The sequence below is a fragment of the Athene noctua genome, chromosome 12 (assembly GCF_965140245.1).
Source record: "Athene noctua chromosome 12, bAthNoc1.hap1.1, whole genome shotgun sequence".
Classification (NCBI taxonomy): domain Eukaryota; kingdom Metazoa; phylum Chordata; class Aves; order Strigiformes; family Strigidae; genus Athene; species Athene noctua.
The window spans coordinates 21488724-21559638 of NC_134048.1; the positions used below are offsets into that span (position 1 = coordinate 21488724).

Below are 70915 nucleotides of genomic sequence, written 5' to 3' on the forward strand. Positions count from 1 at the left end.
TTATCTTTCATAATGCTGATCAATAAATGTAGTCAAACTTGAAACTATCAGCACTTTCCAGTCAAGGGTTGGAAATGCTTTAGTAACGTTTAACTTCACCTCCCCATGTATGTGGGAAGTGGAAGTTTATAACAGAGAATAATTCTTGATGTGGACTAATGTTTGTGACAGAAAACACTGACTCTATCAAGGAACAGGCTAGTTCTGAGGATCATTTTTCCCCATTTGATTTATGCTTGACGACACAAAACTCATCTCAAATACAGCTGCCTTAAGAAAAGAACACACAGGCATTTCCATGACTTTCATCTTGCTTTGTATTTATGTCATTATAAAACATGCTTTTGTGGCATGCATAATCAAGGGGCAGAACATCTGGGAAAGTCTTCTTACAGTAAAATGTCCATAAAGTTAAATATGATAGTTGTCTTTTTTTTTTTTTTGAAAAACAACAAACAGCTGGATAATATTATGACTAGTAATAATACTCACTGTGAGCGATACATGCTGAAATGATGGTTATAAACTCACAAGATGCAGAGAGAGGTCATGGAGTTTCTTGGTCGTGAGCTGGGGCAGGACAAGTGTGTGATGGGGGTATCTCTGAGCCTTTTGAGTCACCCCCAAAATCATACAGGCCCTTCTGGTAATGTGTAGTTTGCTCTTGACTTCTACATTTCCAGTAGGGTTTTTTCCCAATGATTAAGTTATTTGATTCCATTGCTTTTTTTTTTTTTTTTTTTTTCCCCAGTAGCTGTTTCAGGAGCCAAGCACTTTATTTAAAATCTGACATATAAAGGCTTCCAGCAAATGGCACTGTTGGGGCTGGTGTTCAGCGTGTTCCCATTGCCCAGCTACAGACCTGAAAGTCCTTCACCTTTCAATCCCCCAACCCATCTCTGCCTTAAATGCTTGTAGACTGGTGGCAAGAAGAAAGGAATTATTTGCAGTTAGTAAAATAAATCTTTCCTTTCTAATTTCCTTTCTAACTCTTAACATTCCACGAATGTTCAGTAGGAAAAAAAAAAAATCCAGATATGAGCTACTTATAAGCCTGATTCAGAAAAGAAACACGTACGTAGGGTACATGGCTAAAGTCAAGTACGTGCTGTAACATCCTGCTGAATAAATAAGTGCCTGTGGTCCAAATCAGCAGCTTGTACCAAAAAAAGAGTATTAAAGCATTTACAAGCTCTTAATTATTTGCCTCCTGCTTTACAACATATCTGTCCCCTTGGTTGATGCTACGTTATCCGTAGGGTCTTCACCTACTGGCTGTGATTCCCTGGGGGCTGAGCCTGACTGAGGGTGCTGGTGCATGAACATGGGCTGTGCAGAGGTGGCTGGCTGGGCTTCCCTCGCTGCAGGGTGACAGGAGATGGGCTGACGCTGGCAGTCAGCTGGCATCATCCAGGTGCTGATGACATGGATCAGCTCTGGGTGCTCCCGTTTCCCAAAGGCAGCTCAATGCTCCATGCGCACCACCACGTTCAGAGGTATCTTCATGGAAGTGCCGCTGACCCCTGCTTAGTCAGGGGGGTGATGAGCTGCAGTTAGGTAAATATAAGTAATTAGAGTCAACTACTGTTTTAGGGCAAACTGAACTTTACCCAGTAATTGCAGGTATTACCGGTATGCATACGGTGGGATGTATTTTTGTGGTTGTGAAAGCTTACAAGCAATTCAATGAGAATCTTCCCACTAGCCTGTATGTTTGGCACAAAACAGATAATTTTGTTGCTTTTTGATGGGTTCTGTTACAAATATGAGAACTGATCACCCCGTAATATTTAGAAAACAAATGGGTTCACCCAGCTGGATAGTAGCACTCGTGTTAGAAGAGCATATGCTCGTGTAACCCAGCATCCACAGCAGTTGTGATGAACGTAGGCATTTGGGTTTATGGAGGGTTTTAAAATGATTGAACAGGCCCATGGAGAATGTAACATCGTGCCCTAAAGAGTGGTGCAGTTTGCTGGTCCCAGTGATGTGCAGTGGGTGAGTGACCAAATTCGGCTCCCACCAGCATGGCCAAGCACTGGGAATCCAGTTGTTAGAAAACCTCACTGTTTGTAACTACACTTCAGGCTTTTACCAGGGTCAATGCATATTTAAGTTGCCAGGGCCCAGCCTAACAGCCTGCCTGGGTGGTGGTCTTACTGGTGAGTCCTGGGAGGTCTGGCACTGGTGGTCACCTCGGCTACGCTTCCCGTTAGCACAGCCAGAGCCACGGTGGGGGCGTTTGTCAGAGAAGGAGCTAACCTGGTGCCACAGACTTTATATTGGCTGTTAAATGGCAATTCTTTTGGTCTCTAGGCTGGATTTTATCTATTTGAAATGAAAACTCTATGCCAATATCCTTTTGTTTAGCTACCTGTAGTATTTTACAGTACAGAAGGCAGAGAGACCAGCTGCTTGAATGAAGTCAGATGTTTTCCAGATTCTGCTCACGATCGAGGGTTGAGAGCCTTTGCTTGGTATCTCAGACTCCACGGGGTAACAAAAGGTGAATTGCTGGGGACCCCTAAGCCCTTGAGGAAGCTCGGAGAGGCACCCAAGCTGGTGCCCGCGTGGCAGCCCTCAGGAGGGAGCGCTGTTAAACTCTTCCATGGCTTCCACCTACGGTGATACTGGCACTATCTGCACCCTCACGTGCTCGTGTTTTTTATTTTGCCAGGGTGGCAGACCCTGGGTTTTGCAGCAGCGTGGGGTACACACACTTGAAACAGCGCAGGGAAGTACTTGCCTCTGCCCTGGTAACTGCCTCATTTCCACGGGCTCAACAGGGCAGAGACACGGGAGGAATCACAGCCTGCCCTGTGCTGGGATGTGCTTTTGGGGGGCTGCAGAGCTGCTGCATGCCTTCAAGGCCATAACTTTGGTCAAAGATGTCTGGATGGCATGTGGCGGGGGAGAACACGGTCCTGCCTTCCTTTTCTGCTCCCACATGTTCATCTGTGCAGCTCCAGCCACACCTGCACAGGCTGTCTGCAACGTGCAAGGATTTCACTGGGAAAAAAAATAAAAACCCAAACAAAAAAGGAGCATCCTTTGCTTCTGTGCTGAATCTTATTTTGGCTAATATCAGCCACAGCAGTCACACGCCGCAGGATCATCACTCAGGCCACTGGCGGTCTGCTGAAAAACAAAGGGTTCCTTAATAGTCAAGATAGGAAGATAAGACACTGCTGTGCTATTTAAAGCAGAGTATTTATGCCTGAATAAAGTTACTTCAATTTTGGAGCAGGGTGTTTGCCTGGAAAGCTGGTATTTACATTCCACCCCAGGGACTGAAGCGCCTTTGCACGCTTTCATGTATCTCCTTTCTTCAAAGTCATATGCCTTACCTACAGCTTCGTTCCTGCCTGCAATTACAACGTACAGCTCCCATCCATCGTTTTGTAGCTTTTTTTTTTTTTTTTTTTTTTTGATAAACAGCGGTGGCATGCACGGAGGCATACACAAGCTAAGTCTGTACCTCATTACCCCACTCAAACAAAATGCTGTGTGCTTCGGGACAGCCCTGTGAGTTAGGAAAATGGTGTGTTTTACAGATGGGGAGTCGAGACAAAAGAGGGGGTGAGTGCCTTGCCCGGGATCCCACGGGATGTTGGCATCAAGGACTTGTATTTCTGTCTAGTGCCCTAACCACTGAACCGTCCTGTCTCCTGCTTTCGGGCGAGAGAGTCTGAAAACACCATTGATTAGAAAGTGCTGGTGAAGAAAGGTAGGACTGACTAGACTGTGCTGGGAGACATGCAAAAATAAACAGAAGACAATAAACAGCACGATGTAAATTAGCTTTGTAAAACTTCTTTCTGCTTTAATAATCTAAAATGCTATTTAGAGCACATGGGCAAGGAGACGTCTATTTTTTTTTTTTTTTAAAAATGAGATATGATTTTAACCAGATAAAATCCCTTTAATTAGTCTGAAATTTTTGCTTATGTTTTATAACAACATATTTCCATGTGCGTGCCAGAGAGTCGGGGAAACATGGAAATCATTGACAGGTTGCAGCATTCGCTGCTGGGATACAGCAGATTATTTCAGTGAAACCTAGATAAATTCTCTGCTTGTAGAAAACATTTGTTTGGTGGTCCCTTTCCTTTGCTTTGTCATCTTTCACTGCACATCTGGTTTGGGATGGAATAAATGAGCCCACGCTTGAGAATCATGTTGTTTATATGATGCAATATTTAAATAACTTGTTTCATAAGTCTGGAAAAGTAATTGTCATCTTGGTGGCACGGGTTACAATAACAAAGCCCTCTTGCTGTCATGGCTGAGCTTGGGCCACTGTGGAAAGTCGTTTTCTCCAAAACAGAGGTGTGTTTGCACCCAGGTGAGCTGATGTGGGGACAAGGCTTCTCCCGTGGCTGCTCAGCACCAAGGTGGGTATTCTGGGGTCTACCACGATGCAGGTGATGGGGATTATTAGTTGGAATAAAAATTGCAAACCCTCTTCGTTCATGCACGTCCCTGGTTGATGCACACAAAGGGGTGATGGGAAGACACTGGGCCCCCCCCCCCAAAGGTGTGAGGCAAGGGAGCAGCTCTGCCCATGGTGTGGAGCCGGGTTCAGGGCGAGTGCGTACTGGGGAAGGGAACAATCTTGCATATTTTCCATTTAACTAACCACAGGCAGTTTGTTTTTAAGCACTTTGGTTATTGTGCTGCGGTAGGATCAGGCTGTACCTCCCATCACCGCTTCCCCGTCTGACACCCCAACGTGCCGCGGGGCTCCGGGGCTGAGAGCTCAGCCCAGGCCGGGGAACCATCTTGTGCCCAGCTTGGTGTGGGGCCGGGTTGAGGAGCTGCATATGCTGAGAGCACTTAACTTGCTCTTCCTGCAACCCTGCCTTTAATCTTGAAAGACTGAAGGTATTTTCCCCAAAACTCTGGTTGCCTCCAGGAGGCATCTGCTTGGCCCCAAGCTTGGCTGCTCCTCCTGGGGACACCAGATCCTTTCCACCCCAGCTTCTCGGAGAAGGGCGATACACCCTTGACCCCGAGCGCTGATCACCCAAATGGAAACTGGCACGACATTTTCCCATCAGGTTTTAAAGGTTTAAAACCTTTACAGGTTCAAACCCATCGAGTTTTAAAGCCGCTGTGAGGTTTGTGGTGACAGCTGGCAAGCTCAGGTGTCACCTCCAGCCATCAGACCCTTTGTGGAGGTCTGCGAGCTGCAGCAGCAGCGCAGAGAGAACAGGAGGGTGATTTGGAGAACCCTGCCCAGGAAACCACAGTTTGGGATGCGCGGCCCTCACCCTGCCTCCCGGCTCCCAGCCTGATGGCCCCACAGTGTGCCCCTGGCTGGCACCACACAGGGAGCACAAAAGAAATATAATAGCAGAGAAACCCCCCACTCCCCACGCCGAGGCCCCGTGATGGGAACACAAAGAAATTTTCTTTTCTTTCCGAACTTCTTTGCTGCCTTTGTTTCCAAGGTGAGAGTGGGTGGTTGTGTATGCGAGCAGACTTTTGGCCCCCAGTTTTCCCCAAAATGCTTGTACAGCTGGGAAAAAGCCAGAGCACCACTTTGAGAAGGGATAGTTTTAATAGGCACATTCTAACATGGCATTTTTTCCATAACCGTGCCGTCCACAGCCGGGTTCATGGTTCCCCCAGAGGAAGCGTTGGCAGCTGAGGACACCCTCCACCGTCGGAGACCCCCCCATGTCAGATGTCCTCTTGGTGGCTGCTCCCTTGGGAGAGCTCTGGGCCTCCCCGTTAAACAACAGGGAGGGCATCCCAGTGCTAAATGGGCCTTGGCAGCTTCTGCTCTCAGGGGTTATGTGGTCTTGGAAGAGGTGAAACCTTGATTTTCCAGTCACTTACTGGCCTGGGTGAGAAGAGCTGTGCAAATAAGTGCAATGTATAATAAAAGTGAAAACTGTCAGAATTGGGTATTTCACACTCACTGTAAAACCGAAACCTGATTTTTTTTTTTTTTTTTTTGTTAAAATATTCACTGGCGCTTTTTTTTGTTGTTGTTGTTGTTTTCGTTTTTTTCCATTTAGAAATGAGTTATTTTCAAACAAAGAGATGAGAAATTAGTCAAATTTGTCCTATCTTTAAGCAAAGGGGATTTGCAATGGGAATAGCTCGGTGACATACGTGTACATGCTGCTGTGTGAGAACTCTGCTTGACAAAACAGAAAACCGAAGCTGGGCGATGGTGTGTGCAGCATCACCCGAAAAGGGATGGTGAAGATGCTCCACAGATACGCTCGCCAGCTGTTTGCCAAGTCAGAGAAGAAATCCTTTTCCTTCCACACACTTCGAAATTGTGTGTTTGTAAATGTTTTTGATTTGCACTGACGTTGGGTGTGACAACGGCTCACCCACGTCTGCTCTTGTGTGTGTGACTGCAGAGCCCTGCACAGTCTGATCGATGGAGCCGCCGCTTTGGGAGAGGAGAATGTTTCTGCCGGCTTAAGGAGGAGCTAAACAAAGCCCAAAGTCAGATATTAATTACATGTTAATAACCATCTTATTTTTCAGAACTACCCACGGGTTTTTTTAATCGTTCCGTCTTTGAAAGAATATTATCTTTCCCATACTTTTGCAAGTCTCCTCACTGTTTCTGCAAGCTCTCTGTCCTTTCCAGCCACTTCCCTCTTTCCATCATGGCTGCAGCTTTATTTAACAGGAGAAAAAAAGAAAAGTGGATTTGCTCTCTGTTCCGTGGTAATTATGGTGATCACTTCAGTTTTGCTCAGTGTTGCGCTGCGGCAAGCTGTGAGGTAGCGCAATTCCAATGAACAGCAGGTCACAACTTGCATATGGATTTTTTAAGGATCTGGGTACTGTAGGATTTTTTTCCAAGTTGGGCTCCTTCTCATGTTTTAGCTGGTGGTGTGGATGAGAGAGCTCCAGTAACAAGATAACCAGTCAAACATAAATGAACCCTTAATTTTATTTGATCAGAGATGACAAAGATGATTAAATGCCAGGAAAAAGTGTCCCTTCTGCTACCCATTTATTGAAAAACTTAACATTTTCTCGAATGTATCACTTAGATGATTAATACAAGATGAAAGACAAATCCAGTATCTTCTAACATGTCACACTTGTAGATGAAATGGGTAAATGAGGCTGTTTGTTCTCTCACAACTCTGACTTCAAGAAAGTGGCAAAGGAGCCTTTTGCAAACATAAAACATCCCTTAACACAAGTGTTTGCACAGAAAGCGAACCAGGGTAACCAGACACAATCCGGTTCTGCTTACTGGTGCTTACAGATTTTACGGGTTATCCATAACCGCCTATTTTTACTGAATTCAGCATTATTTAGCGGATGCCAGGATGCTGCTGAAGCGTTACTTTGAACGTGCTGTAACCCAATAACTTGCAACAGAAAAGGGTGTTGCAAAAGCAGCACAAGGGCAGTATCCAGGCAAGGCAACAGCAATAGCTCTGACACGTGGGCTCCTCTGGTGCTGGGACAAGGGGCAGAGCTGCTGAAGTGGCCCCGTGGCAGATGATCAGCTCTGTTTGGGAATGCCGGGTGAATCCCACAGCCCAGGTTACGCTCGATCTCTGCCTGAGGGTACCGGAGGTGCAGAGGAGCAGGTGTGGAGAAATGAAGATAAACAGAGTTTATCTACTTCTGCTGTGCTGCGTACAGAAATAGCTCGTTTCACACTTCCACCAAGCAGGTGAATTCACTCCCTTTTCTATTTATCACTAAACCACTGCCTCCTGGTGCTCTTGACCATAACACTGACTAAATTCATTCTCATTCTTTACAAACGAGAAGCTATTTCCATTTATTTCCAAACAATGTTTTCAATTCTCAGTGGCCTTGTACTGGAGGTGGGGTTCTCTCCCGGGCAGTTTTATTTCTGTGGGCACTGTCACCATCTAGTGGCATCTCGCTATTGGTTTGCAGGGGCGGCTGCTGCATTTTCCTCCCGTGGGGTTTGCCCCGTGGTCACTCATCTCTCCCACTCATCATTCCTGGCTTTGCCAATTCTCAAGTTAAAAGCCTGCAGGTGTGATGGCAGCTTTATCTGGCAGATTTTTTCCCTCTGGCCCTGCTAGGGAGCAACTCAGTCTGGTTGAACGAGGAGGGTTTCCACGGTAAGGTGTCTGGAAGACTGGAGGGTTGTGTTGAAAGGTGTTTGAGTGTAGGAGGACCAAGCTGGTGGGAGAGTTTTGTGTTCTTGAACACTCAGGCTATTGCAAAGTGGAAATGCTCTGAGTTATGACCAGCCAAAATAATCCCTGGCAATAATACAGCAGGGATGGGTGTGTGTGTTAATCATACAGCTGTGATTATGTTATTTAGTGGTTTGCTTCAGTTCATGAAGGAAATGTAGAGTGAAGACACCCCCCTGCTTACTGCTCAGGTCTCTGTGCCATCCCCTCTGGCATGAAACATCCACTTCTCATGATCAAAGCCCAGCTTTCACTTTTCTGTCTAATGCTAAAAAATTGGAGCTGAGCAATGCTGTGTGTTTATCCTGGATTTCTCTTCCCTTGGTTTATCCTTGACAGCCCTGAGTGGGTTTCCGTGACGTCCTGGGGTGAGAGATGTGTTCGTGGCTGCTCCTGTGCAAAAGCTGGAGGGTGACACCACTTGCTGTGTGACAGTGCCTCAATTTTTTACAGGGATTGTACCACACAAGAAAGCAAGCAATGTACCCATAAATCAAAGCAGTAATTTCCCCTTGCCAAGGCTGAGAAGGGACAATAAGGAGGAGGAGGCCTGTGGCACTCTGCCTGGTATTGTGGGTTTCTCAGAAATGATTTTCAGGACTACAGATCCCACTCATTTCATATAATAACGCAACTTTTAGGCGTTTCTTCCCCATGTGCAGCTTTGGTTTGAGTTTTCTTTGGCTGTGAGTCACTGGTGGCCCACAGCATGTGCATCACCAAGGAATAGGGTGATCAGCTCTGTTGCAAAAGCAAAGCCTCGCCTGGTCAGTCCAGCTCGCTCTGCCTTTCCCACAGCCACTGTGTGAAGCCCCAGGGAGCTGACCTGCTTGCTGGGTGCTCTCTTCCTCGCTTAAGAGAGGAGGGAGTCATAAAAGTAGTGAGGAAAAAGGCAAAATTGGATTCTCCAACATAGTCTGTGTTAACTGGCAGCCTTGGCTCCTCTAGAAATCCTCCCCCTGCTCTGCAGCAGCCCTGGACTTGCACCCTTGGGTGTGTAGCTTGGTGTAGGAGAGACCTTCAGAAAACGGCAAGGCACTTGGGCTTAACTCTGTAACTTCTACCGCCAACGTCTGTCTGTGCAGCTGGACTGAAACGTCTCAGGAAGGCGAAGGGCGAGACGGTCAGGTCACCTCCTCGAGGAGAGCCTCATCCCTGTCCCAAGTGCCATCGAGGGGCCTGTGCACTGCCCTGGTCTGGCTTAAAACAGCCTTGTGACCTCAAATAATGCCCCCGCTCGTGCCTCATCCATAGCACTGAGAGCTTCATGTGGTTTTTCAGTTTCCTATTTTTAAATTTAAGATACCTTCCCTTATCCATCTGCTTCTCCAGTTAGTTAAGTGCCCTGTGAGCAGGGGAGAGTGAGCAAACAAGGAGCTATTCTAAGAAAAATGAAGGTAACCACATCTGAAAAAACAAGATCATAACCCTCACAAAGAACAGAAAATGAAAATGGCTGCTTTTAGACCAATTAAACTAACTGTTGGGTGTTTTTTTCTTAAATCTTTTTAATTTATTATTACTGCTGGCTGGAGCTAATGAAGCATAGTGAAATAGCAAATGGATAGCTTCCTTGAGATACCTACTAGCTCCTTCTCTGATACTTCAATACAAACTGCCGAAAGAACCATATGAGTTCTGGTCAAAATTTGCAGTAAGCTATAAGAGCTGAGCTATTATGAATTTTATGCTGTATTGTACATGGGACTTATGGGACAAAGAGATGGAACTTTTTTTTTTTTTTAAATTAAATGTGATTATAGTAGCATACATCTCTATGGAGCAGCCATACATTTCTGGTGTTAGTGTATTTTTAATGGTGGGGGCGAAAGGAAAGAAATGAGTAAAATTATTGCTGAGGAAGGTAAATGATTCTGTACAGATCTTTCACGTGGGAGCATTACTGGTATCTCCCTGGAGCCAGGGTTGGATAAGTAGTTAGGAGTTTGTCTTGAAAATGGCCCAAACACGAAATGCTGGTTTTTCTCCCCAAGATATACGTAGAGTTTCTCTTCAGCCAGAAGTGGGATTAATGCAAATAAAAGAAAATTTTTGGCCTCAATTAACTGGACATCGTGCTGTCAGCGCCAAGGCTTTGCAGCACATTAGGTGGAATTACAACCCCGTGGAACTCGGTGGTAAAGCTGTCAGGTTCACCGGGGTGGCCTCCTGTCTCCTTCCCTCCCCCGGGAGAGGCGCTGCACGTCAGTGCGGGGACGGGACCCGCGCTCGACAGCGCACGTGGACCTTGTGAACGGAGAGCGGCCTTTTTTATTACGTTGCCATGGTATTTTGGAGGAATATGTGCCTTAACAGCGTTGAGAGCACATATTTATTCACCTCAAAATCTCTGCTTCAAAGGAAGAACCCACTGTTCATTTTCCCCTTTATTGACGTACTTTAAAAAAAAAAAGAAAGTGACTGTATTATTCAGGGAACCTACTTTTTGGGGTGTTGCCAATTAAAATATTTAGTGAGCTCAGTCCTGATTAAGAGGCAGCAAATGGAGGTCAGTTTGTCTACAGGTACGATCCTCAGCGCTGTGGGTGTCGGGGCATGGAAGGAGGAATGATGGTCACCAAGCAGTCGGGGAGCGTTAATCCTCAATTGCAGCTTTATTCCTGTAAGGTCCAAATCTACCTACAGGTTGCCTTAAATACCTAAATAGCTCCTCATCAGCTAAAATCAGATGCCTACCCCTTGCACCATTCCTCACTGAAAGGCAAGTGGCAACAGGGGTTGGTGGGGCTCTCCACACCCAGCAGGAGAGGTTCCCCTCTTCTGTTCACACAGCAGAGGATGCTTAAAGCCAAAATGCAATTAACTGATTGGTATTTGACCAGGATGCTGTGGTCAACTCTTGTGAGGGGTCATGAGGTCTTCACTGACCACAGGAACTTGGTTTTGCATCTCATGGCAGGTATGGTAAACCTTCAGTTAACGTCTCTGTATAATGCGTCAGGCTTTGATCTCTGTAGCAATCCTTTACACCCAGCATAATAACCCATGTCTAGGAAAAATCCACTTACCTTTTCTGCTGACGTTGTCCAAAAGATGAATTGGACACCCACTCTGATACTTGCTTCCAAGTTTCTGCTTCTTCTTGCTGGTGTGTTTTGAATTAATCTATAGAAGAACAATGACATAAATTTCATCTTCTCTCCCCAGGAGAAAAGCAAAGTGAAGGGGATATAATATTTTTACACAGGTGTTCTGTAGAATCTGTTTTTATATCTTTTGTGAAAGGAAGTTTGGGGCTTTGGCTTGGTTTCAGTTGACATCTTGTTACCGCAGAGCCTTGGTACATCTGGAGAGCTGGAGCACAAAGGGCTTGGTTAGGACTTGCACAAATGGGTAATGGACCTAAACCCATTAAATGCAAGTTCTGACAGCGTGGGTCAAACTTGTATGTGTCAGTCTTTGGGTTCCTCCTTTCTCATTCCCCTAATTGGGCTCATTTTCTGTTTAAAAATAATTGGCAGAATTTTATGATGTGAAAACAAAAATAAGGCAACTTCTGCTGAGATCTAGGGAGGCAAAACGTTTTCATGGGCTTTGGAGTTCATGTAACAAAGCTTTCAGTCAAAAGATGTGCTAAGAGATGTGTTTTACTGTGATCTGCTTTCAGCTGGTGGTTGGGAGTACAAGGGGCTGATTTCTGCCACTGGCTGACAGAAATATGACTTTTAAGTTTGGATCATGTAAAACAATGTGTGTAGTGATGCCCTGTGGATCAGTCAGGACCGAGCAAAGAAAACTAAGGGAGGAAAAAACCCAATCTATTCTCCCCATTGATCTCTGAAAACTCAAAAAGAAGGGAAATCAGTCAAAACTACTTTCTTGTTATATTTTAGAGAGTTTTCTTGCCACAGTGCTTGTGAAAGAGGGGGAAAAAAAGGCTCAATTGTCCCTCAACGCCTCGAGATTTTCATACCAACCAAATCCCTGCTCATCAATTAAGCTGCAGTCCAGCTTCTTGCCAAATGTTTGTTTAAAAATAATCTGCATGGACTTGATCTCTTTTAAAGAAGACTTCCCAGCAATTTACTTGGAAATTAAAAAAGAGAGGAGGAGGAAGACAGAGAGTGGGCCGCTTGGACTGGAGCAACCCTGGATGGGCTCACCACCTGGGTTGCTGCGAGACCGGGCACGGGTTCGTGGTGCTCAGTCCTGTGCTGGGGCAGGGCTCGGGCATGTCCATGCTGGACATCCAAGCGTGTCTGAAAATGGGCAGCTCTCTCCTCCGGTTGTTCTTGCTCCAAGGAAGGAGCAAGCTGTGCCACAGCCATGCGTGGTCCAGCGCAGGGTCCAGCGTGCCCTGTGGCGTGGTGCCACAGCCAGGAGATGACGTGCCCCTGGCTCGCAGACCCCCTCCTTGCTCTCCTCTGTCTCCTGGAGGAGCCGAATTCAGGTCCTAACAATTTTCCGCAAGGTATTCCTTATTCCACACTGTCCACTAAATCAGTTCTGTGAATGTTTTATTCCTCTGTGCTTCTGAGCAATTTATGGATGTCTTTGGATTGTAAATCCACGTTTCCCACTGGATGAATATGTTGCGTGACGCACTTCTGCTCCCTCTTTATGAGTTGGATTTTCTAGGTTTCAGCGTCTGGTATAAAGTTCAGCATGATGAGCTGAAAATGTGCATTTTGCTCTTATCCTGAAATATGGGATTACAATTTGCTGTCTCGGTGACTATTCTCAGTGGTGAATTTATATGTTTAGGCTTGGCATTTCATGGGGACTTAATGGAGTGAGCTCCCCGTAATGGAAATATTCCCTTTATGCATCCCTCCTTGAGTGAGTCCAAGGGAAAAGGCTGAGTAATTCCTTGAGGGTCCTCTAAAAACTCCAGCCAAAATATTTGGATTAAGCCAACGCAAATGGCTGTGAAACCGATGGAAAGAAATCAGCTTGGTGATGGAAATATCAATTCACAGTTTGGGAGAAGAGGGGAAACAGTCACCAGTTATTCCCCAGGGGGGTCTAGGCAATGCATTGGATGTGCCTAACTATCGGTGTTATTTATTGTCAGAGTGAAATCTGCTGCTTTGCCAAAGTCCTGAGCAATGCCCTTTTCACAGTTTAAGGGGGTTTTAAGTGAAATCTAGAACCTGTGCTGACTCTGACAGTGAATTTCCCTCCAAGTGAGCAGAGGGAATTGCTAGAGAGCCCTTACAGCTAAAGATATATATTAGGTGAAGAGATGCATCCAGAGACTTCGGCCACTCCTCATGCGTAGTTCAAATCCCCAAGAGTCCCTCTGACATCCAACTATTGGAGGGAATTGTAGGATTTAATATGACTACAAAGTTTCTCCTGGCTTTATAACCATGACATGAATAAGGATCGTTCAGTCCTATAGAATTGCACAGGACGCGTCAAGAGAGAATATAAAACTCCATGTTTTCCCAGCACTTTATATAAAGCCTTGTAATGTTTTTATAGCTCTGCGCTGCTTTCATCCCTATTGCACGAGGGTTTCTTACAAGCAGTGTTCTGGCAGCGAGGAGCTGAATGGCTGATGCATGAGTTTATGGGGTTGTTACCCCTCTGTCTGCATCCTGTTGGAGTTGCCCATGAATTTGCACTGTCTTCTCAGCTCTCGGATGCTGGAGGCACTGCAATGGCTGCTGTTGCATAGCGTGATGAAATCTTAGCTGAGAAAGAGGGAGAGAAGCTTGTGGAATATTTTGTCAGGTCTAGATCCAACTTCAAACTGCAGTAGCTTCGACGATGGCTTGGCACTGCTCTTGCTCTGCACAGATATGTCAACTGCCAGATTTGTTTTTATCCTATGAGAAAACAAACTGTTTAATGAATGAAACCAGATGCGCAAGACTGTGCTGAAAGACCTACAGTCACTTTGCAAAGAACTCAAGCCAGAAAGCTTGGAAAAGGCACATAAAAACATTAATGGAATTTATTCTTGGCAATTAGAGGTAAATATGCATTATGCAGATATTCTCTTTTAACTGCTCTATGCTCATTGCTTGCATTTCCACACAATCCGTGTGGTGTAGGACTCCAGCACGGTCTATCTGTTCCTCAGCATCCTGTGTAACTTATAGTGGGACACTGCCTGGGGGTGGTTCCCTGGATGTTTTCTTCACCGAACAGCAAGATCCAGACGTGAGAAGAGCAGATCTTCTGACACCGGGTAGAGCAAACACGAGTTAATTCTTGAAATGAACCAGGCCGATAGAAAAGCTTGCACAAACAGCTGGTTTCAGTTTGGACAATTCCCGTTGACCTGGGTGGTTCCTCCACCAGGACCCACATGGATTAGTCAGTATAGACTGCCTGTCATCCACCATGCAACCAGCATGTGTTGCAACATGTTATTCCATGAAACAAGCTAGTTAAAACTTCCTGAGAGCTACTGAAATGCTGCTAAAGTGAAAAATAGAATGCCTTGATAGAAATGGATTGAATCAGAAGATACCTTGCAACTTTACTGTACGGCCCGAATCGCTTTAAACTTTGATACTCATTAATACCAATCAGTTGAGAACCCTGTTGTAACTTGGGAGATAGACTGGTTTGATGGTTTTTTGTTTGTTTGTTTGTTTTTTTAAATACCTGAACATAATGATTAACTTTTCCTCAAGAGTCTTATTTTCACCTTAATATAGCCAGTAAGTGCTATTAGAATAAGCTGCGGGGATGGACTTGACTGTTAGCCAAGGCGTGGTGCCACTAGCCCAGGTTAGCAGAGAGGCAGCAATGACCTCTGGGATGAAGGCAGGATGGGTGAACGCGGCTGATGCCATTCCCATGACACGTGGGGACCAGAACAATAAGCGGGAGAGCCAGAATTTTCCAGGTGAATCTGAAATGAAATTAAATCATTTGTGTTTGCTTTAATATAGGGATATCTGATATTATCTGTCTACAGCATTAGTCTGTGCTGCTGCCTTTGAAGCTAATAATTGGCATTAGGGTGGTGTGTTACTTTCCATGTTAGGCATGATTTTGGAATGAATCTCAGTTATCCAGACAAATGGGCATTTTCATGGTATTACCCACTACCACATGATGTTACATATTCCTCATCAGTGGCTGTGTTCAGGTTTGGGCATCACTGGGGTTTGAGGTTTTTCCTTAGCTAATTAAGAGTTGTGAGAAGGGCAAAAATATTTTGGGTGTTGGAGAAGAAAGGTTAAACCAGCAAAATGTGGCAAGCTTAGCCAAGCGATGCTTAAGGTGGTCATGGCTTGTGATGCTGAAGGGGTTCCGCATCGGGGATGCCACCATCCATTCCTGCAGTGTGTGGAGCGGCAGATAAGGGTGGGGGAGAAACAAAATGCAGATGAAATATCAGGATGTGCCCTTGGAAATGAGATCTTTAAAGCCCAGTTTAGTCCATTGAAAACTACATTGCTCTAAATCTCAGGGAGGTTTGCTAGAGAGCCATTCCAGTGGGAGAAAGGCAGGCTGGAGGAGCCCAGGAGCTCTTCACAGGCTTTGGTTCTTTGGTTTTGGGTGTAACTGTTGACTCCATTGCAATGGGCTTACATTAGGTATGAGTTGGATCTGGTTTGCGCAATGGCTTGAGTTTGTTGGATTACGAGTTCTTAGATGATGGCCACAAAGGAATTTTAATTAGGAAAGCAAGAAAGGTTCTGCTGGGAGACTGGCAAACCACGATAATTATTGGCAGTGAGAAAGTCAGCAAAGAGCAAGTAATCAGGGAATTTATAGAGGTCTTATTGAGAATTACCTAAATGTAATTTTTAAGGATACCTGTGAAAGAATCTTTCATAAGAAAAATGACTGAAAAGGACAGTAATGGCCACTCCTGTGCTTTATCCAGTGTCCAGCTGCACTTAGAAGCTTTAATGAGCACACAGATGAGGATCGAGCTGGCTGTGTGGCCACTGAACACATAATCACCACAAACGTCAGGATCTCTGGAAGAACCCACCAGGGAATGTTGACTCTGTGCCGGTGTCCGTGGAAGCTCCCAGGCTCTAGCAAGGTGATCGAGACAGAGAAGAGCTTATCTGACTCTCTGGGCCATGGATTCAAAGTCCCTTCACATATGGGGAAAACCGCACAGTTGAAAAACAATTCTGTAGGAGTCTGTATTTCCAAATGCAGCTCTCTCAAAAACCACATATTGAAATGTCAAAATAGAATGACCCTTTGCATTTTTCTTTACGAAAGGGTGGGCAGCTATACAGGTGGTCCCAGGTGGTCAGTTGGTGGGATAGACAGAACTGCCGTGCCCACAGCTGGAGGCTGGTGTGAATCCAGGATAACTTTACTGGACAGGGAACGACACCCACTGCTTGACCTAGAAGACATGCCTGGGCCGAGCAATCTGCACACCTACGGTCTTCTCATGGGAACAGTTCTTCCATCATGCATAAGGGCTTTTCCTGGCTTTTGTGGTATTGCATGTTTCCATCTTGTGGAAGTATCTTGGTAGAAACTCCTAAAAAGATCATACCCTTCTTGTTCCAAATACCCTCCTCTGGCTCACTCTGGGCTTCAGGTAAGAGTGCTCGAGTAGTGGAAATGGGTTGCACTTCTCGGGTGCATTCAGAAGATCAAATCTGACTTTCTTAGGTTCTGTGACCTTGTTCTGCTGCCTAAGCTTGCCTCTCTGTATCAGCAAACGGGACTGCTGCTGAAGGCGTAGGAGGTTTGTGTCTGTCAGAACAAAACCAGTATTTGCAACAGATGTCTTCCCAAGAGGATCCTGGCTCTGGCACGGCACAGCCTCATGCTAACTGCTCGGGGCCAGACGGCCAAAGTATTTCAGTGTTGGTCACCTTTGAAAGGCTGGTCTTTAACCTCTTGATCTTGTCTTCATAATGAAACGGGAGGGATAGCAGGAACTTGCACTTTCTGATGTGGATTTTGTTAATTAGTCCAAACGCTCCTATAACACATATGTATATTTAAGGCCATAAACACCATTAGTGCAAACTGCTTACTTGTAACGGGGTAAACAGCACTGGCTGGACTGCAGCGCTACCACCAGCAGACTCCTGACTGGGGAGACTATAAAAGGTTGCTCACCATGCCCAGTGCCTGTGGGAAGTAGGTTTTGCAATGGTGAAACCAGCTCTTTTACTGGTGTCCAGTTGTTGACAAAAGCAGCAGTGGTAGGTGATCATGAGACCAGGCGGCTGCTGCTCGGAGGGGTACACTGGGTACCCACGTTGGTTCCTCAGAGCTGCACAGCCTTACTCCTCCCTAGCTGTCACGTGCATGTTTGGGATCGTGGGGTGAAGGGGCAGCCCAGGAGGCGGTGGTGGGGTTGGTACTTGGTGCCACGCTCAGGCATGAACTGTGGAGTTCATCTCCCACTGATGGAAGCTGCAAAGGTCAAAACAAAACAAGTCCCTTTGTGCTGGTCTTTTGGGCTGTACCTCTTCCCACCTGGGACTGTCACACACACTGAGGAATTAACCCCTTGGCCCTTGTAGTGCCCCGCTGGTAGGTGCTGCCTTTAGAAATAGGATGAATGGTTACCAGAAGTCATGCTATGAGCTGGTAGCTCTTGACATTTATTACAAAGGGTGTGATGCATCAGAAAAGGGCAATGGGACTTACAGCTTTTCAATGCAGAAAGCAGATGATGCAGTGACTACGTCCTGGCTGGTGAACGTGTGCTGGGTGCTGCAAGCAGAGCCTGGCAGTGCTGGCCTCGGCATGAAACCCAGAGGCAGTGGTGGAGGCTCTTCTCATAACAGCAGATTTGGGAGGTCTGGTTTCGGTTCAAGGCCATGCACCCACAGCCAGGAGTATCCTGACTGATGCGAGGTATGGATGCAGGCTGGCAAGAGGAGAGGGGGTGTAAGATGATAAAAAAGGATCTCGTTGTCTTCCTGTTAGCACATGTGAAGCAGCTGTAGCCTGGCATACAACCACGTTCCTGTAAAGACTGCAGTCTTGTCCAGCTTGGCTTAACTATTTCTTGATTAACTCAAATAGAAACTGCTCATTAGTTCCTACAGCTTGCAAAGACGATGTACTGTTTAAGTTTCAGCTAAGATCTCCAATCTAAGGTAATATGAAAGGGTGTCAGCAATTCATGAGCTCGTTTAAAGGGAGAAGGGGATTTGCTTTATAAATAAGGTATGTGGTGGATGTCACAGACTGAAAACATGATTGATCTGCGAGGCTTTTCTCCATGTCATTAGAGACTGCATTACTGTTAAGCACAGAAAAACAGATATCTCCTTTAAGTAGTTAATTTGAATATACAGAAGCAAAAGGAAGAGTAGGAGGAAGATGTAGGTCAAGTGCTTCAGGAAGATGCCAGGCAAATGTTCAAAGAACCGCAAGATTGGTTTTTACCAGTGTCAGAAGTAGCTGCATGCACTTCAGCTGCTGGTGTGGAATTCATTTTTCTCCTATTAGAGGAAATTTTTTTTTTTTTAAAAAGGCAAATAAGTAGTTCTTCATGGTGGTGCTGCTGCTGTGCTCGTGGGTGTCCCTGTTTAGGAGCCCCTAAATGTACAGTGTCATACTCGTAACCTGCCCCCGTTGGTGTCATCCTCCTGACCTGCCTCTGTCACAGCCTGGCTTGTCCGATCCTTGTTCCTGCTCAAAAGAGATAGAGGAGGCCAGCAAAGAGTTGGAGAGAGAAACTGCTTTTGCTTCCTTTTTAGCATGGCGAATGAGTAGGATTTTATGATTGATTTCCCTGATTTCAGAGGCGTTAAAGGATGTTTGTGAGTCTGTATAAGACTGGGGATATTTGGGAGGCTGGACAAAATCTGCCACTAAATCAAATTTTTTTTTTTTTTGAGAGGCTGAACAAAAGGGCCTTTAAATCTAGTGGGACCACCAGACTGATCCAGAAAAACATCTCAACTGTAATGGCAAGGGTACAGGCAAGCAGTGCTTCAGCTTTGCTGTTTGACCTCCTCCAGCCTCCTCAAAAGCCCCGTTGACACCAGCTCCTTTCTTTGTCACAGAACAGGGGTTTGGATCCAGTGTTATTGTGCTTGGGCCGGGCCTCTGCCACCCACCTCGTGGGGTTTGGGCTGGCAGGTTTAGCTGAAGGAAAGCTTCACCAATGCAACAATTTTTGGGGGGAGGGAAGGCTGGAGAGACCTGATGTTCATAAGGGAACTCTGCCCAGACACTGCTGCTTTTTATGAAGAAACCCACTGAACAGCCATCACTACCATCAATTATTTTTTGCTTAGTCTGACTTAAAAAAACCCCAAACCAAAACACCAAACCAGAAAAAAACCCAACTCCTGGCCATAAAGCTAAAAGCTTTTAGCCTCTTTGTTTTCCTGTGACACCGTTCCTGAAAACGGTTGCGGGTGTGACTTTTTGCACAAGCTTGTCATACGACGCAGCACGCGGCGATAGCTGCTCCCACTGTGCCTTCCTTGCCCACATAGACTACACAATTATATATTTTTTTTGAGAAGGGGAAAATCTTGAGTGATTTCTCCTGTGACCTACTTGGGTCTGAGAGGTTCCTCTCAGAGCAGCAGAGCACTTTTGCTTTGATGCTCTGCTGGTCGTACGGCTTGTAGAGGTTTTGGGGCACTTTTGGGGGGGGTTCTTGGTCGCCCTTCAGCTGCTTGGTCTCAGCCTGGGCTGTGCTCATGGCACAGTCTCTGGCTTAGAGACTGCTCTGTGTGGGAAGAGGTGTGAAGAGTTGGACGGGAGCTGCGGCAGAACCAGCACCACAGCTCGAGGCTTTGAGCTGGACGGAAAGGACAGGGGGATGGGAGAAACAGGGTGACCTCTGAATCACTGAGCTGCTCCACAAGAGCTCATTTAGGCCAAAGTTGCTAAAAGAAAGAGAAAGGAAGACCTAAACTAGGTCAAACTTGGCTTCAAAGAAGAACCAAATGTTAATGCCTTGTGTGTGATCTGCGCTGGGAAAGTTCACAACCCGTTTCCACTCTGGGGTTCAAACGGTAACGTATGTGCACTGCACATGTTCACGGCCCAGCCGCTGCTGCAGATGGTCTGTGTGAGCCTGTGAAGAGCCTGCTGCCAGGAAAGCTGGGCCACGAAGGCTGGTGTCACTGCCCGTCTCCAAAACCAGACTCAGAAGGTGCCTTTTTCCACAGCAGTATTAAGAAAAAAAGAAAAGTGAATGTAGTCTTTCTTCTCCCTGGTTCCCCCACACGCTGCAGACTCAAACAAGGAACAGTTTTCAGTCTGGGAAATGCCATCCCTGGCTTTGAAAGAGATGAATGTGAGTTTTACTCTTTGGGGAATTTCTAACTTGTCATCTCTGAATTATGAGGTTAAACTCGGAGCAGCTACAGGGATACCCATCAAACGTGGGCAGCTGGCAGTGCAAATCTTACTGGTCCTAAAATGGGAATGAATTAATTTCTTTAACTCATGCCTCCACCTCCTGAGAACTTGTTGAAGAAGAGCTATGACAACCAATCTCCCCAAGGGATGCAGGAAAGCTAAAACCAAATGATGTTTTCTCCCTAGAGCATAAGAAGCTGTTAATTGGCAGGATATATAGTGCTGGCCATAATTTTTGAGGGCTTTGCTCATTTATTTATGGCTGCTCTTAATCACATTGCTGCACTTCATAGTTCAAATCTTCTTGCTGAAGTCCTGAAATTGATTTAAAAGGGGACAAGACCTAATAAAATCTGGTGACATAAAAATATCAGCTGGTAATCACAAGTCCTGGGACTCATTCTTGTTTCATCCCATTTCACACTTCACTGGAAGTCTGCTTTTGCCCACTTTAAAGCATTTCCTATAACTCAGAGATAAAGGCAGGCTCAGATTTTGTCTCTACTGTGACAAATGTTAGGCTGGGATGTGTGTGGTGGTGGAAACCGGGGAGGGGAGCACTGGAGCTGCAGAGGGTAGCTCTGGACCCAGTAGGGGTAGAAAAAGGGAACAGGCAACAGCTCAGCTGGAGCTAAATCTGTAGAGAGATGCAGTTGAAGACATTCAAGCAATACTCTGCTCTACAAGCGGTGGGTGTTGGTGGACGTGGAGCCAGTCAGGCCACGCCAGGCTGTAATGCATTCGATGTGTTTAAAGCCTTGCAGTTACCTCAGAGTGATGCTGAAGGTACCCTGCTGTGTGTGGCTCTTAGAGGAACGCCGGCCACCACTGGAAGCGAGCAGCACGATTTCACGGGAGCACACAAAATGAAAGAGAAACTATCTCTGAGTTTGCGAGCAGCCTGCTAAAACCTCCCCAAACCTGGAGTTTTACAGGGACTCCAAGCTCTCCACCAGGAGATGAGATTTCTCTAAGAGAAGACACCTGAGGCTGAAGAGAGCAAGGCTGCTGGCGTCCAAGCCACCCAATGTCCCCTGTTGCTGCACTGGGAGGGTGACTGTCACAGCTGGAGTAACCTCTGATGGGAAGAGTGATCCCAGCCTGAGCCAAGAGGATGGAGCCAGCCGGGCTTTTCAGAGAGGGAGAGACACCATCGCAGCTGAGATGGAGGGACTATCAAAATATGAATGCAAATGGAGTAGTTATGGCTTTCAGGCTGGCAACCGATGAGCACCTTAATGTCTTGCCAGAAACAATGCTCTTAATGTTAAAAGAAAAGCTGCGGGCCATGAAAAGCGAGCAAGAATAATTCAGGGCTTTCAGGGATAAACTTAAAGAAATATGAGAGTAGGTGTATAGGGAAATGAGAGATAAAATCTTCAGTTGTTTCAGGGAAAAGGGCAATCATTTAGGGGTTGAAAGTGAGTCGAACTCTTCATCTTATGACTGAAGGAGCAGGGGATTAAACAATTTAGGATGGATCTGGCGGTGCCCTCCAGGTCCCAGGGAAGGCCTCAGCAAACTGCAGAATTTGAAACAGCCAAGAGAAAAGTCAGGTCACATCCCCGAAAGCCAACGCCTCGAGGTGGTTGGAGACACGTGTGAGAGCAGCTTTCCTCCTTAGGGGGCAGAGACTGAGCACTGCCTGCACTGAAGGAAAATGTTGATCCGTTCTTCTCCCCGCGCCTTGTGCTCTGAGAAGGTACTTCTTGGAGTAGTAGGTGGGCTACAACAACCCTGCATGAGATGCAATTGCATCAGCGAAGGCTGAAGGTATCCTGTGATAAAGGAGAGTAAATGGGAGAGTGAAAGACAGAGCAGTTATAGGTAAATAAAAAACTTGTTTGGATGCAGACAGATAAACTGCTTGTGTCACAGCTTTAATGAATTTTTGAGATTAGGTCTGAGTGACGCTGCCCAGCCACGGATTCAGGTCTGAGCAAACCTCCCGAGGTGGCAGCTGGATTTGCACCCCTCTAACATCACCCCAAAACACATCGGAGCCTGCTCTCCTGGGCAGTCGCTCTCGGCCCTGACCTCCTTGGTTCGTTTTCTCTGCTGTTAGACGCTCTGGAGCGTGCTGCTCTCCCCCTTTTTTTTTTTTTTTTTAATAAACTCTTGAGGAAGCACTTCTTTGCCAGCACTTAGTAACGAGCACCGTGATTCTCCATCCCTCACCACCACGATGTAAAATGGTCTCGAGCCCATCAGCAGAGGAGAGGCTGCACGGGTCTCCCAGCCCAGACGGGAAACTCTGCAGAGCTCGGTCTGCGCCCGCCTGACAGACGCAGCAGTGAGCGTGGTAGCACGGGATATTTCCATTTTTCCTTTAAAGGTTTGTCCCACTTCCTCCTTCAGTCTGTGCCCTTCCAACCCACTTCCAGTAATGAAAATGGTAATCCCAGCGTCTGCCGTTGGTTGGCCACCTTTGTCACTTTGCCCAACCCCAAGGCTTTGATCCACGTGTATGTTCTGCCCCTGGATAATGGTCCCAGAACTTCTTTGATTAACAACTTTTCAAAAATCTTGTTTTTTCTTCGGATTTAAGCATTGGTGCCATCCATGCTATTTAGTTCCTAGTTATTCTAGTTATAGAACAGTTATATCATTTAGTTCTTAGCTATTTACTTATTCTCGTTTTGCCAGGTGTATTTTCTGTACACTTGCACAAAGGAGTGTATGGATTTGAACACAAGCCTTGCTACTACGTTTGGGAAATCTGGTTTGGTTTTTTTTTTTTGGGGGGGGGGGGGGGGGGGGTGTCTGGGTTCTTATCCCTCCTAAGCCTGTGCACAGAGGGCTGCACTGGCAGCCTGGGACTGTCAGACAGAGCTGACTCTGCAGCTTTGCCCGTGGCTACAGACCTTCAAACCTTTCTGAATATTTTTGGTTCTGCTCAGAGAATATTTGATATATGAAATATCAGTATCACTAGATGGCACATGTGAGCTGTTCTTGTCTGACTAGCACAGGACAAGCCAGGCAGTGAGATTTCTTCCCTCAACATTATTTTTTATATTTCTGTGGCTGCTTCTGCAAGCAGGATACATATCATGCCTCCAAACATGCCCTATAGCCCCACTAAATATCATCCTGCTGTCCAGCCTCCTCCCTGTTCCTGCATTCTCCATCCCAGGGATGGACCAGGATAGAGCTGTTACTCTGCCATCCTCCACTAGCACTAAATATAAGCCCCCCCCGAAAAACAGATAATAAATAAAACAAATGTTTTACCTTCATAAATGTTGTCTTTTAGCATATTTTATGAATTTTGTCTTTGTGTAAATAGCTTTTAAATCATATTTTGTGAGTTCTGTCCTTGTATAAATAACTGCTTTCAGAAATATTGGCAACCGAAGTCTAAAAATGCAGAATAACAGTGGTCTGATGGTCTGTGCTGGCAGGGGACAGGGGGTGACTGTCGCACTGCGTGGCCCTGAGCGGCCTGTGCCCTTCCTCTGGGACATCTGTCCCCCCACTGTCACTGCAGCGGTGACATGCATCAAAGTTATGGCCTGGAGTGGCTGAAACCAAGTGTCAACCCCACTCCTAAACTGCCCCCGGGCTAGTGTTAACATCTGCTGCCTAATGGGACCTTTGTCACGTCCACTGAGAGGAATTATTCTGTTTATTAGGTGCCTTGTTCAGGGCTTGGCGTGCCAAGTGTTGAACTCGTGGAGGAATTTCCCTCACTAAAGCTTTCAATCAAAGTTTAAGAGCAAAGATCAAAAAGAGGCTTTTGGATAGACAGAAATAAAACCCTTTGATCAAAAGAGACTAGAAATCGGTAGCACTAATTATAATTGATGAAATAAAGGGAGCGATGTGCATGCGCCCGTGTGTGTATGGAGTCTGAGGGCAGTGTTTGTTGTCATCTTCTGCCTTATTCTTTCAGAGTTTAACTGTATTTCCACGCTGTGACCGACGCTTTTCAGGGCTGAGAGGAGAATTGCCTTTTCCTTCTCTAAGGTGGAGTAGATCAAAGAGCAGAATTTCTTCTAAAAGAGGAAACCCTCGTTCTTACAGGACGCTCTGCAAGCTGCTCTTGCTGTCCTGCTTACCAGGCTTAATCCAGGCTGGATGCAGAAAGGAAAACAAATCTCTGCTGAGCTCTTGAGGCCAGCATCCCTGGGAGACGGGCTGCTCCCAGCCTCAGCAGAAGTGCCAGACGTTGGGTCATGGTTTGGCTTGTGTTCGGGAAATAATGTCTGCTCCAAACCCTGCTGGGATCTGCGAACAGGCTGCCCTGAGCTTGTCTCAGTACAGCGAAGCAGCCCAACTATTTTCTCACCTGCATCTGAGCAAGTAGGTGGAGGTTTTGCCCTGATCTTCCCTCCGCTGTGAAGGGGAAGCCTTCCTTACCTCTCCCACGTGGATTCAATTTGCAAAATCTTTTGCGCCATCATTCTGTGGCACTTTCACCTACAGCTGCCTTTATTTTTATATAAACACCAAACCAGAAATTTTAAGGATTCTTGGCTCAAGTCACCCACCCCAAGGTGGCCAGCAGTGCTCATCACCAGCTCTAGAACGTATTTCTTTAGGGATAAATCTTTTCTTAGACATTTCTATAAACGCAAAGCAGGCTGGAAAGGAGGGCTCCCATCCAGCACTTTGCATGGGATCCTTGGCTGGGAAGTGTAAATTGTACTGACCATAAAGAACCCCCTTTCTGAGGAGCTCGCAGCAGATGTGGTGACAGACTTTCTCGGCAGCGTGGCACAGCCTGTTCCCCCGACAGCAGGGTCTGTGCCGGCTGAGGAATACCCCTTCGCAGCTGAGCCGTCTTCTTTCATCTTCCAGAAAACCCCCTCCCCTTTCCCAGAGCAGCCCCACAGCTTCAATTGCAAACAGCAATTTGTCTTGTGCTAATGCAGTCCTCCCATTCCTGCAAGGGATGGGGTTACAACTGCACTTGATATCCAGCTTTAATCTGATGCCAGGACTTGCTCAAAGGGCTGGGAAAGGTTTTTTTTTTTCCTCTTGCAGGCTCCTGACCATGTAATCCTTCCTCTCAAGTTTCTGATATTACATCCCTACTATTCTTGCCAGTCAGTTGTTTGGCCAGTCCTAATGTTTTTGAGTTTTTTTGAAGAGGAAAATCTGTGTGCTGTGGAATTGAAAACTCTGGTTATTCCTGTATAACACTAAGGCTAGCCTAAACCTACAGCAAGGTGGGAAGGACCCACTGGACACTGCTGGTGCTCTCTGGGGGTGCTTCACCTCCCTGCAGTGCTGTGTGGGAAGGAAACTAAAAAAATGCAGCTCGTAGCTATGGGCTCTTCTGCCCTGAACCTTTCTGTCATGGGAAGAAGTAGCTCAAATGGAAAAGCTGTGTATAAGATCATATAGACTCTGTGTACAGCCTTCTGTATGAGTGTAGCTGTCTTCTTTATGACAATAATTTAATGAATGCTATTTATTGCAATAACTAGGTAAAATTATTCTACCGTCCTAGTCTGATGGTACTTTCCACCATCTCCTTCAGTGCTGGTCACAGTTGTATCTGCTCAGCAACAGCAGAAACATTTTGTCACAACGCTTAGAGATACAGAAGATACCATATTATATACTCACTTTTATCTGAAGGAATTTAAAGACCTGTAGTCTAAACCTACGTATCCTATTTTATTGGGTACTGAAACTACAGCTGCGTTTAAGGCTGGGGATGCGCACACATAACCCAGCCACATTAGATCTGATCTCATGTTTTTGGTTTAACTGCACAGAATAAACATTGCAGCTGATGAACAGATGTTCTTAATTTTTTTTTTTTTTTAAAAAAAGGTTACATTTTGTCTGTATTTGCAGGATTATTCACTCAGGCAGCCTAAATATGACTTGATTAAATCACCGCTTAAATAGAGCTGAATCACTCTCAGTTTTTACGACAGGTATCAATCCAATGCGAATATTTTGCTGCCAAGCCCCTGTGTGTTTCCAGCAGTGTTCTAGTGCTTAAACTTCGTCTGTGAAAATGACAAAACCAAGCATCCTCTTAGCTTCAGCAGCTCTTGTTTGCCAAGATGAGTTTTCCTTCAACATGTTACATGGCTATGAAACCTGCTGCTGTGCCAAGGACGGCGGTCAGCAGCGCGCCCTGGCAGCTTCTTCCTTCCGTGAATCTCTCATCCATCACTGCAGCTCCCTGGAGAATGTGCTGAGAATGAGCCACGACTGCACTTTTGATACCCAACTAATCTGCTGTGTGAGGGCTGGTTTCTCTCGAACCAGTTTTCAACGTGAATTGCCGGATATCTTCATTTTCTGACCATGTTTTTGCCCGGGACGACCTGGCAGAGAAGTGCAAGCTGTGCGGGGTGGTTCTGGCCATCAGCATCAGGCTCTGAGGTTGTGTTTCGGGCCGGTGCCTGCAGAGTGACGCCCTGCACACCTGAGACCCTCCACAGTCCAGTACCAGGCGTCGTTGCCTGTTCGTGTCTCTGTTCCCTCTTCATTGCACACACGTTCCCTGGTGAGGCTGGAAATGTTGTTTGAGCTCTGCTTTGCAAATAGGTTCAGCAGCCAGTGGCCAGAAAAATCTCACACCCAGAAGCCAGCTTCTGCCATCCCCACTGCTTGTACCTTACTTGATGAATAGTTTTTTTTCCAATTCTATTCAGCGGTCTGGTCCTGGACAAGAAAAGGAAGTGTTACACTATAGCTAATAATCATGTTTGCAGGTCTGTAACCACAATGTGGAAGACTTATCTGCCAAATTAATACCAATGCTTCCTGAATTTAAATAACCTACAAATAATATTTTGCTTGGCATGTATTTATCACCTATTTATCTTACATATCACATCTTTGCTGCTTCACTAACGTTGCTTTCAAGACAAGATCATCATGTCCATTTAGAAAATACTGTGGCGTGTGAAAACTTTGGGTTTGATTTTTTCCTGAGAGGCAAAGAGGGCTGCCACATCCTTCAGCATCTGAAGAAAAAATGTGTGCTAGGCTTCCTTTTTTTTCTTCTCTGAAGATCTTTTTGGTACCTGCAGTCACAGCTCCTTGCAATGATGCCTCTGTGTCACTCACCGCTTCCTTATTGTTACTGGTACTGTCCGTGCTCTGTCCTCAGAGAGATGACTATTCTGCTCAGCCTCGCCCGACAGATTAAATTTCCAACTCTTCCTCAAACAATTCAAGCTGTGAAAACCATGACATCTGTTTAGACAGCTCGCACCCAAGGCGGAGGGTGTGTATCACCTTCCCCTCTCCCCTGCCCCGGCGGGTGCACGTTTGCCTCCGCAGTGTGAAGATGAGGTTACCGGGACCACGGGAGCTGGTGCTCCTGCAAACAGCTCTGTTTGAAGCAGACTACTGGTCCAGGACAGGCGCGAGAGAAAGTGTTGCAGCCTTTGCAACTTTTGTTCGGAGGGAAAAGGAAAATACACAGTGACATAGGGGGCTCTTGGCTTTGATCATTGCTGGTTACGGGAAACAAAAACACAACCCAAAGGGAGTGAGCGAGGGGCGTAATAATGTCAGGTCAATCTCTTTGTTATTCTTTGAGATCAAAAGAAGCTGGGGGAGTTTAGCTTTTATTGTCCTCCCCTTTTGTTTTCTGCTTTTTGGCTTTCTTCCTTAAAAATCAATACAGCGCTCTCTGGGCTTGTAACGCCCCTGTGCCCCCCTCCCCTGCTAGCCCCAAGCGCACCACAGACCGTGCGGGATGGCATTGGTGTAACCCCTAGATCAGGGGTGTCCATTGCTTGTCAGCCTGCTGGGTGCTACGTCGGTAGAAATGCTAAAATAAGCCTTTCTGCTGTGCTTTGACCTGGGATTTATTCTCTCAGGGTTGATGAAGGTACTTGGGTGCAGCCAGGAGAGAGCCCGAACAGGGCTCCCCTCGCACCAGAGATGTGCAGATCCTCACAGCATCCATCCACAGAATTCAATTAGTATCTTTTCCCTTCATTAAAAGCTATGGTGGTTTTGTCAGCGTCACAAGGGATTGAGCCTGGTGCGCTGGGAAAAACCAGGCACTGGGCTGGTTTATCTTGCTAAAATGGAGTATAAACTGGTTGGTCCACTAAGTAGCTGAGCAGCACCTGGAAACTCCAGGTGGGTGATGGATGGGACAAATGGGAATGGGAACAACTACAACTGTAATGGGAATAACAACAACTGCAACTGATCTGAGCCATCTCTGCTGGTCAGCCAGAATCCCTGTCACTCACAGCCGCCTTTGGAACCTGCTTGTCCCTCTCCCTGGGGGGTCCTGTCAGCTGCCGGTCCTGGCTGCGGCTGGGCTGCTCTGTGTGGCCACTGTCCTCGCTGCTTGTCCCAGAGGGACACAGATCCCTGTGGATCACGGAATCCCAGAATCATCTGGGTTGGAAAAGCCCTTGCAGCTCCTCCAGCCCAGCCATGACCCTCACCCTGACCCTTCCCAACTCCCCCAGATCCCTCAGCGCTGGCTCAGCCCGACTCTTCAACCCCTCCAGGGATCCCGGGGACTCCCCCCTGCCCTGGGCAGCCCATTCCAACGCCCAACAGCCCCTTCTGCACAGAAATCCTTCCTCAGAGCCAGCCTGACCCTGCCCTGGCATTCAGATAGCGTGATACCAAACAGCAAGGTGTCCTCACTCATTTTATCATTCCATCAGCATCTTCTTGAGTGGTTATGAATGAATTCCTTGCAAGGTAACAAGCTGAAAACATCTTTGTTATTAAAGAGGGCCAAATCAAACTCCACTGAACAAATACATCTTGGATCTATGGCTAATGAGTTTTTCAGCTGTTCAAACATGTTATGTGATATGAATGAAGCTGCAGCTGAATCAGACCTAGCTGTTCATGTAAAATTCACAAGCTGCAAATGAGCAGCAGGGCAATTTTTTCTCACAGCTTCATTTTAGGCAGCCAAATTCTTTTGGGAGGCAGAGGGGAAAATGACAGTTTTGCATAGTTTAGCTCTATAAATGCGCTTAATGAAAATAGTATTTACTGATCCTGTTTTATGAAGGAATTGACTCAGAAGCACACTTTGAAAGGCGGAAGGGCTGGTCCTCCCATGCCTCCCACCTTCTCACCTACCCGCTACACAAAACAAGTGTAAAGCTGCACCGGGAGGAGCCCGGGGCAGAGCGTGGTGGGGAGCTCAGCCTCATTACCAGAACCTCATGGTGTTGGTACCTGCAGTGATACTCTGGTTTATACCCAGTTCATTTGGTAGGAAGTAGTGTCAGAACCAGGGTCACAGCTATATCCATTAGTGATACGGGACAGAGCTTAAAAATAATCCTTTGGCTGACACACAGATTTATATAACACAGGGTGGGTCAGTTCCAGATTTTCCAGCAAACTGGTGTTAAACAAGCCTCTCTGAGTGCTCCAGACCTAAAGCGTGCGATGGCAAGGAGCATTTAGATGGACCTTGTATCTGAATTATTTGTGGCGTTGTTATTTGTCAAATCCATTATTAGGGATTCCCTTTTATTCTATTTTCACCTGGCAAAGTAATTGAAGATGTAGCATTACCCAAACAACAGGCTGTCAAAATAAAAGAAGGAACTGACATTTCGAGCATTTTGGTGATGTCTTCTACTGTTGAAGGAGTTGCTAAAATTTAAACCAAAGTCACGAGCACAGATTTTCTCCCTTGAGAACATCCAGTGTAACCCCTCAGTTCATCTGGCACTGGCCAGGATTATCTACAGCTCATAGCCTGTATGAAAAAAGTAAGAGTCCAAGAGGGCAGATGACACCAGTGCCCAGCTCCATACGAGGAGCTTTGCTGCCATCTTTTGGTAGATGCACGTTCCAGAAAGTAATGAAAAATGCTTTCTGCACAGACACTAAACACCTTTACCCTCTGCTCGCTCTTAGCCCACCTGTGGCATCCTCCCAGCCAGTGAAAATTAATCTCAACCACTGACACCCCAAGGAGATCCTGAGCACGCCGGGTGTGCCTACGGGGCTGGAAGGGCTAAGCGTGGGGTGGGGGGCCTGGGTGGTTTCTTTTTGGTCTTGGTGGTGAAGGGGAAAGGCTCAGGCAGAGGCTGTGGGGGTGAAAGCCCAGAAAGAGGACAACCAGAAAAGTCAACCGTAGGGTAAATAGCATGTGTGCAAGATGCACCTTGTAAAATAACGTGGTGAGGGCTCAACTGCTGCCTTGTGACTGGTGCTGCAGGTGCCAGCCAAAAGTTTCCCTGTGCCCATAACAGAGGGGATGTCCCGTGAACCGTCTGGCCCCCCACCCTGGGGCAAAAGGATGACGGGGGCTGTCCCGTGGCTCTGCTCCTCTTCGGGGTCCTGCCGCTGTGCCGGCAGCTCCCTCTCTTCCCTCCCTCCTCTGACTCTAGGGTGCTGGGGTTTAATGCAGAAAGCTGCCCAGCTGTTTTTTCTGGGGTAGATTTTTTTTATGGGAGGTGAGTGAAATCAGCCCAGGGCAGGCTCCGACAAGCCCCAGAGCATGGGGAAAGAGGGGAGGCCCGGGCTGCTGCGAGGCTGCCCAAAGCTGACATGTCACCCTGATTTCAACCCCGTGCTCTGGTTACGAAACTCACGCCCGTAGGGTTGCCTTGGAAGCCGGCTCAGCAGGCTGGCTGTGGTTAGAGGTAACTCTCCAAATTTGAAAGAGCCCTCTTGCTTCTGTTGCTTCCTATCCTGGTGACAGACCGTGCACTTTATTTTAATGTGGAGTTGGTATCGGACACAATTACTTCAGCTTTTGCTGCATTTCCAAGGTCTGTGCGTGGCTACACACAGCCCCTTCCCCTCTACCGCCCCATCGTGAATGCCAAGAAATTCTGAGATCTCACTGAATCCCCACACGCCGCTTCATTTATATGTTCCTGTTCAAAGTAAACTCCCTTGCAAAGTTTTAGTTTAAATCCTGATTCAAAACTCACAAGTGCCGTGTGTGTGTTTGTATGTGTGCTCCAGTCGTGTTTCTGAGCAGGATGATCCCAACCCCCGGGGTTGTGCAGGGGCACGGGGCAGGTGCCGGCTGGGGGTACGGCCCCGGGACGGCCGTGGGAGCGGTGCCTGTCCCGAGAGATGCTGTTGGGAAAGCAAAGGCATGAGAAGGCAAGAGCACAAGCAGGGAAACTGCCTCTCGCCATCCATTCCCACTGTGCAAGGGAGAAAGAGTAGGGAAGAAATCCCTATTAAAAAAAAATAAAAATGTGGGTGGGATGCGAACTCTCAGCAATTATTTCTTTTTCTGACAACATCTCCAGATTCTGAGGCCTGAAGGGTGACGATCAAGACCACCAGCAGTTTTCCCGGTGGGATGACTCTCCCGTTTCTCTTGCGGGTGATGCTCTGAGCTTGCCGGGAGCCTCCAGCAGCGCAGGGCTGATTTTATCCCTCACGTTAGAGTGCACAGCTTCAGCCTCTGTTCCCCTCCGAGCGGCGCGTTGCCCTCCTGACCTTTTGGCACCGGGACAATTTTGTTCCGGACTCAGCCCCAGTCTCGCTGTAGGCGGCGAGGGCTGATTCATGTGTCTGAGTGCGAGTTATGAAAGATGTAAAGCTCCCGAAAGGTGTAAAGCTCGGTAGCGATGTAAAGGGCCCCCATCCACTGCAGCATCTCTGCGCGGGGAGGCTTTGCTGCCTCCCCCGGCCCTCCGACACCTCCTTCGGGCTTCACCTGCCCAAAAACTCTCTCCCAAACCCTCCCGTCCTCCTCTTGGCTCACCAAGAATCTCGGGAATGGGTATTTTTAATTAGACGGCGCGTTAGGGTTTAATTCTAGGGAATTCTAATTTAGTTCTAACTAAACGGGGAGGGGGATGCTGGTACCCAGCCGCCCCCGAGGCTGCGGGTGTCCCGGGGTTCCCGCTGCTTCTCCGGGAGCATCACCCGCTGCGGTTCGTCGTCCCGGTGCCGCTCGGGGAAGCGGCTGCCCGGGGCGGGAGTCCCGGGGCGGCGGCAAGGCCCGCCCCGCCGCCCGCCCGGGCCCTCCCCTCCCCGCCCGGCCCCGCCCGCCGTCACGCAGCCGCCGCCGCCGCCGCAGAGCCCGGGGAGGCGCCGGGCAGGGCCGGGCAGGGGCCGCCGCCGCCGCCGCCGCCGGAGGAGGCCGAGGCCGAGGCGGGAGCGCGGCGCAGGCCGCTGCCGCCGCGCCGGGGCCAGGTAGGGCGGGCACGGGGCCCTGAGGGGGCTTCGGGGGGTCCCCGGGGATCGTCCCCGCGCATCGTCCCCGCGCTGCCCCCTCCCAGCCTTGGACGCGGGTGGTGCGGGGGGTCCGCGGTCACGGGTGGAAGTCCCCGGGGTGGGTGTGAGCCACCCGCGGCCCGTGGGGACGGGGACGGCCGTTTCCTTACGTAACGCGGGCCACGACAAAATGGGGGCCCTGCTGCCCAGCGCCCGGGGTGGCACCGCGGCCCCTCGAAGGCCACGGCGGGGCCTGGGGGTTGCGGGACCGAGGCGTTGGGTCGGTCCTCACGTTTCCCCGAGGAGCAAAGGTCACGGGTGGCCGCGCCAGCCCGGGATTTAGCGCCGTGTTAGCGGTGACAGCCCTCCCGCCCCGCTCATCCGCGCCCCCGGGATCTTTCTTCAGGTTGGCAAATTCATCCCGACGTGCACCCAGACCCCCACCCTAAGCAGCCAAACTGATTATTTGTGTCATTTAATTCTGCTTATTTTCAAAATACTTGGAGGGAATAATGTCAGTTTCAAAAAAAAAAAAAAAAAAAAAATTTCGACTTGGTTTTCCCTTCCCAAACCAAGCAGGGAGCAGCGGTGCAGTTGCGTCCATTCTGCCTCGTCACAGCCCTCGCTGGGAACAACTCTCGCTGGAGGCTGAAAGACTCATTTGGTCTTTGAGCATTTGTAAAAAAAAAACCACCAAAAAACCTGTAAAATTTTCTGAAAATAAAGCGGAGCTGACTCATCCTGACTGACCGACGCAGGGTTGTGTCTGTGGGGAATATTTATAGCCAGGCAGATCCCATCTCGTTTCTCAGATGGGTCTAGTGAGGATCAGAAGCGTGTTGCAGTCAGTTTTGTTCGGTGCGGTGGAGGGTTGAATGATCACCTGTCTCGTGGCATTTCAGCTGTGAAATTTTGTCAGAATTCCTTCAAAAACGGGCTTTTGCGCTGTCGAGAAGACACCCTGGAAGGATCCTTCCCTTCAGCACTCTCCGTTAAAGGTTTCTGCTAATCCACAGCCTGCACCTTTTCTCCTGCCTGTGTTTTGGGGGGGTGTGAGGGTGTGTGGGACACGGCTGTCGGTTGCCATAGCAGCAGGAGGGATGTCCCCGTCGCTGCGGGATGCAGTCAGGAAGCACAGCGCAGGCCCTCCTGGCTTTGGCGTCTGCTGCAGGTAGAGAAAACCCACAGCCCAGGCTCTGGAGTGGTGGATGCTCCTCTTCTGCGCGAGGGGAGCAAGCTGGCAAATTGTGCTGGCAGACAAAATGCCGGTTTTAATTAGTCATCGTCATTGATCTGGCGCTGGGTGTTCCCGCAGCAGGGCCGGGAGCGGGGGGCATGTCCCTTCTTGAGTGCCGTGCCAGGGCACGTGCCAGCCTTGCCCCCGTGCCGTGCCGGGGGGACAGCAGTGCTGCTCCTCTTCCCTGCAGAGATTGGAAGGGAACAGATAGTTAATTTTTAATTTAAACGTGTAGGGTATGTCATTCTTTGTTCATCCCTTGCAGTTTTAGTAACTGCGACGGCTACAACAGGCCGCAATATCCCCCAACTTTGTTTAATTGATACTTACATGTGATAGTTTAATTAGGGGTTGCTGTACAACGCTGTTGTTCTTAATTTATACCCATACAATTACGAGCAGGCTTGCTTTCTTTAATTCCATAAATATTGGTGCAAACTAAATAACACAGTTGCTTTTAAGGGGTTTGTCTCCTCTATGCTCCTGTGTTTACTGGGCTACAGAGATACTGCATAAACCAAACCTTAAAAGCTAAACCTGCTCCATCGTGTATGGAGTTCAAAAGTGAAGCTGCGGGAGGAAGGCTGTGATCCTGCGAGTGTCAGAGGGACGCTGCATGGCTTTACTAATACCTGCATGAAACAAATTGTGGACTCCAGAGTCTTAAATTTTGAGTCATAGTGGTGCAGGGATTATACGACGTCGGCACAGTAGCAAGTTGGGGCAAAAAGTGTTGTTAAGTATTGTGTCCCATGATGCAGAGTATTTACAAATCCCATGCTTGTACTGGCTTCTCAAAAGACGCGTGAACATGCCGAGCTTGATGTTTGACCTCAGTGGGACTACTCATGTATTTAGGGTTATGTGTGTTTTTAAATCTTGGCACAATTAGGCTTCTGAACCTGACTCAAAGCGGGCTGTAGTCAGAGCTTGAATGGATTTGGGAGCTGGATCATAAAACCCAAGCTGTGGAGCCAGCAGCGTGCTCGGTCGGCAGCCCGGGATGTCGGATGGTGGGACAGGGACACGGGGGTCGCGCGGAGCTGGTGGCCGTGGCACGCGGCGAGAGCTGGGCCGTGTTCTGCCCCAGAGCAAAAGCACCGTCCTGCATGATCTATCTTGATACAACATACATTGGTTGGGAAATGACACTGCAACAGGCTGAGGGGTCCAGAAAGGCGCTTGAAAGTTGCTTCATACCAAGAAATAATTTTTCCTTTAATGTAGGACATGAATGAGAAATAATTTTTTTTTTTTTTTTTTTTTAAAATCTTGAGGCAAGAGAACCTTGTGAGCTTTTTTTCCTCACGCAGACAGACTGTACCCGGTCTCATAACCTGATGCTGTCTGTCCCTCCCAGCTCACGCGCCAGTGGGACGTGTCCCCAGCAGCTGTTACGTGTCACCTGAGCCGCTGTCATCCTTCCAGGGGTACTGCTTGTGGAGACGGGGAGCTGGAATCTTCAGAACCACTGTTACCATCAAGAAATGGTACACGAGTTCAAATTCATTAGGAAAAAGTGTGGCTAGAGTTAAGGTTCAATCCAACCTTTTTATTTTCTTAGTCTTGAATCTGATAGATTCCCAATGTCTTCATGGGAATTTTATTCTTATAGTGGATTTTATTCTCACCTTAAATTTTTAGATTGCTCTTTTCCCTCATGTAAATATCATAAAGTTGATATGCCTGTGTATGGAAACTTTAACTTAGGCACACAAGAGAGTTACCAAGCAGCGATGAGTTTTCCTTTGGTTGCAGCTAGGCCTTGCGTTTGCCAAGGACACCCCGCGGGTTTGCTGCCCGTTGGGCTGATTTTGATTTAATTGCCCAGAACTGCATCGTAGGGTGAAAACTTTGCCATCTGTGACACTGGAAAATATTCAGATTTGTCCTGCTGGAAATGCTTCAATGAAATCTTCACTAGGGCTGGCTCTTGTGTCCTGCAGCTCCAAAGGAAGCTTTGTATTTTGTCAGTTATAAATTCACAGAGGTGGTGCTCACAGCAGCACTTGGAACTAACTCCTCTGGTCGAGTTTTCTTCAGCCCTGACTTGCGTGTGCTACAGAATTTTCTACTCAAGAGAATGAAAATATTTTCCTACTTAGAGCACTTTATATATATTCTACTTGGCCTGCTCTGTGCGGGAGTTGAGGTACGTAGTCACTCTGAGCTATCTGCAGTTGGACAAGGGTAAAATCAATGAATTCATTTCGGCCCCCACCTAATCTGAGTTAATGTGCTGGAATCCCACTGGTGAAAAGCAAGGGCACTTGGCCATGGCCATTCCTTGATCCTTTAAGAGTTTGAATCCCTGTTAAGCATGCTTGTCTTACAACCTGCACTCGCACAGGATGTAATCAGTTTTGTTTTCCATCTGTTAAACAAGAGGCTTCAGATTAGCCAGTGCAAACAGAAATAATTATTTTTGTTCTTGCTGACAACAGCAAGGTTAACCACCACGTACCTAGCTCATAGTGTTTTCCACACTCAGCAATTCCACACACCTTGCTCTGTGTGTGTTACATGATTTGCCTTACAACCGGCAGGGATTTGGCTTTCAATATTGTCCCTTAATTACAGTAATTGCCTGAGTGGAGATCTCAACATCTCCCAGTGTCGTGCAGCCCGGACAGCAGCAGTGGAGCAGCCCGTCACCGCTCATCTGCCCACCGAGCCTGGCCACGTCCAGTGCAGATACACAAACGTCACTGGGATCAAAACTTGGCTTCATAGGCTTGAATAAGGAAAACACATCACCTACAGAATCCAAACCAAAACAATACAGCCTTCAGTTTTCAAGAAAATATTTTGATTTTATGAAGTGACTCAAAGGGACTGCTGACAAAATATATCTGGTAATTCCTAAGTGCAGCTGGCAGAACCGTGCATTATCTTTCAAAGCAAGGCTTGTTTGGTTTTCAAGTGTGGGGATTTTTAATTTTTGATGATGGTAAATGGAAGTACCCATCAGAGGGTTCTCAGGAGACTGGGCTGCTCTGTCAGGGAAGAAGCATTTCCTGAACACGCACAGCCCTTGGTGAATCCTCCATCCCTCTCCGGAGTGCTGCATTAGCTTGACTTTAACATATGATCTCCAAGCAGGGGCATTGCACTCTGCCTCTAGTGACTTTAATAAGGAGCAGAGGAATTACTTAAAGAAATCTGTTAATACTCGGTTTGGTTTTTTTTTTTGTATGTTTGTTTTTTTTTTTTTTTAAAGGCTGGTTTTGTGTATAAACATTAAATCCCTGCTTTCATGTTTGCACAAAACCCAGACATTTAGGCAGCTAAAACTGCTTTGGAGTATGGAATACTTTTTTTTTTTTTCCTTTTTTTTAAATTTAACTGTTTAACTACTTATATATTTGGGGCTACATCATATTACTGAATTATAGCTGGAAAGAGATGACATGCATCCAGGTAGTCTCTGCAACTGAAGCTACATCTTAGTATGCACTGCTGTATCCTACTTTGTTTATGTTCTGCGAAGATTGTTTGCTTTTATTTAGCCACCAGATCAGTTTTGTTCCCTCTGGGACAGGGATTCTTCATTTATGCAATAGCAATATCCTGCTTTAACAGGCAACAACTTGTTGGATGGAGTGCTTGAGGCGTTGAGTGACTGCTGAAGCTCCCGATCAGATACTCGTGGGTTGCTGTGCTCGCCCAGAGAACTGCATCCAAGTCTACAGCCAGAAGAGCCCTCGTGTTCAGAGCTAGCTGTTCTGTTTGTGGTTTGAAGGAATAGTTTTCTGCTTAACATTGACTAGTCTGGAGTCAGGATTGGCAGGCAATTTAAAGCATTTGCACGCTTGTGTAATAAACTGCTTATTACTTTTGCGTAACCAGAAAGTTTGGGGATATGGAATTTTAGTGCAACATCTGGCATCGAGAGGACCGGCTTTAGAAGTTTGATTTATCTCCTTTGCTTTTCTAAAATTATAAAATCTTGTCTATAAGGACAGAAGGTGTGCACCGTTTCAGATCGTTTGGCTTTGCTTCCCTAGAACAAATCACTGTACTTGGATAAGGAAGTAGACTGCGTCAGTTTGTTCCTCTCAGGATCATCTTTTCTCCTCTGTGTACTGAGACACTTTCTCAGTGGCAGAGAAGACACGATGCATTAAATTTCCCGTGGGAGGCCACTGAACTAAGAACGGCCAGGGCCTGCTGAAGGTGGGAAAGTGAGGACCTCCGTGGCGATGCGGGCATCCCACCGAAGGAAACATGATGGAGAGAGCTGCCCCTGCAGTGTCTGCGCCGTCAGGCTGCTGCCTGGCTCCAGGCTTTGCAGAGAGTCTGCGTTTGGCTGCTGAATTGGGGTTGTGGCTATCATCCTGACTGCCTGACTTCACAGCCTAGCATCCTTTCTGTCTTCATTGTTCTCAGCAGGCTCATTTTCTTCCCAGCTGATGAACAGAAAAACACTTAAAGGTCAATGTCTAAGGAGACCTCTTAACCCATTAACAGCGATAGCAAAGGCAAAGAAAACTGAAGCAGAAGAGTGACTGTCTGTTTTGCTAACATAAATGTTATCTATTTGCTGCAGTGAATTAGGGGGAGAGGACTGCTGCTGGTGCTAGATGTCTGTCCTGGATAGATTTCCTGGGGGTGACTTGGGGCTCTAATGCTTTGCATCACAGTGCAAGATCCATTGCAAAAAACAGGAGAAGTGTTTCCAAGAAATGGTTCTAAAAAGAGAAGTTGTTCATTTATGCAGTTATACTGATAAGAGAGCAACAGTTAATTCTTTGGAAAGGCACAGACTGGTTCAACAGTTAATTCTTTGGAAAGGCACAGGCTGGTTCAACAGTTAATTTCCCTTTTTTTTTTTTTTTTTTCCCCCCCCAGAAAATGGCTGTTCCACCTGCTTACGCTGATCTGGGCAAATCTGCCAGAGATGTTTTCACCAAGGGATATGGTAAATAAAGCCACAATAAATTTGGTCTTTTACTGTCTGCCTGATTCCTGAAACTCTTAGGATTTATTACTTTCGTCTGATAAATATTCCAATAATTTCCATTATAATCCAGAGAATTTCCTATTGTAGCATCACGTTGCCCTTTCTGGCTGGAAAAAGGAAGGTAACTTACTTTTCTTTTGACAAAATTCTTCTTTTTCCCATAGGACTGTTGTCTGTTTTGAAAGAAAAATTGTGTGTGGTATTTTGAGTGTTTCCTTGTATCATGAATGGGATCACTGATGTCAGTAGTTTGCTTACGAACCAAATGTTGTTCAGTATGAATAACGACATTATCACCTAATTTGGTCCCAATTATATTGCTGAGGTCAGTAGGATTAATCAGTCAAGTGCTATGTGGACTATGAGCTGTGTAATCTGCTTCATAAAAACACGTGGTTTGATAACTTTACCCTTGGTTTATTTTTTTTAAGAGTTCACAGGCGATTTAGAAAGGAGTTTTAAGAAATCAATTGGCGTGCTTTTCAAGTTAACATATATATAATTCATATTTTTTGCTCATCTTCTAGGTTTTGGGTTAATAAAACTTGATTTGAAAACAAAATCTGAAAATGGACTGGTGAGTTTGGAAAGACATTAATATCCACAACATTGCAATGTTCTTGTGTCTACTGCATATTTGTTTTTAAAAGTAGAATAGCTTACTGTCCCCTTATGAATTTTTAGATATATTATAACCTTGCAAGTTACATTTATAATTTTTGTGTGATATACGAGACTGTGCACAAATTAAGAGTAGAAGATCCAGTGAAGGGCTCCTCTACAACCATGGGAATTGCTCACTCTGAAAATCGTGCTGCTCTTCGAGGCCATCGCCGTGGCCTGTGCTCGGAGGAAGCGTCAGTGCCTCCCTCTTGCTTTACTGGCTTGAGTGAGCAGAAACAGGCTGGTTTCCAAATGTGCTGCACGCTCTTTTCCTTAGCAGTCACTATACTCTTACGGTTTAGTGTAACGGTGTATTTGAGCTAATATTTAGAATATCTCTGTGGAGCCTTCGCAGACTTGCGTGCTGATTCACAGATACACCTTGTACTAACTAGCACCTTATTCTGTGTTACGCTGCTGGTAAGCCTTATCCACGTTCCTGTCCCATATCCATTCCCTTAGCGTGCAAATATATATATAAAATGTATATATGTAATTTGTTTTTCCTTTTAGGAATTTACAAGCTCAGGTTCAGCAAACTCGGAAACGAGCAAAGTTAGTGGTAGTTTGGAAACAAAATACAAATGGGTGGAATATGGATTGATGTTCACAGAAAAGTGGAACACCGACAACACACTAGGCACTGAGATTACTCTTGAAGATCAGGTAATTTTTGTCTCAAAAGATGCAATTTACAAATTAATTTACGACATTTTCTAATTATGAATCCAACCAGTGAATTTCTTTTCTGTTCAGCTTGCACGTGGCCTGAAGCTGACCTTTGACTCCTCCTTCTCTCCTAACACTGGGTAAGAAGTGAGTAAGCTTGAGTGACAAAAAAAGGCATTTTTTGTTTTCATTTTCCAGAATACTGTCTTGCTTCTTTACCACTTCTGTCCTAAGATATTGAGACAGTTAATAATCAGTCTGTGTGTGATGAAACCATGCACATCTGCTTTAAATTTTAGTATTAACAATCCCTTTTTAATCATAAAGTATAGCAAGCAAACTTTTAAATACAGTAACTTGAAAATCGTAGTCAGAGTTAGGGTGGGAAGAAAAGGTTTTGTTTGCACTCCTGTTGCTAATTTCTGGCCATGTCAGAGGATGAGCCACTGTCTGAATAAAAATGCTAAACAAGTCAGCTGTAATGCAAGCTTAACAAGCTCCGGGAGCCAGTTGGCCACTGCTCTAATGGGTCGACACAGTAACTGGGCTCTTCTCCCGAGCTGAATTTATCATCTGAATTCTTGCTGGCCACAGCGTGCCTTGGTGGTGGATGAGTATTTCTGACACGGCGATTGGATGCCATGTTTTATGTGGGCCAGAGGGATTAAGCAGCAGCTGTAGGTCTAGATGTTGGTTTATTTTTGATGTTGGTTTATTTTTTCCCCCTGATTATCTTTTTGCAGGCAGTGCTGCCAGTGAGTCAAAATATTCTGCACATTAGCTTCCCAGAGCAGCAGCGCTGCACTGCAGGCTGCCAGGGTTACAGTCCCAGCGGAGGTTTCACCCTGTCTTCTAGATGTAGTGTCTTGCATTGTCAGCTGCTTCCAGTTCGCTCCTAATTCTAGATTAACTAGATATTTTTGTATTTGCTAACCAGAATAATTTCTAGTGTTTGTTGATAGTTATTTAACGGGTAGAATTCTTAAAGAAATAAAGAAAAAACCTTGCATGAGAAGGACAAGTTACAGCTCTGTACCTATTTCTTAGACACTTCACATATGCTGCAGTATCCGAGTTACAACAGTTGCCCTGGGGGAGGACTATTACAGTTTGAATAAATGGAGTGAGATTCAGTCCTGGTGTGACCTGGTTCAGGTTGACAGGGATGCATCATGTCTGAATACGGGACGCCTTCTCCCCCTCCCTTACTACTTAGGGGCTGCGGTGAGTCTATCAACAGGGAAAGTCATTTTTAGGAGTGCTCTGTGCTAGCTTGCCTCTGTCCCTGTTGACGTTGGTGGGAGAGGTACCACTGACTTTTACAGAAGTTGCAGACGAGCTAATGGTGAGTGATTTTGGCACTCCTCTTTATTTCTGATTTTGTAAAACACAAGGAATTTCTGAGTCTGAAATAATAAAAAAAGACAGCAATCTCTCTTTGGGTCTGATATAGCATTGAAACAGTTCTTGGAGACTGTTTTTGCTTAAAGCAAAAGGTTGACGTGACATTTCAAATTAGCCTGACTTTTCTGGAAAAATTTTACTAAAAGATTTGGTCAAAGACAGGAAATGCTTGTAAGGTAAAAAGACAAGAATAAAATCTTAAATAAGAGTATCTGAATATATTAAGACATAACTCTTGCCTTGTGACCGTCTGCACCCTTGATGTAAACCAACCTAAAGAAACATGAGAAAACACTGTTCTGGCCAATAGTATAAAAAGAAACAAATGACTCAGGAAAGTTTATTTCTGCATTAACCTGGCAGCCTTTCCAATGGCTGCAACCATTAAACTTCATAAAGCATCTTAAGAGGAGAACAGGGTGTCAGAGCCACTGAAGCAGCTGACGTCCTTAGCAGCAGAGACTTTCCCTCGGGAAGCCAGAGGCAAAGTAATGATTTTTTTGACATCTGTCACAGTAAATGAAATTACCCAGTTCACTAGGATTGTCTAAGAATTGCTTGGGACACGCCAACTACTATTGACTTTCTGTGGCAAACCTGTAAACTGCCACAGTTTCCCTTCCTTCCCCGCGTCTACCAAACTTCCAAAACCATCAGATTAGTTGGAGATGAGGATTTGTTTTTGTCCTCTTCCATCTGCTTTATAGTGCCGCTGCTTTTCAGAACACAGCCCAGAAGTGCTCAGTGGGGCACCACGCTGCATTTTACTGCTTGATTGCAAATAATTCGCTGTAGCTGAGTTAGGGTTTTGCAAATGTGGAAGGTAAGAAGGTGAGATACCATGTGGCTCCCCAGGTGTGTGTACTCTGTCTTCAAGAACTGTTACACTGAGTTAAAGTAATTGATTTGATTGAATTGCTACCTGTGAGTGTACCTTTTCAAAGATACAAGATTCTTTCTTTTCTCTTCAGGAAAAAGAGTGCTAAAGTTAAGTCAGGGTACAAAAGGGAACACATCAACATCGGCTGCGACATGGATTTTGATATTGCTGGTCCGTCAATACGTGGAGCCCTGGTGGTTGGCTACGAGGGGTGGCTGGCAGGTTACCAAATGACTTTTGAGACAACAAAGTCTAGAGTAACCCAGAGCAATTTTGCTGTTGGCTATAAGACCGATGAATTCCAGCTTCATACTAACGTGTAAGTATTGGCAGACAGGCATTAGAAAGGAATTTGAAAGGATTTTGCTGCTTACTAGAACAATGAAAGGGACGGAGTTTCAGCAGTGGTGAAAGAGGGACTGTGGATTTGAAATTGCTTCTTCGTTTAAGAAGGCAAGCTGCATTTTTTTAGCTGCATTAACTTTTCTCTGAATTATCTGTGTGAGGGAGTGCATGATAGAAGGAACTGGAACTCACTGAGCACCCAAGCATCCAGTGTTGATCTTTCTAACGGATAAGGATTAGCAGAATCTCTTAGCAGAATAATGAAACAAGTGGGTTATAAAAATATTCTTTGTGAGAGTTGAAATAAAAGCAGCGCCTTCCTTTTGCACATGTCAAAATCAAACAAAATGTAGATGAAAGAGTTAATCAGAGGATTAGAACAAGAACAGGCAAAAGGGAATGAATGGAAGAGATACGGACTGAGTTTGTTTTAGTACTGGAAGGGACATGGTGTAAAAGTTTGTTTTAGTATTATAACTCCTAATAATATTTACACAAGCATTTGTCCTTTCTGAATGCATGAACAGCGGCAAACCAGGACCAAATTCCATAAAAACCTTAATTCTCTGTCTCGCATTCCTCTTAAAAAAGCAATTTATGCCTTTGGGGAAGACTTTTTTTTTTTAAGATTAGGCAATCCCTAATCCATTCCTCAGCCCCCCCTTTCCCATTCCCTTGGGTAATTGGATATTTTGCATGTAGCAGAGCTATTGCAGGCTGTTCCTATTTGGGGGCTGAACAACTGTTCTGCCTTCCTGGAGCTGCTTCTTCAAAGGCTTTCTGTTCTGTTTCATGCAGAGATCTGGTTTAGGAAGCTCACACTGTCTCACAGAACAAATGAACCTTCACAGCCCAGACAGGATGTTTGAAGGATTGCCAAAGTCCAAAAATGTGGGCAGAAAACTTTAATCAAAACAGTATGCGGAGTCCCCCTCCACTCAGTAGTTGGGAGCTATTCCTTCAAGCACAATGGCTTTCAACCTTATCATACTGTAGCGGGTCAAAACATTGTATTACTGGCTCTTGCTGTAAAAGGCTGTAATTATTGTTACTCTTAATTAAAGCAACAGCAGAAAATAACTTTTTAACAGCAGCAGGGGCTCAGATCTTGCTCTACTGTTTCTTGGATTCCTGGCATCTGTTTCTTATGTCACTGTTACCGTACGTGGATGATAAATCATCTTCAGGCGGATGCCTCATTTATTTAATATTCATACTCTACCAATTGACAAGCAAACCCATAAACGTGTGGTATGAATAGAAACCTTATTTATTGATATTAATAGATTAGTTAGGTATTTGACGTGTTTCAGCTCTGAAATGTGTCAGAGGCTTTATATAACCCCAGAAACAGTTGTGTGTGGAACTCCCCTCACTGTCCTGCTCGGTTATTTCATCTGGACAGGTCAGTGTTTCACAGGGACGCTGTGGCAGAGCTGCTGATTTCACTACGTGGGGTTTGAAGCATCATCTTTTGTTCCTGGCCTTACACAGACCAGCTGGGGACTTCAGCAAGTTACTTTCCTTAATGTACTAATTTGCATAGGGGGATAATGTTTTTTTTTTTATCTACATCTGACAAGTGCTATTATTACTACCAGAATTAAATTTGACTTTTTCATTATAATTATTATTTAATAATAAATAATAACTAAAGGGAGGTAGGGCTGGATAATTTCTAGTTTTAAATATGACTTTCCTCATTTTTTAAGCATAGCTCAGACCGCCCCCCCCTAATGTTGCAGGTCAAGACAGAGCTGTGTGGGAACCTTGCACAGAATCTGCCTGTATAACCAGCTCTTCTCAGTCCTTTTTAATCCCTCCTTTTCTTGAGAGCCAAGCACATGCAGTTATATGTGAGCTTCAGTCTTATCTGAAGTAAGTATTGTAGTATTTTTCTGGAAGAATTGCTCTAACACTTTAAAAAGCTGCTGCTATTGCTTGAACTTTTGAACAGGCGCATCACTACTGTTTGTGCAACTGTTACGAACATCAGGCCAAAGGGGTAAAAGTGGAAAGATTCTAAATCTTCCCCTTTTTTTAATTGCTAGAGGTTTGGTATACTCTAATAATTGGAACCAGATTATGTCATAGTTGAGAAATAATCATAAGTATTTAATTTGCAGAGGTCTTCCTGTGGTTTAAAGCCCGTTTTGTGCAATATGTTTGTATCCTCTTTTAAGAAAATGAGCGAAAATGGAAATGCTCACTGGTTTACAAGGAGTGCAAGGCTTTCTGAAGTCTTTTGCTCTTATGATCTGCATGCTGTAACGTTTTGCATTTTATTTACCATGCTGTACTCCCTGTGTGACCTTGGTGTCAGCAGTAATTGGAAGTTGTGCTACTCGGTGGCAGTGCTAGAAGGCTGTCACCCCTCAGCTGTTGGCCAGTGCTCTCTGCAAAGTAAAATTAGTTTCCTTTCAGTTTCTACTACAGAGATATCTATAGTACCATAAAGACTAGTGTGAATGGGATTCATTAGCAAAAGCCAATAGACTTGGAGATCAAATTGGCATCTTCACTTCGGATACAGTTCATCTGTGTCTGGTAAAAGCGTGCTGACGGGGCGGTGCTGGGGTGGCTGCTTGGGCTCGGTGACTGGGGCACAGCCCTGCCAGGGCACAAGGGATACATATTCCTGGGAAAATAATTATTTCAGAAGTATGCAGAGAAGAATAAATTTCTTTACTACAAAGATTGCCATTGAGAAAGAAGGGGAAATTGGCAGCTGTTGTTATTAATCTATTTTTGATCGTTTGTCATGGCTTTTTTTTTTTTTTTCAGTTTCCTAAGTTGTTTGTTGAAATACAGTTCCCATCAATGCATTTAAGCATTTAAAAATGACTTCATAACCCATCTGGCCTAATGTCTTAGTTGTTACAGGGATATTAAATGAGTTGGAAGTGAATGTTCTGCAAATATAGATTATACTGGGGGAAAAAAAAAAAAAAAAAAAAAAAAGACTTGTTTTGGGGTGCAGTTTAAAACTAGACTAACGCATTCCTTCCAGGAATGATGGAACAGAATTTGGCGGCTCCATTTACCAGAAGGTGAATGATAAACTGGAAACTGCTGTGAATCTTGCTTGGACAGCCGGTAACAGCAACACGCGCTTTGGAATAGCAGCCAAGTATCAGATTGACCCAGATGCCTCTTTTTCTGTGAGTGCTCTGCGTGTACATTTATAAGCATTTGAGAACAGGCTCTTGTAACGGGAATGTGAAGCAACCTCCACAGCAGGAAGGAACAGTTCCGATGCAGTTCTGTGGTGCATAGCTGGCACATGCATCTATTTGCCTTGGTTTTGGCAGCATGAGAGCACAACTACTGGATTTTCCTTAAAAGTGACACAGAATGTTTTGTCGTATTGTTGGGCACTCTTCTGAAAATTTTGTCATGCCAGTCTTGGAAAAAGTTAAGAGCTGTTGAAACCATTATTTTCTGTAGTGACTGTAGATTCGTTGAGATTTTGGATATAAGTTATGGCAAAATTAACTAGATTCTTTTCTGATTTAAAACATTAAATCCTTTACCTGCTTAAAAGGCTAACCTAACCCTAACCTTAAAAGGTTTACCTAACCCTAACCTTAATTTTCAAGCAGGAAGGGCTTTGAAGAAAAATACTAAATCATTTACATACGGTATTTTTTCCCCTTTAAGGCTAAAGTGAACAACTCCAGTCTGATCGGATTAGGATACACTCAGACTTTAAAGCCAGGTAAGTGTATGCAGAAGAAATTCAGAATCAATAAGTGATATTTTAATCTTGAAATATCAGAGGGGTTTTTGTGGTAAAACATGACTGGTTTTGCCAGATGGCTGTTCAGCTTAGCCAGCCAGCGATGAACTTTTCCAGGGAGTGCTCTGTTAATTTTAGATGTCTGCTGGGAGCAGGATTATTAGAGATCATCATCCGCTGACCAGTCAGGTCTCTTTTATGTTACACAAAATTCATCTACAATTAGGTGTTTTCACAGATAAGAAAATACATTTTAGTACTTTGCGAGTACTAAAAGTTTGACTTTGTTTTGCTTGAAAATGTGACTTTCTCAAGGTCCCCTGGTCCAGGGAGAGGACAATCTTACTGCTGTGAAATTGGTTTTAATGTAGTCTAATAAATCTGCTGCCAGAATACTGAGCAGATTGACATCAGAGATTATAGTAGACAGGTCTTGGGCCTTTTCATACCTAGATTTGAGTGTGGTTTAGAAAGGTGGGTATGTATCAAGGTCCCAATTTTTCATAATACTGGACTCTAAAATTAATCAGTAGACCAGTAGCGGTGAACTGACTCAGCTTTAATTATTCGCAGTGATAAAAAGCAGAATCTGTCATCATGGTTTATTATAACTTTCATAATTCAGAAAGATTTCTTATCTGCAAATTGTTTTAAAATGCCCAGTCCTTACAAGGCTAGCTGCCAAATTACCTTAACCTAGCTACCCCAGAAAGTAAAGCAGTGACACAGACACTGCACTTACTGAACATAAAGCTCTTTGCAAGTTTTAACAGTTGGTCTTTTCTCTCACTTTTCTGTATTTTGCAGGTATCAAACTGACACTGTCAGCTTTGTTGGATGGCAAGAATGTCAACGCAGGTGGTCACAAACTTGGTCTAGGATTGGAATTTGAAGCCTAAGGAGTGATTCTACGATCACTAATTTGAAAATACAGCATAGCTACCTTCAGAATATAGTGTACCTTTCAATGTTTTATGTCTGGGATGCAAGTATTGCTAAGTATCAGTCCTGCTAGTCCTGGTTAAAGACAGCTAAGCTTTAAAATGATGTTGTTAAAGAAGCGGAGACAAAAGCATAAAAAAAAATCCTAATTCCAGGCTTTTTTTTTTTTTTTTTCTTTACGTTATTGCCCATCACATCTGTCAGCTGCCACATGATAGGACGTAGGAAGGTATTAATTACCTTTACTAACGTATCGACTGCACAAGGAATATGTTAATGTGGTATAAAACCCAAGACTTGAAGAATTGCAGACCACTATATTATACCATTAGTTCCATGAGCAAAATGTTCCGACACACGGTTTCAATTCACGATGGAATGTGCAAACTTGTCTGAAAAAGGGATTTTTTTTTTTTTAAATATATATATATATTTTTAGATAGGTGTTTCATGAACGGCTTGTCTTATTTGGTTCTTACACCTACAGCTGTCTCCAGAATGCTTTAGGTTGTCCACCTCGTGTAAGTCCGTTGCGGAGGACGTTTGATGTGACTCAGCCAATACTACCTGTCCTGTGTTGTGGTTCCTTTCCCTTGCACTGACCGGAAAGCTTGTAAAACAGGGCCATAATCAGGGAAGAGTCTTTGTAACTGCAATCACGTAGTTGCATCACTAAATTTAAAATGGACTTTTGTTTTATTACCGCTTTTTTTTTAGCAACTAAATGGGTACATTTTTAGAGAGTCTTCCATTTTGTGTGGAACTAGACCCCAAAATGCTGTACTTGACACTACTAAAAATGGATAAAAAACCCAAACCCAACTTGAATAAAATACTGAAATGTCACCTTTTACTTTGTCTTTGTATTGATTGTGGAAACAATTTCATATTAATTCTTGGCACTAGAAGCAGACTGGCAACATCTCAGCGTGTATTCTGTACCACACAAACAAAAAATACTTGGTAGATCAGAGTTCCAGACACGGTCACATTCTTAGTGCTCGCTAAACTCGGGCAGCTGCACATATGCATGTGTTTAGCTCATGGAGGAAACAAGATGTGACTTGTTTATCTTTTATTGCAGAATTCAGTAAGTTGAATTATCTTTCTATAAAAGAATAGATGCGAGCAACGAACAGTTGGTTACCGGTTGGGATAAACTTCGGTGGCTTTTCATTTAAACTTTGTATTTTTTTGTATGTAAGCAGTCGATGTGGGCGGTGTGCAGATGGCAAGAGGCCGTGGGACAGGAGGACACGCCTGATGAGGCAACAGTGTTGTGACACTGAGAGCATAGATCTGCCGCGGTGACGGCCTGCAAGTTGTGCAACGCTGGCTGTCTTCACTCTTATAACAAGCTCTCACTGTTCCTAATGTGCCTTATCTCAAATGTTTAACCTAATGCTTCTGGGAGAAGTGGTCCTCTTCCAAACTTCACCAACCAAACCAGCTCGCAGTAACGTGGCAAACGCTCAAATTGATTTATGTTCCTTCATGCTGTGCCTGTCCCATGTCCTTAGTGTCTCTATAAGCCCTGGGGCTCCTTGCTCTTCATTTTCTCATGCTTGAGGCATCGGTATTTTAGAATTTTTTCTCCTGTGATCAGCTTTGAGGCTTCTCTCAGGGCTCAGAATGCCTCACTTGGGGTGAGAACAGGATAGCGCTTTTCCATAAACCTATCCAATTCCGCAAAAAGTGTGTGCCAAATCCTGAATTCTGCAAAAAGTATGCAATTCTGCAAAAAGCACGAGCGCTACAACACAAGGCCCAGCCCCACTTGCGGACGCTGGTAGACACCTTCCCGGGGCAGTGGCTGTGTGGGGAGGGTCCCACCACCCCTCGCATCAACCTCCGTTTGAAGGAAGTTGAAGGCAATCTCTTTTCTCAGGAAAGCCCCCATGTCCCCTGGGGGCGCCGCCCGCCCGCGGGTGCCTTGAGGCCGCTCTCCCGCCTTCCCGCCCAGGCGCATGCGCGGCCGCTTCTCCGGCGGCGCGCGGCGTTCCCGCCCTCACGCGCGGCGCCGGGGGGCGGAGCCATCGCCACGTCGGAGGAGGGTGCCCGGGAAGATGGCGGCCGCCGGCCGGAGGGACGTCCCGGTGGGCCGCGCTCTCTGCCTGCTGCTGCTCTGCGGCTGGGCCCTGGCGGCCGGCGGGCAGAACCTCCTCGGTGAGCTCGGCGGGGGGCGAGGGGCGGGCCGGTCCCCGGCGGCTGGCGGAGGTGGAGGGAGGGCTGGGGGTGCTGCGCGGCCGCTCCGCCGGGCTTGTACCGGACTCGTCTTCAGCGCTTGTGGGCCTAAAGGGCTCGGCCGCCCTCGCCGGCCGTAGGCCGGGCTCGGCCCCGGGGAGCGGCCTGGGCAGGGTTTTCGCTCCCTGAGAGCGGCGAGGGAGGGTGCAGCTCCCTCGGCGGGTATTCCTGGGGCTGTCTGGCCAGGCGTTCCCCTTGTGTTATTGCAGTGTAGCTCCGTCTAGCTGACTATCTCACTCATTAGACTTAATTTTTTGTTTTAATTATTCTACTTCGGTGCCTGTTTTTAGGCTCTCCCTCCCCTAAAAAATAAACTTGTGTTATGCTGCAAGAGGACTCCTAGTTAAGTCCGTTTTCTTTCTCCCACTTCTCTTCAACCTACAGACCAACTGTAACCAAATGCTAGTACGCAATACCCATTTCAAGTGCAGTGAGTTCCTCGTTGTTTTAGATGGAGCATTGGTGAAGAGAAAGGGGATTGCTAAAGACATGAAGGAACCTGTTTTGAGCTGGCAGTTCCTTTCTTGCTTGGCAGTCAGTATATCCAACCCAGCTCTATTTGTGTTGCTGCTCACCTGGTCTAATGGTTGAGACAGTAATGAAGGAGGAGGTTCAAAATGAGGAAGAGAAACCTGTAGGAAACCAAGAATTTTTAACTTCAAAAGTCGTGGAACAACTTGCTTTTTAAAAAGTAAGTTTTCTTGGAAGTGAATTTTGACCCTGTCAGATGGGTTTTTGTATGGTGTTTTATATTAAGAGGACTGTCTTGCTAGTTCTGTCACCGTCATTGAACGTTAATATCTATTTCTGAAGCTGAGGCATCTCTGGAGTCCAGGCACCAGGTCTTAACATCAGCTGATAGTGTTGTGTAACTGTAAACAGTGCAACCACCGTTTATAATGCCAAATAGTTTTGGGTAGATACCATAAATAAATTGTGGTGTGGCTGCTAAACTTACTACTCCTATTAAAACAAAAAAACCCCCCTTCTTTTAGGAATAACAGGAAATTACTTTTTCTCGCTCAGAAGCTGCAGCATTAGCTGGGAGGAGTCTGTTGCATTTAACCTTCTAAAACTTTCATGTTAAAATGGATTTAAGAATAATTTGAAGTGTAGGGATACATGCAGTGTAGTTCTGTAGGAAAAATATGTTTGTTTCTATTTCAGACAATTTAGTTATTACTCAAATACTTTTTGTTTCTTTGGTGAGGGTAGCGGTAAGGTCTGCCTACCCCACTCGTAACATGCCAACTAGCTACAAGTAGGAAACTACCTTGCAGCTCTTTTTCCTCATATTTGTCTCCACATACGCAATTAGGTGGCTTAACTCCTGTGGAGAGATAAGAATTCCCTAAACTTGTCCTGTACAAGAACTGAACAAGTTAATGTTGATACGATAATTCAGACTAGTAGTTTCTTCACAACAATAAGTGTGTTAAAGTTCAAAGCCAACTACTTTACATTTAGCAGAGAGGCACCATAATGTCTAGTTCACATGGGATTAGTTGAGTCTTCTCTGTTTTGCAGCTGGTTAAAGAGTAATTCATACTGGAGAAGTGTACCATGTAAACAACAAGCCTGTTGTAACCGCTCCTCTGTAAATATACATGTTTCATGAATAACATGATTCAGTATCCCCTGTATAATATTTTGCTTACGAGTAATTTGACACAGGCAGTTGGTTGAATGTTTCGTTTTCTAGAATCTGTAACTTTCCAGTGAACCAGGGAGCTCCCTGGGAGTGCTTAATAAAAGTATTGTTACTTTTTTAAAATAAAAAATTAAAAGGTAGTTTGGCATGCCAAAATACAAAGCAAGTATGGTTTCACTATTTAAATTATGATGTGTACTGGAAGTCTAAAATGTGTTACTCATTTTTAAGGTGCCTCTTGATTTGAATCTGAAAATGGCGTGCTGTAAATGTGAATAGTTCACTCTTTGCTATTTTTTTGGGGGGGCTAAAAAAAACATTGGCTATTTATAAACTCCCTCTGTGTCTTTATTTCTACCTTCTTTTGGATAGAGAAGAGGGATGATGGGCCGTGCATGTGGTTTTAATGCTCACCTTGTGTTTTATGTTGCTCTGCAAAGCCATCCTAGCATCGGAGAGGTTATGAATTTGCCTAAGGGTGCACTGTTGTGTAGCGTTGTTGCTGATTTACTTCATTATAAGAATTTGCAGCCGACAGAAGGCTTTCCTGCAGGAGCAGATGCAGTCCCATCGTCCTTTCTTCAGCTTTGTTTTTTAAGCTGTGGTTCAGTAGTTGCTTTCGAGTTAACATAAGGTTGGAAATGTTTGTCTACAAATTCAGTAAAAATAACTGCCTGGGAAGAGATGTTAGGACCTCGTGTCCTGACTAAAGGAGATATGGCAGTGTGTTCTTGCTTTTTGTAGACAAATTACGCAATGGTGAAAGATAAAACTTTTAACTGCAGGAAAAGCTTTACTGAGAATTTGCTCTGTAGACCTCAGCTTATTCTGTGGGAGAAAGAGTTTGATGATGAGGAAAATACTAATCACACGTGATTCTACAAGACATCATAAATCCACAGAGGAAGGGACGACATGTCTCTGAAGTTCTCTCTGGAAAATATGCATGCTGAATTTTTCAGGGACGCTAATTAGCATACTAATTCCTGTCCTACTCGAGACTTCTCTTTTGAAGTTGCCAAAGTACAGGAGTGTGTATTTCTGCATATGAATTCTAAAAAGTTTGCAGTGTGAAATATGCCCCCTTCATGATTTCTTGCATACAAAATAAATGCCTTGTCATAATTTCCATTTATAGCTGAAGTATCACAAGAGGAGTTAGTCCCTTGAGCTCAGCATTGACTGTTTCTCATTCTTTTCTCAGGTACTACGAAAGCAGAGATGCTTCAGAGAAATAATTCTTCTAAAAGTGAGAATGAAACGCTAAGTAGATCCCAAAATTTGACAGACATCTTGCAGAGTATAAGCCCAACAAAAAAAGAGGCAAGCCCAACAAAAAAAGAGGCATTTCCAACAACAGCTAAAATCAGTTTGGTGACTGCAGTAAAACCATCTACAGCAAAAGGCGATTCTCTGCCGTATGTTGTCTCTCGTGCGGTGACTGCTAGTCCAGTATCTCAAATGGATGTTGATGCTTCTGAAGATACTAAAATTGAGGAAGAGGATCTTCTAACAGATTTGAAAGACACACTAAATAGTTCACCCCCCATCATAAAAGAAACTATGGAGTCAGACGGAGGAGACGACTATGGTCCTTATGAAATGACATCGAATTCCAGATACAACTCAGACCTTCTAGACATGCCAGAAGATGATGATTCTGACACCATTAGTAATTACAATGAAGAGATCAAGACCCTCGCTGAGAAGATAAAGGATGTTTCTGTCACAGGGTTGGAAGAGGAAGAAGACAGCCATTTCTTTTTTCATCTGGTTGTAGTTGCCTTCTTAGTAGCTGTTGTTTACATCACCTATCACAATAAGAGGAAGGTATGTTGGCTGTGACAGGTTGAGAGAAACGGCTTTGATATTTAAAATGAGGTTTCATTGCCTTGTACCCTTTTTTAATAAACTACACTTTTTTAATAAGAGGAACTTAGCTTTTTGGAGAACAAAACTTTGACCATTTAGTCTTGGTATGATATTTATATGCAGATTGCTACTGTAGCTTTTTATCTGCACAGTGAAAATGAACTCGAATCGAACATTTTACATTAGAAAATTAGTTAATTGATAACATCAGTAATCAGTTCGGTAATGGACGCTGTCAGTGTACACCATGAGTTCTACAAATGAGACCTCAATCAAATTGACTGAAGGTGATTTATTAACTAATTCTTTTTCTGCTCAGGATTATAAACAGCAAATTAAGGAAGGTTTAATCCTAAATGACGTGGGAATGTTCTTGTTATAACTGTGATAATCTTTGTAATAAGTATTCACTTCAAGGTAGTCTTTATATCATAGATATACTGAGGGTTTAGCTACAAACTTTTAGGAGATGTTTAACACTTCCCAGTTTTACTTAGAGAAGCTCAACGTTAAGTGTTTTCAGGCAGCTGTTTCTTCAGTACAAATTAATTCTCTGCATCTCAAAAGGAGCCTGATTAGCGTTACTTCAAAATACATTTCTAGCGTAGAAAATTCACTCCAGCCCAGCCAGACCCAGTGCAGATGCACAAATTTGCAGTTAAATCACTGGTTAGTTTTTAGATATGAGGAAAATTCAGTGTTTATCCTTGTAGAGAACACTGATTTGGTCAAGGATTTTCAGGACTTTGAAAATAACACAGCTAAAAAAATCCCCCAAAACTCATACTTTACAGTGCAATGGCATATCTGGAATGTGCATTGCCAAGTTCTTCATAGGGAAAAATGTTGAAGACTGTTTGAAAATTTAACCTTTGAAAGCTTAACTTTGAGGGAAGTTCAAATAAGCGATAAAAAATGCGTTGTCTTTGCTACATAAGTGAAATAATGCGTGTAGTATCCTTTGGGTAGTTGTTGATGCTACTTTTTTACACTTAGAAGTAATTTTGGGAACAGAAAATACACTAGTACTTTATGTACATAGATATTGGCAGGTAGCTGTGTGAGACAATAGCCAAATTTTGATGTAGATTCTCCTTTTTCTTGCCCTGTACCCACGTACACCATCCCATTTCCCCTTTTGCCAGTGTAGTTGCTTTCTCTAGTAAAGTGGATTCTTAGATGATGTTAGTAAGAAACAAAGCTGAATAGGGTGAATAGTCATTTAAAAACCTGATTACTTGAGTGCTTTGATTTATCATACAGTCTTTTTAACTGCTCTGCTGATACCGCTGAAGGGGGCACGGAGCTGTAATGCAGAAGCAGTTTATCACATTACACTGTTGCCTTTGGTTCAGCACCAGTAATACAATTATTTTTAACAAGGGTGAAATGCCAGAATAGGCAAGATGAATAAATAACAAATGTGACCATCTGGGGATAGTTTAATGGCCTGTATATATAGTACTTCTGAAGTCACACACATATTTTTACTGTAAAAAGAGTTACGGGCTGAACGCTGTGGGTTTTGGCAAACTGCAACTGAGGTTGCCGGTAAGTGACTCGGTGGCAAGGACAGCACGGAAATCAGTGACTATTAGTGCCTTGTTTTTATAGCAACAGTAATGCCATTGCCAGGAGCAAGGAACTGTGGTACCAGTAGAACGGTTAAGCTGTCTTTCAAAACCAAACTGTTTTCTCCATAGCATCGTGTAAGTTGGCTGCTTTTTCTTTCAGATCTTCTTATTGGTCCAGAGCCGAAGATGGAGGGATGGCCTGTGCTCTAGGACGGTAGAATACCATCGTTTAGATCAAAACGTTAACGAAGCAATGCCTTCCCTGAAAATAACTAACGACTACGTATTTTGAAAGCACTGTGACTTGAGTTTGTTGAACTTCTCACTCTTTGCCTGCCTAGTCATGTAATGATATTCAGGTATTCTAAATATGCTGCTTGTACTGAAATGAGATATACTCTCTTTGACCTGGATGTTTTTGAGATTAAATCTCATGGAGGATCAAGGGCATGATACATCTGTTTGCTACTTTGGTCAGGTTTTATATCAACGATAAAATGACAGAGTTTAATAATCAGTGCTCTTTCCATTCATTAAGCATCATCTCTTCTGTCTTGAGCAGTCTTAATAGTGGTAATACAAAAAATAAGCATAAAATATTTTAAGTCTAATAAATTAATGACTTTGTCATCAGTAAATCAAATTAATGATCTTTCTGCTAATCACTTAGATGGCTCATAAATCCCACTATATCGCAAACTTAAAATATAATTACTTTTTCTTTTCTGTGTAAATCCTGATGCTGCAATCTTTCATCTTGGTTTTTTTTGGTTCTGTTTTCATGTTGCATAATTCGATCCTATTTTAGGCAGAATAGCTAGCATGGGAATTTCATAATTCCTGTATGTGTTCATGCAGTAAATAATTTAAAAATAATTATGTATAACCCATTTTATTTCAGAAGTTATATACCATATACTTCTTTAAAACTTTAAGATCTCTGTGAAGATATGCAGCTTCTTGACTGTCCTGTTTTTTTTCTCTAATGGTATTTATGACTATTTCATTATCTTTTCATTAATGAATGGAAAATAAGCCTTATTGAATAATCTTACTAAAATATAGATAGTTGACAGGCTTTCAATACATCAAAGCTTTCTACTGAATTTGAAGACAGTTGGGAAACAGTGATGTGGTTTGCTGTATTATAAATGGGAGAGGCCTGAAGATGTAAGAGTAATTTATTTTGTGGTTGTTCTGACCCAGGTAACGGGCAGATGAAAGTAATGGTGTGTGGGGCTGCCAGTCTGTGGACAGTGCACTCACATTTCTGACAAACATTTAATGCATTAGTGTAAATCAAGTTACTGGTACAGTAGTTGTTTTTTTTTTTTTTTTTACCTTGTCTTTTGTACTTGCATTATTTATGTTTTCATGAGTTGTAAAATATAAAATCTTAGTTTTCTGTACATTCTGTTTGTGATTTAGTTTTCAGACTGCTAAATATGTAAATAACGTTGGATCAGAATCCCCTAATTAATGACTTGGTATTCAAGTAGTTACGTAACATTTTGAAAAAAATCAACTTCGCAGCTGTTGGCATGAGGAGTCTGAAGGCATGATACTGTCTTAGGAATGAAGTGCTAGAAGTTCTAAATCCTACTGTTAAATGCATTCTTCTCATAACCGCAAGAACTAAAGCACAAACAAAATATCCCCAGACTCTTTTCTTGCAGTAATTTTTACCATATTTGGACTTGTATCACCTAATATTTTGAATAAGGTTTTTAAAATAAATGACAATAATAAGCTTGTGTTTTTTCACTCTTTCCCTGCTTTTATACAGTACCTTACGATAAAGAGTTTGCTTGGGATTGGAAAACCAGTTCAAAACCATCTTCTCTATTACTGATTACATTCACTTGGTCTAGGGGGTGTGTGGAGTTTTGTTTTAAGCAGTTGTTGGATGGTATGTAGAGTAGATAGCAAGGCTTAAGTGAAATCTTTTAAGCTGTAGGAATGAAGTTCTTTAACAAATAATTTTTTAATCTAAGTTGTATAATTAGTAATTCTTGGTACTCACATTAAAGCAGAACATTGCTGTGGTCAAGATCCAAAGGGGAAGGTTACCTTGCAAAGCTCCTTTAGGATGTTTAAATGTTGGATTCGGAGTGGAGGAGGAGGAGGTGGTTAATGTTTTTTACACCCAATAAGTTCAGTAGCTTTCTCCTTAAATAACATTCATAAAGTGTAGTGGTTTTTGACAGTAGAGAATAGTATGTTCACACTTTGCAGAACACTTGTGTTTCCTTTCAGCTTGGTACCACAGGCCTTAGAGAACACCCTGTGAAAAAGTACAGCGATACTCACGTGAAAAGTTTCATTTCAAATGTCATTTTCTCTTAAACACATCCAGTGAATTAGGCCATCAAGGCAGATGTTACACTTTCAGCCACCTGACTGACTATAATAGCTAGAATACTGTTTAAAAAATGTAGAAAATTAACATTGACCTAAATTAGTAGAAATAAGGGAAATTTTGTTGATTCCTGGCATTCATAGATGTGTTACTTTATTCCATCTTGGATGTCTTCCAGAACTCTTGTTGCATAGTTCAACTGGCTGAGTCAAACCAATCTAAATGTTTTTCTTCCAGGCTTACTGAACAAATAACAATGTCCTCTTTAAGACTATATGTTAATATATTGGTGGAAAAATCCTGCATTTCCTTGCTCTCCCTCGAATTTTTTTGTCCTTGTGAAAAGACTGTCTGTAGGGAGAGAAATTTATTAGCTTTCCAGCTTTTGAGGTGTTCCTTCCAACAAAGCCACTCTTTTAAAACCCTGTACCTTTTGCTGGAGGAGGGCTGCACGCAGCTAGTAGCGACGGGATTGCTCTTTGTGAGCTTTGCAGGGAAAACTGTCAAAGGCCTAATGTCAACTCCATTACTAAACCTACTTCTTTGCAGTTTGTTTTGCAGTTCATCGCATTTTAAAATGCTCTTGCGTTTAGCTGCACTCTGACAAAACTTGTCCCCCAGATTTAGTATTTATTAGGAGCACGTAACAGTATTTAGGCCTAATGGACTGCAACTCGCTTTGGCTATACTGCAAATGTTAATAAATTCTCTTCTGAAATTGTCCATTTAGCTGTCTTTGAGGATGCTGTTGCAGGAGCTTACCTTAGAGGAGGAAATCATACCTTGAGCCTTTTGCTTTCGGTAGTCATACCAGTACTGAAACCTTTCGGGTTAGTTAACTGGTATTTGAGGCCATGAAATCATGGCTCACGTGTGTCTTCTCTAGCAGAGTGCCCTTAAGATGAGCAGTGATTCTTTGCTTGCTCTAGCTATTGTGCACATCCTCTTTGTGTCACAAGCAAGCAAAATGTCTTAAATATTTATACATTATTTTTTTTTTTAAATAAAGCTCTTTACTAACGGTACTGAGGGCCGCTTATTCAAAAGTTTTTAAATTCATGGGGAATTAATGTGAATTTGAAATCCTTGAAGTGCTTTAAACAGGTTTCATGAGGAGAATTGTCTCAACAGATTCTCTTCTAGGATGCTAAGGTGTTTTTAATACTTGGGGTGACTCTTGCTCCATCAGGGGGACAGTGATTGTAGCAAGCTGCCCCAAGAGATAGGTTTGGCCATACCAAAGCAGGAAGTTTGAGGATGCCTCTAAGCAAATTAATTTAGGTAATGATGCTTGTGGAATATCACTATTCTTAAAACATGTGGATCTGCTCCAGCATTCAGCTGCCAGTGCAACACAGGGGCTGCAGTGCCCGTTAACATGGGTTATTTGTGCCCTGAAAACGCGATGCTCAGTAATCCACTTGTTACCCAAGACATCTTGCCATCCAGTCCCTGCAACGTGGCATATATTTGCTCACCTGCACTCGTAGCAAGATAAAACCAGAAGCAAAGTTAAAAACCAGTGAACTCTCACCTCCCCCCTGGCTAATGGCTGTGCTGAATTGCTTCTCCAGCGAGCTTTGTGTCACTGTCACCTTGGTGTTGTAGGCGAGGGCCCGCGCCCTTGTACAGACCAAAGATTTGAAATGCATACAATGACTTCGACACGCTTTTTTCCAGGATATTTTTTCATTTGCAATAGCCCTTGGATTGTTGCCTGTACAGGGGAAGTGCCGTGCTGAATGGACTTGGGTAGTTGATAACGCTGTTTCCTGATAGTACCAATAAAAAGGGAAAGGTGACTTGTGATCTGGTTTTATAAGGGCTCCAGCAGCACCGGGAGAGTGGAGCATATGTCATCCGTTGTGCAGTAAAAGAGCCATTTGCTGATGAGGTAATCAGGATTGAACAACTGTTTTTTAATTTCTTTAATTGAATTTGCTTGTGGAAAATTAAGAGCAGGCAATCAAAAATTCATAAAGTGCGACGATCAAGCAGAGGAAAAAGCAAGCAGATTTATGTCAGATCTTGCCAATGAGAAATGTCTTGATGAATTTCTTTACTGAAGAAAGGAAACTTTCTCACATTAAGGTGAATTATGACTTCCATCAATATTCTGATAAAAGAAATAAAATATTCCTGAAGAGCTTTCTGATTAAACTTCTCAAGATGAAAGTTGAAGCTCTATTTATGTAGGTTCTCGTTAGTGGTTCAGTTTTATGAAATGAGGAAAGAAATAATGAATAGGATAGTTTAAACAAATGATACATTTCACTTTTACTATCCAGGAAATCAGGTATTTTAAAATATTTATAGTTTAATTTTTATTTAGCACCAGTGCATATTATTCAGCCAAGTCAGCTGTCCTTGGCTGCTGCTCAGTTGTACACAGGGTGAATAGAGAAAGGTTTATCTGAGCAGGGTCGTTTGAGTTATGGGAAATTAATTTGCAACGTGGAGATGAAAAATGTGATCTCGCTCAAATAAATTTAAATGCTACAAAAATAATAGGGGAAAGGGGTATTTCTGTGGCTCTGTCACAGACTGTTATTAATATTAGAAGGAGAAGGGCGATGCTTTTACAGCTGTAACTCAGGCTTCGGAAATGTTTGCTTAGTTTCCAAGTGGGGAGCAGCACAGCTGCAGGCCAAGGTGGAGAAAACATTGGTTGGGGATTTTCCAAGTCATGGTCAGTTTAGGAAACCCGCGATGAGCCCCAGTGGGTGAGGTTTTATTAGCCTGATTGTCCGTGAAAAGCTGGCATGCTGGGCAAAGAGAAACCTGGCTGTCAGCTGGTACTCGTTTGGGCCTCAATTTTCTGCCTAAATCTTGAGGGAGTGATGTTGCCCTGGGGAGGGTGGTGTGATCCTGCAGTTCTTGCTCCCAGAGGGAAGGAACGTGTCCTCCCGGCAGGGTTCTTCTGGCTGAGCTGCTGGAGGTTGCAGGTGGGTGGTGGGATGATCCCCCCCGGACCGCTGGCAGCAGGGTTGGGTTACTGAGAGCTCCTGCCACCCTGAGAGGAGGCTCTTGCTTCCCTTCGCCACTCTCCCCTGCTCTGGAAGGTAAGCAGGTTCCTACCCCAGTAAAACAATTCCTCTTTCTTTTTTAATTTTTCTTCTTCCTGGGTCGATTTAAAGTCATTTTGGAGCACTGAGCTGGTTTACCATACAGCACCATACCATACCATACACCAGAGCTGGCTCAAGGCAAGCGATGGGAAGTGTTTAGGACAGAGATGGGGATGTTCTCCATTCAGTAGCAAGAAACTCTTTAATTCAGATTCTCGTTAAGCCGTTACTAAACAACGTTGTAAAACCAAGCCCAAACAAGAGCATTTTACACTGTAGATTCCAGGTGAGCGACTGGTTGCTGCAGTCTCAGCATAACGTTGGGTTTTGTTGCTAAAAGGCCAGGCCAACCTGAGGATTTGAGTTTTCTTCGGGTTTGGGTTGGTTTTTTGTGGTGGTTTTCTTTGAAGGGAAATCCCTGAGCGGACTCAAGGGGGCAGCTAAAGGGTGGTGCTGCCTTGTCGCAGCGATGGTGTGGGTATGGTCCTGCTTGGCTCTGCAGCTTCCTTCTGTCCCAAATCCAAACTGAAGCTGTATTTCGTGCTCCTACAAAGCTGAGTAGCTTTATGGGAGTGTTAAATCCTCATGTAAGGCTGATAGAGCAGTAATCTTCAAGGCCGTATATCCCAGCCGCCACAAAGCAGCAGAACTGATAACCTCATTCTTACCCCTTTTCTTTTACAATCAAATGTCCTTTAAAGAGAAGTCCCTATACTGGTTTTTGTTAAACTTTCCTGATACAGAGCATATGAATGTCCTCACTGTGATAAAAAAATGGTTAATATCAAAACTTCTCAGCTTCACTGTTTCCAATATATCTAATTAGAAAGGGAAGAATTACATCTTTTCTGTAATTGGTCCTTAAATCATTATCAAAATCATTTAGCAGCTTCTTTAAACTTATTTTTAATTACAAGGTCTATTGCCTTGTTAAGTTCTTAACACTGAAAATCACTAATCTTGGCAATTCCTATCTTTATTAAAATGAGAATACAAAGGTTGCGTTACCCTTATTGAGGTGCACTCCTTGAGGTTTTATTAAAGATTAAGTGAAACCAGATTTAATCACTTTACCATTCTGTAAACAGTGTTGAAGTGGATGTGATTAAGCAATTTAAGGAAGCTGGTGGGGTTACGAACTGAAGTTCAGGTGCACAGAGGTACCAAGGATGCTGAAATATTTTGAATTCAGATTACACGAATTAGGGGACTCTCTTGCATTTCTTGATCGCAAAGCTGATACTCGTTATCAGTGAGCTCTGCAAGGCAGGGGAATTACGTTGTAGATTCTTGTTAGCACCTTACTGCCTTTCACTTTCTGGTGTCACATGGTGACTCGTGATGACTGATGGAAATCCCTTTTTTTTCCCCTGCCTTTATTTACTGTTTGTCAGAGAGGAAAATGGTTCTGCTCTCCACGTGTTCCCCCTCTGCAGGTGGGGGACAGTGAGTAAAATTGTCAAAAGTACCTAGACAGCATAGATTTTTGCATTACAACAAGCCACCATGATCACTTCAGGATGTATCTTTTAAGGTTAACTCGTTCTTAACAGCTCTGTTAAAGTTTCCCAATTAAATTTTAACAGGGTGACTGTTCTTGAGCTGCAGTCACTGAGGCAAGGAACTGCTGTTTATAAAGGCACAAAGTGTTTTCAACATCTAAAAATTGTCTTTTCAATATTAACTGACAAATTCTACCAGTTAATCTGGAATAAATTTTAATTTCTAATGCGTGCTGACTGTGAATCCCAAGAGCTGGAATGCCAGCTCTTTAGAAAAGGAGAATTTTATTCCACGTGTGGGGAGAGAAAGAAGATGGAAGTATAATGGCATCATACAGAAATTAAGCCAATTTCCAAGCGGTGATGTCACACTTTCAGTATTATTTATAGGAAAGATTCTCTTGCATTTGAATAGCTGCTCCCTAGAGGAGGAAAACTGTCCTTGATCCTATCCGAGTGCAGAGGGTTTGGGCTGGATGGTACCACGAAGTGACAAACGCTCTGTGACACACGTCTTTGCAGTATTGGGGCAGTTTGAGAGGGAACCTTCTGTTGGGCTCTTTGCTGTTACGTTTAGCTTAATATAAAATGGGCAACTTCCTACAGAGGTGGCTGCAGGGTGCTCATACGTACCGGTTGGGTGATGCTGGGGGAAGTGGTGGCATCTTCAGTCCTTCGCTGTGGTGGGGTGGTTTGTGATAAGGTGTTTAGGTGGTGGTTAGATTTGACTGAAAAGCTTGCTGCAGGCTGGGTGGGATGTGCAGATGTGCCTGCCTGGGATCTGCCTCCTACTGGAACCAAAGGAAGATGATTCTTTAAGAGAGTAGTAAGATGTAAATGCTTGAGGGTCATCCTGGCTCTGCGTAAGCCCTGGAGCAGCTGTGTGTGCTTTATATACTGCACCTTCCAGCTGTTTGTGGCTGAAGGCCGTGGGACAGGCTCTTCAGCACTGTGTCACAGCTGGAAGTACAATCTTCTCAAATGTGACATGACAGGAATCCAGACATGCTCGTTTTGTCAGCTCCATGTCTGATTTCTCACTCTGGAGGTCAAGCAATTAGAAGAGGTTGGATGCACTTGCCTGACTCCACCTCTTCCCACCACCTTAGTGGTCACATATGCGACAGGTTTAAGGGAGTTTTGCTGACTCTCTGGAGGTTTCCTGCCCATCCAGGTTGGAGGGTCCCAGGGGCCCGAGCCTGTGAGGAGGCGAAGCTGGGAAGTGTGAGCTCACCTTCAGTGACCCACAGGTGGACAGACGGAGCCTCAGAAACAGCCTTGGTCCTTCCACATCACCCTTGGTCTGCGTGGGGCTGATCTGCAGAAGGAGTCCATTCTTAAAAGAAAGCCAGGACAAAGAACTGGGTAGTTTCTTTATCTCCTCACCCCAGAAAAGCCCTACACTCATCCCTTCTCGTTTCAATGTGACTATTATGGGTATCACACTACAAATGAGATGCTCTCTGCTGCTGGGCAGGCGATGGCTGTGAGAACAAAAGGATCCTGCTGTCATCCACAGCACTTGCCCGGAGCGCTGCCTGCTCCCTGCCTGGGCCTCTGCTGGTGGGTGAGCAGATAAAGCATTAAATGAAAATCATATTACAGAAAGAATTCAGCAGTGAGGCAGAGGAAGGTATATTAACTGGAAAGCAAGCTTACCTTGCTGGTTCTGTGAAACCGTCATTGCTGAGGACAACTTTTCTCTAAGTAATACCCAGAAGGAAAATAATCCTCCGTTTATTTATTAAAATAATTTCTTTTTCCCTGCTTTTTCCTGATGCTGCCCCGCTCTCGGAGAAGCAGCCAGCAGGGGGGAGTGTGACTGCACCATGCAATGCAGCCGTCCAGCCACCAAAAATCTGAAGAAGTGCAAAATAAATTCAGAAACGAGCTTTAGGATCCCCTCAGACAAAAGCTGTGACACGGTGAGCCAGTCGGTGTGATCCCGTAAAGCACACGCCTTCGCTTCCAGCCGCTTGCTGGGGGAAGGAGAGGGATAGGGCTGCAGTGGGGTGTCTGGACCACACCAGTGTGGTGCTGGGATGAGGCTGGAGGGGCTCCAGGACCCCTCTGCTCAGCGAGGACAGGGTGATTTTGGGTGCTGGCCTATAGCGGGTCCTTCACGGTTCCTGCACTGAGGCAACAGAGATGCTGAGGGGTGTTTACCTACTCTTTCTAATTAAAAAAACCTCAAGAAATGGAGTTTTTCCCTTTGAGTCTGCTCTTCTTACAGTGCATTTCTCGAGCTGTACATTTTGTTTTATTCCTGAAAAATGTGGGTCTCTAACATCATGAGCTCTTGCATATTAATCCATCTGAGCTGTAATGATATGTTTATACGAATGAAAACAATCTCTTGTAGGGCTCAGCAAAATAACCTCTAACTTTGAAATCACAGAGATCTCCTCTAACCGCGAGGAAAATAAATCTGTTTCCTCAACCCAACATACATTTCTATTATGGTGCAAGAGGAAAACATTGGAAAACGCACCCCAATCTCCCTAAATGTTACTGCATGGTAACAGAAATAAATACAAAGGAAAAAAAAATGTTTATAATTATGGGATTATAATATGATGAATTTTACCTGACAGCATCTAACCTTTTCCAGAGCAATATACAAATGATTGCTACGTGCTTGAGTAAATACAGATTTAGAAATACGTCACCAAAACACTAGTTAATAGATTAATTACATGCATGCTGTTAATACCCATTTCTTTGTTGAATTTGGTGTCTGAAAAGTGGTTATTCTGTATCTGTAAATAGTTTGCTTGCCTAATTACTTGCTTAGGCATTTCTCCTTCCAATTACACACATGTGCAGTCATTGTATGGGAATTGCTAAGGCTTGCGGAGCTGCGATGTTGAGCAAGAATGTATTTTAGAAGAAGTGAGAGAGACTCAGAACAGGGAAGAAACATTTCTCCATTTAGGAGAGTCATAAAAATTCCCCAACAGCTGCTTTATCTCTGGTCATCTCCAGTGAAGTTCTTTCTTCTCCAGTGCTAAAGAAAAGCAGCGCTCGGTGCTGAGAAAGCCCCCAGACCCATGAGCACCACTGGGGGAATCGTACATCTTCCGCAGTATCCATGTGTCCTCCTTTCTTCTTCAAGCCTTGCCGGGCTCTGTATGGATCCTCCAACAGCTACTGAGCTGCCAAAGGCTGTACCACCCCTTCTGAGGGCTCTACAGGACGTACGGGTGATTTATTCAGCGTGTAACAGCTGAAAGCAGGGGAGGGTCTGCTACTCCCTGTCCTCAGAAACCCCGGTCCCAGAGCAACGATTCATTTTCATGTTTACAGCAGCACTTAGCTTCTCAAAAATCGATTGTAACTCCCAACGGCGAGGGCTCAGAGCCGAGCTCTGCTCATGTTCAGAGGACTCCAACGTACCTCTGAAGCATATCAGTCCTTAATACTCGCCCTCCTTATGCTCCACGCAAAAAATTAAATCGAATATAAAAGTTAAAACACCCACTAAATTGGTGCAGCCATTAACACGCCTCTTTTGCTAAGATTAAGGTGATTGATTTCCTAACAAACGTTAATCAGAACTGTTAAAAGGAAAACGACCATCATGGCACCCACCACGCCTCCTGGGTGACTTTCTGCTTTATTTCTCTGTAACATGCCAGTCCTAAAACAGAGCGGGACCCAGAGGTGGAAATAGCAGCAGCAGAGATGGTTTTTCATGAAAAATATGCCAGTGAGACTTTGGGATAGTTTGTAGATGACACAGTGTTTAAGAAGCAGCCCCAGAGTGATACTGGATGGTGGCTCATGATTATTCTAGTGCTTGTCTTAAATATTTGAATCTACTCTTCGTAAGCTGAATATCCTTAGAAGTTTTAGGCTGAACTGAATGAATGTATTTCATTTATGTTATTTATTTCATAAAAGTGCTGCAGTTTCTTTAGGCTTCTCTGGTTTCCATCCAGTGATGGACGCATGAGTGACAGTGCTTCTTCCTCGTGGTGGGGTTGGTAATGTTTTAGCTAGTCCTGTGAGAAGCAGGGAGTTGGACTCGATGATCCTTATGGGTCCCTTCCAACTTGAGATATTCTGTGATTCTAAGGTCATGTAAAGCTTCTCAGGTCCTGATACACATAGTGGTAACGAGAAAGGGCCCTACCAAAGCTCCCTGCTGACCTAGCTGTGGTGCTACCAACGAACCCGAGACAGGCTACGTTCAAAGGGCAGGATGAAAGCGTGAGTGACTCTTGCAGGAGGGGTTTGGTGCTGTGAACACAGCAAGATTGAAAGAATCTACATATTTCTGTCCATTTTCTTGTTGCATTGAGTGTTGTTTAATTCCCTCTCTACACTGAATTGCAAACAGATGCTCGGGTAATTGAGGGCTGAGGCTTTGGAGATGATGGTCCAAGGCTCTGATGCTGTTACTCAGGCTGGATTATACCCTACTTCGTAAGCAATCCCACCAGCTTTGGTACAATAAACCAAACAATATTGAAGGGGGAAAAAAAAACCAACCTAAATTAAACTGAGCACTGTGTGCAGCACTGTAAATGAAACTTGTTCCTGTCGAAATGCCACTGACAGCTTGTGCTGGAGATGCGGGAAGGACAAAGTGGGCTTTTAACAGGCTTTGCTTCTTTTTGCCAGATGGTCTCATTCTCGTCTGGGTTTACAGCACTCTTTCCCCTTCTCTCTGAATTTTTTTCTGGGTTTAGTATCTGCGGTTCTGCAGGAGGCTCCACTGAGGGCGAGGAGCAAAGGGGAAACATTCTGTCTGTGTGAGAAAATAAAAGAAAATGCAGAAAATCAGGGAGTAGTTTGGCTCCTTGGCCCTGGTTTGAGAGCAGGAAGAATGTGGCTTCCTCCCCTCTCTCCAGGGCTGGTGGCTGCAGCTTTGCTAACGCCTTGCCAAGGGGAGGGATGCCCTGTTAGGGGTATGGTGGGAGCTGCTGACTGTGAAAGGAGGAAAAGATGTCACTTTTTCTCTAAAAGTAAACAATCCTTTCCCTTCTATTCGTGGTGCTCGCTGCGAAGTGTGGCTCAGAACGCCCCGTGGGCTCAGGGAAGGGGTTGGCTGTGTTCCCCTTCACATTAGGGAAGGTGGAGCTGTGTCAGTGTCAAGGGCAGGAGATGAGCAGGTGGCTCTTGCATAAGCACTCAGCAAGCAACGGGTTTTTTTTTTTGCTTACCAGCAAAGCTTCCCCAGCCCGACATCACCCTCCTAACCCCAGCTGTATTCTCCCCCAGCCTCAGCATTGTGCAGCTCAACCAGCTTGATCACGCTGAGCCTTAGTTCGTTGTTAGGAAACTAACAGTGATGAAGGCATTCAAATAAAGGAGCTAGTTTTTATATTTCAGGACAAGATTATCTTGAAATATTTACTGTAGCGATGTTGATGGAACCAGCATGTTCATGTCAAAATGACTGACATGTTGGTTCTCAAATAACCCTTTGCTCTTGAGATACTTAAAAGCTTTCCCAGACATATTCTTCTATATCTGGGGGTTTAATCTGCTTGTTTCATTTCTGGTCTGCTAAAGACTGTAGTATTTTTGCTTTTGGGTGAGAATATTTGAATGTCACAATTTCTTCTGTTTGGTGAATAAGACATTTACAGATTTTTATACAAGTATTTACTGTTTGTTGTGGAAATCACTGGTCAGATAGAGGTCTTCACTACAAAAATGTTATATGGAATGTATCACCTACTACCATCAAACCTCATGGAGTGGGGAAAGAAAAATAAAAAAAAGAAGTGAAACCCTCAAATATTTTACTCAAAGATGCACAAAAGCCTGTTGCTTCTCACAGACTTCTGACCCCAAATGAAAAGTGCAAGAGCCAAGAGTTTTTGAAGTTATTGTAGTTGTTATAAATACTCAGATACTGCAGTTACGTGTGGAAGTATGCAGGTATCATGCAGAAAAATGAGAACCCTTACCTCGCCGAATTTATAATCCCCAAGAGATTTTGTTGAGCCTTTAATGCTGCAAAGTGACCCGAAGAGCGGGGAACACAACACTTGGCTTTAGTGCCAAGTGCTAAAATGTGCCTCAACAGCACAGTCTCCTCCTACTCTTCTGCAACACGCTGCAGCTCAGGGTGTGGATCAGACCCATGGGTTGAGTATAACTGCCACAAAACTCTGAATTTCAGGCATTTGAAAGCTGAAAAATTTTAAGAGTTGAATCCCTTCCTCTCCAGCTAGTGTTTCCATTATTTTACCATATTTTATGGCTTACATTTGAACTTCTGACTTTCCCTTCTTTAGGCAGATTAACCTTGATAAATAAAGATAAGAGAATTACAAAAACTCTGGAGAAAGACAGTATTTGTGATGATAAATTATGCAGTAGCCCTGCCAGTGATATGCCTGTTCATTAGCGGCGTGATGTGACACATAATGTATTTGATGCCAGACTGAAAGACAAGCCTTTCCTTGGCCGTGCAAGGGATCTGTGCATCCCCGTTGAGCAGTGGGCTGGTAGCTAACTGCCCGGCAGGTAGCCTGGCGTGGTCCCCAGGTGGGTCTGAGGGCTGGGACCACAGCCCGATCCTGGCAGCGCTGCTGCCTTCGGGGGTTATTTCCGACTTCTGTGTTTAATGACGGCCATCTGGGCTGGGGTGTGCTGTCGTGCACCTAGATCTACTTACAATAACACAGCAATAAAATTGCAAGATGCTTACAATCTGTTTGTAATCATCTCCAGAATATCACCACCTGCATCCTGTGACTAAAAGATGTAAGTACTTCCTTCTGTGCAGAGCGGCTAAAACTTTCCCAAGGCTTAATTGTCAAGTGAATGGGTTTAGTTTTGCAAATGTTGTAAAGCCTTTTTTTTTTTTTTTTTTTTTTTTTCCCCAAGAATGCAGCTTTGCCCCCCCCTTTTTTTTTTTTTTTTCCCCCTTTTTTTTTTTAACTTCCTTTCTGGCTTGCTTCTCTTTCCAGGGAGCCTGTTGTTTGACACTCAGCCCAAGGATTTAGAGAGCCCTGGGAGACCCTGGGTTACGGTTGACCCGGAGGCCCTAGAGCAGATGAGATCCTTTGCAGCAAAATTGTGCGTAACACCTGACTTATTCTGTATTACAGAGGGGGAGAGAGACTGTTAAATTAGGTATGTGTTTTCCAGTCCACGCAGGTGTCTTCTCTGGCTGTAACACTATCTGAATCTGAGGTAGGCAACCGGTATGAGCTACGAATACATTTATTACTGAACGATAGCGATGGGATATGTAGAATGTGCATGCAATAAAAACATGGATGCCTTCCAACTGCTGTTGGCAAAAGGCTTGATTTGGTTGAGATTTATCATAACAAATCATCTCTGCTGGAGGTGGGCTTTCAGATACCTCTGCTGCTGTACAGGCTGCCTCCTGAAGAGCAGCAGCCGCAGCAGTGGGGCTGAACTTGTGACAAACCGCAGAAGAGCTCATCCTCTATGACACTTGCAAAGTGGCGGCGTGCCTCTCCTTTGCAGTTCTGTAATTTCCTGCAAATAATTTTATTACAGTGTTGTCCAAAGGCCTTAAACCTGGCTCAGAGCTGTGATGTACTGAACATGCTTTCACACCATTAAAAAAAAACCCCAAAAAGCTGATACAACACGGTGCATCACCGTGACTTTCTCACAAGCGTGACAGGGCTATCTAGTCTGTGCAAAATATTGCAGCACTTCGCTCTCCCTGCCTTTGACTATGATCCTTGCCTGGCAGTTTGTATTTTGGGGTGGTGACAGCATCTGATTTACACCCAGGCAGCTTAATCTTAAATTAACACTTCCGTGGTAGTATCATTTACAAGGAATAGCACATTCTTTGTCTAGAAGATCATCCCTGCTGTAACTAATTAACACAGCATGCTTAATTGCTTTGTGCAATTGAAGGTGGAGTTCCATATACCTCCAGTTAGGTGGGGAGAAACCTGGTGAACCCCCTCTGTACGGAGTCACCCCGGGGCCGCGCTGGACCTTTTGGTGATGGCAAGACTGTGACAGGGAGTCTGGCACCTATAATTATTTCCTTTAAAGACTCTCCCACGGCTGAGCATTCAGAATATTTAATTAGCTGAAAGCCGTGATATCTGTCAATCCGTGTTGCCTCAGATTTTGGGTTTAAAGGGCAGAGTTATTCCTGAAGAGTTATTATTAAAGGAAATTAGTATTACAGTTGGCTCAGATCTCGCTAAGAAACAAGATTATAGATGGGTAATGTTACCATGGAAAGCCAAACACTTTAATCACACCCCAGCATGTAGCAATAGAATTTTGAAAGCCACGCTACAAGAAAACTTAACAAAACCCAGGTGTTAGACAGATACTTGAATATTAGCAAGCACTCAAGGGAACTTTTAAACGGTTGAATTTGTCATGGGGCTTTGCAGCCACAGCAGCAAGTCCTCACGTCTGCCTTGCGTGTGTTTGACATGTATGTAAATGGCTGCACAGCTTCAAGGGCAATGAAAAATTAAATCCTAGAGAAAAAAAAAAAAAAAAGCAAGCTATCAGATTTCCAAAAATTAGGAAGTTCAGGAACATGTTGCCCTAGAGAGGATGCTGCATTGTATGCTGGCTCCGGTTCATAGCTGCAGTGTATTTTACTGGTTTGGTGCTCTTCCCTGAAGAGCAGGACTCAAATGTGTGCTCAGGCTAATCTAAGTCTGGACTAGACAAGAGTTGCAGTGTGATGGAAATCACGAGCATGCCGCCCTCAGAAACCTCTCTGAACAACTCTGTGAAGTGACAGAGTTCATCCGGGGAGCCGGGGTGCATGAACGATGTCTTTCTCCTGTATGAATGACATCTCAGCACTCCTTTCCCATCTGAAATCAGGAGGTTTGTGCTCAAGATGTGCCAGAGATTTCATGGAGTCTGTTAGGAATAGTGCTCTGAAAATATTATGCAGGGAAGGAACCTGGCTATTGAGGCACTTTCACCTGTTCTGTGGTCTCTGTGGCTTTAGGCTTGGACCCGAGAGGAGAATTCACATCGAGAGAGTAAATTACAGCATCTTCCTGCTTGGTGACACAGTTCACGGGTCCCTTAACAGCCCCCATGAAGGAATTCTGCTGGGAGCTCCCCAAGAGTTGTGCAGACCCGACGTTTTCTGGCCTCTCTCAGCTCTGGTCAGCCAAGTATGGGGCAGGTTGGTCTTGTTTGCTTCCTGAATTTGGAGCTCTTTGGAAGAACCTGCCATGGCAGGGCCCTGCTCCACAGTGGTGGCTCTCAGCTGAAGAGCTGCAGCGTGGGGATCTGGGTAGAAAGTGGTTGGATTTACCAAATGGATCTGTCTTATTCCA

At 44.6% G+C, this 70915-nt stretch overlaps 2 protein-coding genes across 3 annotated transcripts; both read left to right on the plus strand.

Annotated features, from left to right (window-relative positions):
* Positions 1–32383: 32383 nt before the first annotated feature.
* On the plus strand, positions 32384–48216 carry VDAC1 (voltage dependent anion channel 1). Of its 2 annotated transcripts, XM_074915795.1 has the most exons (10): positions 32405–32507; positions 35126–35255; positions 38617–38686; positions 39256–39305; positions 39905–40057; positions 40148–40200; positions 42436–42663; positions 45700–45850; positions 46350–46407; positions 47236–48216. In XM_074915795.1, exons 2-10 carry the CDS (start codon positions 35253–35255, stop codon positions 47325–47327), a joined length of 858 nt encoding a protein of 285 aa, XP_074771896.1. In that variant the 5' UTR covers positions 32405–32507; positions 35126–35252; the 3' UTR covers positions 47328–48216. The 2 variants fall into 2 exon arrangements, with proteins under 2 accessions (XP_074771897.1, XP_074771896.1); XM_074915796.1 differs by lacking the exon at positions 35126–35255 and having other exon boundaries at positions 32384–32507.
* A 1184-nt stretch (positions 48217–49400) lies between these two features.
* C12H5orf15 (chromosome 12 C5orf15 homolog) lies at positions 49401–56480 on the plus strand. The gene is made up of 3 exons (XM_074916355.1): positions 49401–49536; positions 52470–53095; positions 54872–56480. The coding sequence occupies exons 1-3, from the start codon at positions 49437–49439 to the stop codon at positions 55001–55003; spliced, it is 858 nt and encodes a 285-aa protein (XP_074772456.1). The 5' UTR covers positions 49401–49436; the 3' UTR covers positions 55004–56480.
* Positions 56481–70915: the final 14435 nt, after the last annotated feature.

Bases quoted from the DNA above. Each gene is read 5' to 3' on its own strand.
- VDAC1 (XM_074915795.1), top strand. The intron at 38,687-39,255 runs GTAAATAAAGCC...CTCATCTTCTAG, and splicing joins TGTTTTCACCAAGGGATATG to GTTTTGGGTTAATAAAACTT. The intron at 40,058-40,147 runs GTAATTTTTGTC...TTTTCTGTTCAG, and splicing joins AGATTACTCTTGAAGATCAG to CTTGCACGTGGCCTGAAGCT.
- C12H5orf15 (XM_074916355.1), top strand. From the start codon at position 49,437: ATGGCGGCCGCCGGCCGGAGGGACGTCCCGGTGGGCCGCGCTCTCTGC. The intron at 49,537-52,469 runs GTGAGCTCGGCG...TTCTTTTCTCAG, and splicing joins CGGCGGGCAGAACCTCCTCG to GTACTACGAAAGCAGAGATG. The intron at 53,096-54,871 runs GTATGTTGGCTG...TTTTTCTTTCAG, and splicing joins CCTATCACAATAAGAGGAAG to ATCTTCTTATTGGTCCAGAG.